Raw genomic sequence first — 71,039 nt, 5'->3', positions numbered from 1 at the left:
GGCTGGCGCCACGGGGTAGACCAGTTGTTCAGGAGGAACCACCCTTGATCAGCTACTTAACCAGGGCACAAGGGTGGCCCTGTCTGGGGTGGCCCTGTCTGGGGTGGCCCTGTCTGGGGTGGCCCTGTTGGGGGACAGGAGCTCCGACTCCCAGAAAAGAAGATCTTCCTACAAAGGGGCTTCCTACACAGGGTTGAGGGAAGTATCTGGAAATAGAAAATATTATCGGCAGCGTCAGACTGGCCCCAGGTGTGTCCCCTCCATGTCCCCCTGCTCCCAGGAGAAATGCAGGTGTTCTGGGCTTGTGCCATTTAAACACACAGGAGGGATGGCTCGCCGGGGACCTCAGTACCGTCATCGCCCAAAGAACCAGTTACACCTGCTCGCTGCCCACAGCCTGCTGATGCTGAGCTTGGATGCCAGGCCCACGAAAAGCCTCAGTGAAACCCAGCTCCCTGGGCAGAAAAGCTTCCCTTTACAGCCACATCAAGAGCTTAGAACTCTTTCTTCTTGGGTGGGGAAATAGCCAGGCTCTCTGTGTTTGTCTAGAGGGAGGCGACCCGTGACTCTCCACTGGTGTGAAGTCTCTTCCAGAGGCTCCTCTAGCGCCACCCATGCTGTGGCGATGTGGTAACTTTACTGTCATTGGTAAAGGGGTGGCCTCACAAGTCAGCACTCAAACACTGCGTTTGTCCACCTTAAGGCACAGGGACCAGCCTTTAATCCACAAGCGGCCGTGGCTTCCCGCTGCCCTTGGGCTGGCAAGGCTGCATGGCTGCATGGTATCCAGAGCAGAAGGGGTGACTTAGGGCTGCGAGCGGCCAACACAGCCTGTTTGAGAAGACCTGGGGGAGCCCCCGTGTCTGTTATGGCAGGAAGCACGGAATTCTCATCCTGCTGGTCCTTTGATGAGGATTTTCCCAGACAGGTGTCTTCGTCCATCGTGTTTACTGATGTTTATTTCTTCCTGCCTTTGCTCCCTTGATTATTTTTGCACGTCTGCTGTCCCGGCTTCCACTTCCCTCCCTCGGAGTGTGGCTAGATTCCCTGGGACTTATTTTTCCAATCGCTTTTCCGTGACCCATCTGAGCTACACTCCCGACAGGGGTTTTGGAGTCATAGCCACTGCCTGGACCTGGTCACTCAGCAGGGACTAGACAGGGAGGTTTCTGTGGAGTTCTGATCCAGCCTTCTTTTCTGAGATGGTCCTAGATTTCTGGCTAGCACGTTAGGGGGATTTCTAACCACTGTATGGATCTCTCTGGTCTTTGGGTCATGCCTCCACATTTTCTGGAGTTCTGGAAAAGGGCTAAGACCCAAAGATCCTGAGGGTGGGTAGGGATAAGAGCTTCCATTTTCATGAAATTTCCTCATCCATATTGCTGAGACCATGTCATCCACTAGATAATGTTCTCCCAAAACTCTGGGGACTTGATTGATTAAACGTCCTTTTTATATATTGCTTTCAGGGGTCCATGGCTGGGATGGAAGCGGAGTTAGCAGCTGCTTAGGGCATCACGTTTCTTTCCCTGGCGGTCACTTTTCAAAGTTTACAGTGTGGGGTTATACCCCAATGGTGAGGAGTTGGACTGGACACGACCATATTCTATTGATTTCTGACTTTATTTATTCTTGGAAAATGCAGGTCCATGAAATTAGAGACCAGTGTTCCACCGCGAAGGTGAGACCAGATCAGGACACCAGCTACGGGGCCACTTGGCAGCTCTGGGACTGTGGCCTGTGTGTCTTCCCCACAAAGCCCCTGCCAGCCCTTGGTCCCCCATATGGAGATGAATGTCCTTGTGGCCTCAACCAGAGCCAAGAAAACAGGAACCTGCCTTCCAATGAACTGCCATTTGAGAAAAAGAAAGCCTTTCATTTCTGTTAGGGGCGTCCACCTTCTGTCTGCTCCAACCACAGGGATGGTCTCTGTGGCCATTGCCTCAGCAGGACCCTGTAAAGGACCCACGTTCTCTGATGCTTCCACCCAGTCCTTCTCCAGATGTGCAGGAAGCTGTCTGCCCCCAGAGAGAATCCTTTCCCAAGGCAGTAATAGCAGTTTGGGCACTTGAGGCTTGGAATCTGCAAAGTGCCCTCAAACCACCAAAACAACCATACGTAGCATGGCGAGAGGCGGGCCTCCCCTGTGTAGACAAAGCCCCTCCCTGCGCCCTGGTGTCCGCCAGAGCTGACACAGGGACCGGGGTTACCTGGCCACCCCAGCCAGAGCGCTGCCCTGCGGTGGGGATGGGAGAGGCAAGGAAAATGGTGAGGCATTTCTTCCAGAGTCACAGGCTGACAACTTCACAGTCTCCTAAAATCATCATTTCAAAAACCATCACCCTCTAAAGGCTGGTGTCCAGAGGCCAAGCCCAGCCTCCCTGCTCTGATCTGGGCTTCACTTCGCCCAGGAGGACTCCTGGCTGACACCATGCCCCTGGGTCATTTCCAGCCTTTCCAGGCACCAGGTGCCCCCAGCCCCATGAGCATCATCACGCATTTCCTAAATGTACACAGTGTGTGACGTGAGCCTGGGCAGAGAAAGCCAAGTAAGAACTGGCCCAACAGAGAGATGCTGGTATCCAGAGCCGAGAGCCACTGAAGTCTTAGAGCAGAAGGAAACTGATGAGAAGCAGAGCCTCTGTTGGGCAAACCCACCCTCAGGCCTGTTGGAGAGGTTAGGAATTCCTCACCTGATTCCCGGCCACAGATGCTCCCTAGCAAGGGGTGATCCCCCCCTCCGCCCCGCGCCCAGAGTTCTGATAGGGATGGAGTAGGACAATCACGCAGGCAGTTGTAGAGGTCCCAGTAGGGGACCACAGACAGAGAGGGAAACCTAGGGCGCTTTGGGAGACCACTGTAACTTACTAATCACTCGAGAAAACCATCCGAACATCCATGGAATGAAGCAGGCTCGCTTAACTATCAAACCATCAATGAAAGCACAAGATAGGCCTCAGGTCATTAAGTGAAAGATAAAAGGAGGCCAGCATTCAAGTTCAGCAAGATAACGATCCTTAAGGAGCAAGGACGGGAACTGAAGGGAAAGATGGCATTCCAAAGCAGAAGACCCGCATCATACGGTAGCACATGCCACCGCCCTTCCGCTGATGCAAATAAGAGCCACTGTGGTCCTAGTGAGACCTCATAGGGTCAAATACTCTCTTACGAAGGAGGAGCTAAGGATGCCAGCCTGAGGCTGCTCGAAGAATAAGAAAGAATGCGGCTTTTCCCCCTCCCCACTTTCCTTGGATTATAAAGATGTAGCCCACCTAACCCTCGGGGCAAAGCCTCTTCCCCTGCCCGCCTGCATCTCTCACAAGCGTCCTATCTTAATAAATCTATTTCTTGCTCATCACTTTGTCTCTCGCTGCATTCCTTCTGCGCTGAGACACAAAGAACCTGACCTTCAGTAAGTCCAGACACCAGGTGGGTGATTCTAGTTTAAAAAAAACCGTGGGTTCAAGTCCAAGTCAGAAGTGTTTCAGTTTCAACAGCAGGAGGCGGGTTGTCCCACGTGGGGTCCACCTGTCCCTGTCTGATCACGGCCTCTTCAGCTGGGGAGCCTCCTGCTCTGCAGGGCCACTCCTCACCCCACCATCGACCACAGCTCCAAGGGCCCCCGGGGTGCAGCCCCTGTGGTGCAGTCAGGCTATTTTATTAGAAGCCTTTGCAGGGGTGGTTGGGTGAGGAATAAAAACCCAGCAGATCACACCTCTTCGTGGCCCCATCCACTCTGTAAGATCATCATATTGTTATACAAGTCTGTTGGGATGGCTTTGATGACAAGTAAGAGCCAATCTAACTCAAAATGGGTTTTGTTTGGGAGTTCCCGTCGTGGCGCAGTGGTTAAGGAATCCGACTAGGAACCATGAGGTTGCGGGTTCGGTCCCTGCCCTTGCTCAGTGGGTTAACGATCCGGCGTTGCCGTGAGCTGTGGTGTAGGTTGCAGATGCGGCTCGGATCCTGCATTGCTGTGGCTCTGGCGTAGGCCGGTGGCTACAGCTCCGATTCGACCCCTATCCTGGGAACCTCCATATGCCGCGGGAGCAGCCCAAGAAATGGCAAAAAGACAAAAAAGAGAAAAAAAAAAAAGGGTTTTGTTTGTTTTGCTATTTAGAGCCTCACTTGTGACATATGGAAGTTCCCAGGCTAGGGGTGAATGGGAGCTACAGCTGCCGGCTTACACCACAGCCCCAACAACTTGGGATCCCAACTGCATCTGTGACCTACATCAGAGCTCAAGGCAACGCTGGATCCTTAACCCACTGAGTGAAGCCAGGGATTGACCTCACATCCTCATGGATACTAGTCAGGTTCTTAATAGCTGAGCCACAATGGGAACTCCTCAAAGTGGTTTAATGATAGGAAATTACTGTTTCACACAAATGAAAAGCCCAAATGTGGGATGGGCTTTAGGCAGGGGTTGATCCAGCAGTTCAACAATGCCACCAAGGAGTTCCCATTGCGGCTAAGTGGAAACGAATCTGACTAGTATCCATGAGGATGTGGGTTTAATCCTTGGCCTCTTTCATTGGGTCAGGGATCTGACATTGTCTTGAGTTGTGGTGTAGGTCACAGATGTGGCTCAGACCCTGTATTTTTATGGCTGTGGCATAGGTCAGCGGCAGCACCCCTAAAAGGAAAAAAAAAAAATGCCACCAAAAAATCATCTTTCTGGGAGATTATTAGTATCCATGAGGACATGGGTTTGATCCCTGGCCTTGCTCAGTGGGTTAAGGATCCAGCGTTGCTATGGCTGTGGTGTAGGCTGACAGCTGCAGCTCCAATTGGACCCCTAGTCTAAGAGCTTCCGTATGCTGTGGGTGCAGCCCTAAAAAGACCAAAAAAAAGAAAAAAAAATCATCTTTCTTTCCATTTCTTGTCTCTCTTCATCTTCCTGGCATTGGTTTCAACCAAGGGCCCTCTCCTCTTTGGTTACAAGATGATCACTAGCAGCTCGTGGGAAAAGCTGCCTCAATCCCAAAGACCAAGAAGAAAATATATTCCCCAGTTGGATCTGAAGTCCTGGGCCGTGTCAATGTGTAACTGAATCACCTCGTACAGCAGAAATTCTCACAACATTGTAAATCAACTTTACTTCCATAAAACTTAAAAAAAAAAAAAAAGTCCTATGGAGAACAGACTTACAGCTGCCAAAGGGGAGGGAGAGGGATGGACGGGGTGTTTGGGGTTAAGAGATGCAAACTATTACACTTAGAATGGATAAAAGCAAGGTCCTACTGTACCGCACAGGGAACTATATCCAATGGCCTGGCATAGACTGTGATGGGAAAAAATATACTAAAAAATGTATATATGTGCATAACTGAGTCACTTTGCCGTACAGCAGAAATTGTCACAACATTGTAAATCAACTACAACATTTAAAAATTTTTTAATTTTTAAATTATTTTTAATTTTTTTTTATTTTAAATGATTTTTATTTTTTTCTGTTATGGCTGGTTGACAGGGTTCTGCCAATTTTCTACTGTAAAGGTGACCCAGTCACACATACATATATACATTCTTTTTTCTCACATTATCATGCTCCATCATAAGTGACTGGATATAGTCCCCAGTGCTATACAGCCAGATGTCATTGCTTATCCACTCCAAAGGCAATAGTTTGCGTCTAATAAACCCAAACCCTGTCCATCCGACTCCCTCCCCCTCCCCCTAGGCAACCACAAGTCTGTTCTCCAGGTCCATGAGTTTCTGTTCTGTGGCAAGGTTCATTTGTGCTGTATATTAGATTCCAGATAGAAGTGATATCAGATGGTATTTGTCTTTCTCTTTCTGACTTACTTCACTTAGTATGAAAGTTTCTAGTTCCATCCAAAAAAAAATTAAAAAAAAAAAGAAAAAGATGTCCCGAGCATCCTTGTGATATGAACCACCCTTGATCACATGCCCATCTCGGGACCGATCAGTGTGCCCGGAGGTAAGATGGAACCACCTTAGAAAACAAGGACCCATTTCCGGAGAGGGAGGGAGGGAGGTGGTAGAATAGCCACGCCACCCAAATCACACCCTGCTTTGCAAGCCTTGAGCCTAGAGGCAGGCGGACACAGATGATCTGGGCTCAGCTTTACCATCCATTGCACAAGATACAGGACTACTGAAGAGCATGGAAAACAAAACACACTACAACGTCTGTAGTCGGGAAATGGTATGTGTGTAAAATATGCCTTGACTGATGATCCAGGGGGAAGTCTCTAAGGAATACCCTTGTTGTCAGCAGAATTATGGTCCTCAAAGAGATTGCACACCCTAGTTCTTGAGATTGTGAATACGCTATCATGTCTATGAATACGATACCTTGCAGGGCCGGGGGTGGGGGGGGGGTGCTTTGCAGGTGTAATCAGTTGACCTTAAAATAGAGCGCTCACCCTGGGTGATCTGGGCGGGCCTGATATAACTACAGAAGCCTTTAAAATCAGAGGCAGAAGAGGAAGTCACAGAAATGCAAAGCACAAGAACAATTCCGCACAGAGGAGGCCATGTGAGAAGGCGGGTGGGTGACCTCTAGGTGACCCAGAGTGGTCCTGTACAGTAAGCCAAAATGGGGACTTAGGAGTTCCTGTTGTGACACAGCAGAAACGAATCTAACTAGTATCCATGAGGATGCAGCTTTGCTCCCTTGCCTTGCTCAGTGGGTGGAGGATCTGGTGTTGCTGTGAGCCGTGATGTAGGTGGCAGACTTGGCTCAGATCCTGTGTTGCTGTGGCTGTGGTGTAGGCTGGCAGCTGCAGCTCCCATCTGACCCCTAGCCTGGGAACCTCCATAGGCCATGGGTTCAGCCCTAAGAAAATGAAAAAATTGGGGACTTAGGGCCTACATTTGCAGGGAACCCAACTCTGCCAAAAATCTAAGACTGAAAGTAGATTCTTTCCCAGAACCTCCAGATAGCAGTCTTGATTCCAGCCTATGAGCCCCTAGCAGAGGATCCAGCTAAAACTGCCCGACTCCACCCTGCAGAATTATGACAAGATGTTGTCTGAAGCCACTGCCTTTGTGGTCACTTATCACGTAGCAAGAAAAAACGATGAATACCGTGAGGTGGGTGATTGCATTAGTGAAGAGTTCCCCAGAGAAACAGAATCAATAGGAGATAGATGGAGATAGATAGATAGACAGACAGACAGATAGACAGACAGACAGAAAGATAGATAATTTTGAGGGACTAGCTCACATGACGATGTGAGCTAATAAGTCCCATATAATCTGCCCTCTGCAAGCTGGAGGTCCAGGAAAACCAGTGATGTGGCTCCAGCTCAAATCGAAGGCCTGAGAACCAGGGGGCTGAGGGTGTGAGGTCCTGGTCCAGGTTCAAAGGCCCGAGAACCAGGAGCACCGGCGTCCCAGGGCAGGAGCAGAGGGATGGCCCAGCTCACGCAGGGAGAAGGCTCACCTGTCCTCTGCCTGCGTTTTCTGTTCAGGCCTCAGCAGTTGAAGGCTCACTGCCGTGGGGGATTGGGGATGGGATCCTCTCGATTCAATCCGCCACTGCAGATGCTAATCTCTTCCTGGAAACATCCTCACCAACTCACCTGCAGGAATGTTTTGCCAGCTCTCTGGTCAACTCTCAGTCGAGATAACACATAAAATAAACCGTCATAGCACTATTATTATACATTTCTGTTTTACAAGGCACAGAGAAGTTAAGTGACTTGCAAAACGTGGCACAGCAAGGAGGTGATAGTGCTGCCTCTTCAAATGATACAGGCTCCAGCGACTGTGCTCATAACCATATTACCATCCTGTGTGTGTGTACACACGCATGGACACACACACACACACACACACACACGAGGGTGGGGGTAAGGTAGAATTGGACTCAGCAACACTCATTTTCCGCTTTGGAGATGAGGGTCAGGTTTCTCTGAGGCAAGAAGTCACCAGGCAGTGGACTGGTTTTCAGAGCACACCTTGCAGACTTCATGTGCCAGCACCGGATGCCGCGTTCAAAGGTGAGGCTCCCTCTTCATTTCCAGAACAGACAGCTCTGAGGCCCCTGGGGTGGACTTTCTCCTTGTTGCCTCATAGCACAAGTGGCTGCAGAAATGAGTTCAAGCTGGTTTTGCATCTGACGCAGGTGAAGATTACAGCAGTAACCAGGATCCACTCTGCCCTCTCTCCACACCGGGTTCTGGGCCTTTTGCAAACACTGTTTCCTTCAATCTGTGCAGGAGTCCTCTGAGATGGACAAGGACGTTTCTTAAGGCAGAGGCAAATAAATCCAGCCTCAGAGAGGTCCAGCGATCTGCTGAAGGTCAACCAGCCAATCAGCTGGGCTCCAAAGTCCCAAGCCTGAGCCGTCCCTCTGTCCACCTGCCAATTAGGATGATGTCCATGAAAGCAGGCCTGGCATTCTCCCAGATGTTCCAGTGACAAAGGTCACTGGAACATTAAAGAGGGTGGAATTCTTGCTATTGTGCAACAGGATCAGTGGCCTCTTGTGAGCACTGGGATGCAAGTTCAATCCCCAGCCTGGCACAGTGGGTGCTGCAGCTTGGATCTGATCTGTGGCCAGGAATATGCCATAGGAGGAGAAAGACAAAAGAAAGAAGGAGAAAGAGGAAAGGAAAGGACGAAAGGGAGAGGGAGAGATTGAGGGTGAGAAAGAAAGAGAAAGGGAAAGAGAAAGAGAGAGAAAGGAAGGAAGAAAGAAAATTCAAGAGGGTGTGTGGTGACATGTCTGGGGCCTAGCTGTGGGGACTTAGGAAAAGCTAGATACTAAAGAACGTCATTTCTTTGAAGCTTGAGGTGGTCAGCACAGTGCTGTTATAAGCCTTCGATAAGCAAAGCGCTGGGTTCATTGTATAAAATCTGGGAGGGGTCTGAGGAGAAGGGGCACATCACACTTATCCCAGGGGGCATCTAAAAACACAGAGTCCTGAGTTCTCCCCCAGATCAAATTAGAACCTATGGGGGTGTCTCTGGCACCTCCATTTTTAATAAGTCCCCAGGCAAGCCACAGGTACGCTGAAGTTGAAGACTTACTGGTGGTTATAGGTTGAATTGTATCTCCCTCAAATTCATATGCTGGGTCCTAACTCCTAGAACCTCAGAACCTCAGAACCTCAGATTAGGACCTTAACAGAGAACTCCACTCTATACCTTATAATAACCTATAATGGAAGAGAATGTACATATCTGAATCACTTTACACCTGAAACTAACACAACATTGTAAATCAACTACATTTCAATAAAAAATTTTTTTTTCTTTTTAGGGCATATGCAAGTTCCCAGGCCAAGGGTTGAGTTGGAGCTGCAGCTGCTGGCCTACACTACAGCCACAGCAATGTAGGATCCCAGGCACATCTGCAACCTACACCACAGCTCATGGCAATGCCGGATCCTTAACCCCATGATCAAGGTCAGGGATGCAACCTACATCCTCATGGAGACTAGTGAGGTTCTCCACCTGATGAGCCAAAAAGCAAGCTCCTCAATAACACTTTTTTTACTTTGTATTTTATTATTATTATTATATTTGTCTTTTTAGGGCTATACCTGTGGCATATGGAGGTTCCCAGGCTAGGGGTCGAATTGGAGCTACAGTCACCGGCCTACACCACAGCTCACAGCAATGCTGGATCCTTAACCCACTGAGTGAGGCCAGGGATCAAACCCACGTCCTCATGGATGCTAGTCAGGTTCGTTAACCACTGAGCCACTACGGGAACCCCAATAACATTTTTTTAAATAAAAATAAGCTAATTTAAAAAAAATAATGGAACCTTATTTGGAGATAGATCTTTACAGAGATTTCAAGTTTAAGTGAAGTCATTACAGTGGGCCTTAATCCAACATGACTGGTGTCACTACAAAAAAGGAAAAATACTGTCCAAGAGACAGGCATAGAGTTAAGATGAAGAGCCATTGACAAGCCAAGGAGAGAGCCTGGAACAGACCCTGTCCCCACCGTCCCCAGAAAGAACAAACCCTGCTGGCCCCTTGATCTCAGATTTGCAGCTTCCGAACCCTGAAACCATAAATGACTGTTGTTTAAGCTATAAAGTTTGTGGTACTTGGTGGCAGAGGCCACAGCAAACCAACTCACCAGCCCCACCCAGAGAGGGAGATTTGCAGGATGTGCATCTGCCAGGGGCCTGGGTGGGGGCCCCTGAATGTTCAGAGCCACAGACCCGAGACAGGACGAGTGTTCCCTTTCCCTTCCAGCAGGGAGAGAGATTTTCACACCAAGATCTTGCAGGGAAGTAATCTGAGAGCAGCAGAAAAGCAGTATCTGTTTTCTGGGACAGGATGCAAAGGATGGAACAAAAGCACCTGACCCAGAGGAGGCAAAAAGCAGGAAGGAGAGAGGCTAAAAGTGGAAAAAGACGTGGGGATGCTGGGAGGTCGGCATTTTCTGTCGATGTTTGTTCTTAACTTCTAGGCTGCAGCTGCAGGGGGTTCTTCTTTCCTCTGCCTCCAGGAGTTTGAAAAGTAGGATTCGGTTGGCATCCTGAGCCGCGTGCTACTTTGTAAAATAAACGTACCTCTCCATCTCCCACTGGTCCTTTAAGATTCCAGGTGGCTGTTCCTGCGGCAGGGTTTGCGGGAAGGGGGGCTGGGCTGGCAAGAAGGGATGCCAGTTACTCCTGGGCAGCCCTCTGGCCTGTCCAGTGTCCATCAGAGCCCTTTATCCCCAGTGGAGTCCTTTAGGCTCCATGGCCCTGGAAATGCTGCCTTTGAAAGAAGAAAGCAACGGAGTTCCCGTCGTGGCTCATCGGTTAACAAACCCGACGAGCATCCGTGAAAGAAGAAAGCACCTGGGGAGAGGACACCCCCCACCCCCCCGACCCCACCCCGCCAGGCAGCCCTCGAGACCCAGGGCAGGGCCAGCAACCTCCACGGCCCTTGGCAAATAGCAGCTCTGGGATAAATGCACGATGACAGGAGGCCCCAGTGAGTACAGAATGTCCTGGTGGGGTCATCTCAGGCCTTAGGATGGCCACCACACTGCTTTTTCTATCTTACCCTGAATGATACTGAATGATTTCCCTCCCAGCCTAGAAGTTCCCCAGTTTGCTATAAGCTCGACTCCCCTTCTCTCTCTACCCTAAGAAACCGAGGCACATTCCATGAAATCACGGTTCGCCCCAGCTGGAAGGGATCCTAGGAATCACGTGGTCCACCCCTGACTTTATTGGTTAAGAAAGATGAGGCTCAGAGTTCCCGCTGTGGTGCGGCAGGTTCGGAATCTGACTGCAGTGGCTTGGGTCATTGCGGAGGTGCAGTGGGTTAAAGGATCCAGTGTTGCCAAAGCTGTGGCTCAGATTTGACCCCGGGTGCCGGGAACTTCCATATGCCTTAGGGGTGGCCATGAAAAAAAGGGAAAGAGAGAAAGAGAAGGAAGGAAGGAAAGACAAGGCTCAAAGAAAGAAGAGCGCTGTCTCTCCAGAGATCACTGAGTTTCCCAAGCCCTGGCCAGGGATCCTTCTGTAAAACCAAAGCCCAAGGCTGAGCCCAGGAACACACGGGAGGCCGGGGAGGGGTGGAGAGAAGGCGTTTTCCGATCAGATCTGTTTTCAAAACACTCAGAGGTGCCCAGCCCTTTCCTACTCAAGACATTTGCATAAACCGCCCTCCTGCCTCAAAGTCTCTGCACCCAGACCTCTTGCTTCTGGTCCATGGCCTGTTCTTCTTCAGATCTCACCTCATTTCCCCCTAGAAAAGGCACTCCAGGATTCCCCAGGCCGATCAGTGCCTCGTGATAACCGTCCTCAAGACACCGGCTTTGCCCCTGTGCAGCAGCACCTACTGTCACAACTGCATCCTCAGAGCAGAGGCGGTTATTTTCCGTCTGTCCCCTGCTGGCATACACACGGCACATCATGTTACATACATATACCCGTCAGGTCAACCTTCTCACCCCCCTGGTCCCGGCACATAAAGGCTGGGAGTGAACAAGGCAGCCAGGCCCGGTGCCCCCCTGCGCCTTCCCCATCCAGTTCACTCAGCAAATGTTCCCTGCCGAACTATTTCCCAGGAATGAGTCTGGGCACCAGGGATCCAGCACAAAAAGAGATCAAAATGGATGCCCCCGGAGAAGCTCCCCTTCCAGTGGTTCCAAGAGGGAAAAGCTGTCACGTGTGCCCAGAAGGGTAATTAGAGGAGGTGTGGTCACGGGGGGATTCGCTTAGAGTTACAGTGGCGACCACCCAAGGGAGAAGGGCGGGACTTCACGCTGGACCCCAGGAGCAGAAAGCGGGGCAGCCCTTCTGGCCAAGGGGCCTCTCAGGAGAGGCAGAGGAATAAGCCCGCTGACCTCACCGCCACCTGGAAGCCTGGGGGCAGGAGAGCCTGTGGATCAGCTCACTGGGGTCAGCTCCCTGCCGCAGAGCTGGGTGGGGAAGGTGGGGAAAGGGGCGGTGAGGGGCGCGGGGTCGGGGGTGGGGGCGATTTGTCACTCACTCACTCACGGCCTCTTCCCGCGGCTCTGTGTCGGCAACTCTCCATCCTCTCTCTTTGGTCTTATAAGGGACATCACCCTATTTTTTTTTTCTTTTTAGGGCCACACCTGCAGCATATAAAAGGTCCCAAGCTAGGGGTTGAGTGGGAGCTACAGCTGCCACAGCAACTCGGGATTCAAGCCACATCGTGACCTACACCGAAGCTTGCAGCAACAGCGGATCCTTAACCCACTGAGCAAGGCCAGGGATCGAACCTGCATCCTCATGGATACTAGTTGGGTTCTTAACCCACTGAGCCACAACGGGAATTCCAAGAGGCATCACTCTGTAGATTCAGGGCCCAGCCCTAAATACAGGATGACCTCATCCCAAAGTCCCTACCTTGATTTCCTCCGCAAAGACCCTACAGGGGCCTCCGTTTCCGTGTAAGCTCACCTTTACAGGTACCTGAGTTACTCTTGGACATAGATTTGGGGGAGACAGTTTGATCCCCTACGCTAGCAGGTGGCCCTGAGAACTGCTTAATGGCTTTGAGCCTCCATTTCCTCACCTGTGAAGGATGGAGCCCCGACTGGAAGGGTTGCTGTAGAGGTTTGGGAAAGATTCGGATCACAGGCTACAGGACAGATGAACCAGCAGACATCAGGCAAAGTGAAATAAGCCAGACACGAAAGAACAAACCCTGCGTGATTCCACTGACATGAGGTCCCCAGAGCAGTCACATTCATAGGGACAGAAAGGAGGGGCTCAAAGGGGGGTGGGGAAGGGACAAAGAAGAGTTCGCGTTTAGTGGCAGAGGTTCCTTTGTGCAAAATGCAAGAGCTCTGGCGATCAGTCTCACAACCACGTGAGTATACGTAAGATTACTGACTCGTGCTCTTTCAAAGGGTGAAAACGGTAAATGTTGTTACGTCTTCGGTCCCAATAAAAAAATGCATAAAGGAAAGAAAAAGATGAGGTGATGGAAGTGAACACATTTTGTAAACTGTAAAGCACGATGCACATCAGGTGGTATGACAGGCGTCTCCGCAGAGAACAGGGCCCAAGAGTAGGTGCTCAGTAAACATTCACCGAGGGAGTGAATCATCTTAATGAGCATTGTCGTTATTCGAAGGGGGAGGAAGGGGACATTCGAGAGAGGAGAAGAAGCAGGAGAACCTCACCCTGGTGAGCAGACGGCGCTTCCAGGAATAGGGCCCCTTGAGCGCCCAAAGCTGTGCCAGCTGGAAGGGAAGTTGTCCATTGTGTGTCAAGTGTTGGGAGTGTGGCTGACGCCTAATAGAACCTTCAGGATTCTGCAGTCACACCCTCTCTCCTACCGACTTTTCTGCAAGGAGGGGGCATTCTGAACCCCCCCCCCCCCAAAGAAACACAGGTGCAGGCAGAGGGGGCTGCTATGTAAAGTCACACCCACTCTGGATCACACTGCTGCTTTTTTTTTTTTTTTTTTTTGCTTTTTAGGGCCACACCTGCAGCATAGGGAAGTTCCCAGGCTAGGGGTCGAATCAGAGCTACAGGTGCCAACCTACACCACAGTCATAGTAATGTGGGATCCAAGCCATGTCTGAGACCTACACCACAGCTCACGACAACACCGGATCCTTAATCCACTGAGCAAAGCCAGGGATCGAACCCACATCCTCATGGATACTAGTCGGGTTCTTAACCCACTGAGCCACAATGGGAACTCCCTGGCTGCATTTTGAACCACGTCTGGAGAGAGACCCTCAGGAAGATCTTAAAGATATCTCCAAACAGAAACGACTAGAATCCAGACCACAGGTTCACTTCCCGACACCCAGCACAGCCCCAGCAGAGTAACCAGCACACCTCAAGGGAAACAGTCACTCTTTCAGCACCTCCCGGCCTCCTCTCGGCAGCCTGTCACTTTCTCGCCCACTGTGGCATCGTTCCAAGGACGTGTGGGCTCCAGCTCTGCCTGGATATTCTTCAGTTTTCGTGGAAGTGTCTCCAACATGAAATCCGTATAAACACCAACTTATGTTTTCTTTCCTGATGAAAAAGCCCCTTAAAAAGAAATCACACCATTTCTGTTCTATTTGTTTGCTTTGAGACATAGCTGCTATTTCGGGCATCCACAGGCGCCCAGCTGCTCTGGCGGTCCCCTCGGCAGCCCCCCCGGGGAGTCTGCTGCCGTGTAGGTGTCTGAGCTTCCAGAACCCGAGCTACAAAGAGCAGGCGAGGCACCGTGCTTTTATGACACCTCAAGGAGCAGACTGGCGTTTGCACAAAGCCTCAGCCAGGAGTGAGGCTGTCTGGCCTCCTACCCAAATGAGTGTACAAACGTTAGTGGAAGGAAGGCCTTCGGGGGCCTGGCAGTCCAGACAACGGTCGCCCACGCATTCACGCACACCAACGTCCACACACACGCTGAGAAGAATCTGCAAGACTCCGACCACATCCGAGGAGAGGGAAGCCAAGGAAAAGCCCACTACGAGGATGCTATTCAGGGGTGCAGCACGGACCCAGTCATGGGCACCCCAGGCTGTGCCTTCACCATCTGGATCTTCTTTAGCCTCATCCAGCACTTGTGTGAGGTCACAAAATACATTCCACATCTACCAGTGGATGCAATGGAGAAATAATTTTTTTTTTTTTTTTTTTTTTTTAGGGCTGCACCCACGGCATATGGAGGTGTTCCCAGGCTAGGGGCCGATTCGGGGTCATAGCTGCTGGCCTAAGATGCCACAGCCACAGCAACACCAGATCCGAGCTACGTCTGCAACCTACACCAGAGCTCATGGATCCTCAATGCTGGATCCTTAACCCACTGAGCGAGGCCAGGGATCGAACCCGAATCCTCATGGATGCTAGTCGCATTTGTTACCACTGAGTCACAACAGGAACTCCTGGAGAAAGAATTTATGGATGTTTTTGAAAGATGTTTTAAGATCTTGGTTGGAGGAGTTTCTGTTATGGCGCAGGGGGTTAGGGACCCAACTAGTATCCACGAGGATGTGTGTTCCATCTCTGGCCTCACTCAGTGGGTTAAGGATCAGACATTTCTGCAAGCTGCGGTGCAGATCGCAGATCTCAGATTCAGCTGGGGTCTGGTGTTGCTATGGCATAGGCCGGCAGCCGCAGCTCCAATTGTACACCTAGCCTGGGAACTTCCATATGCTGCAGGTGCGGCCCTAAGAAGACCAAAAAAAAAAAAAAAAAAAAGAGAGAGAGAGAGAGAAAAGATCTTGGTTGGAAAAAATTCCTGTGGGGTTTTGAGCTTAGGAAGGAGGACTTTTAGGTAGCAAAGAAGTACACAGTGGCCTAGATCCAGAATCCAAACAGCCTGGGGCATTAGGACGGATGGCCTGGACGGTCTGGGAAGCTTTCTCAGGTGTCCCCAAAGGGCCAAAAGGCCGCCCTTAACCTGACACCGAGCTCCAGGGATGGAGGACTAGGAATTTCAGCCCAGGGACCAAACTCAGGCAGAAAACCGTGCCCCATGGCCCATCCTCCCAGCAAGCTTACCTTAAAATTCACCCCGAACTACAGGGGTGATGGCCTCACAGGCATGGCCTGGACTGGGAAGCATCGCTGAGGGCCAGTGCCAGGGATGCCACACTTGGCCTGAGGAAGAACTGTCCTTTCCTAATGAAGCTGGCATGGCGCGACACGAGGGCACGGAGGCCCAGCTGGCACCAGGAACATCTGTGCTCAGGCAACCCGAGCAAGACCACCCACCGAGCCGTCTAAGGGCCACCTTTGTATCAGGCCTCCGCACACCTACCCCCTCAGAGCGGGGCTGCCCAGCGCCAGACGCCAGCAGGCAGGAGCCCAGGAAAAGGCTTCCCAGGACCTGGCCCATCCATCCTCCCCGCAGAAGTGCCCTCTCCCTCCCTCCCCACATAAAGGATGCTTCGAGGCCTTCGCCCCACACCACGTGTCTAGTCTCAGAGAGCAAGCGAGCAAGGGCAGGCAAGGATGAGCGGAAAAGAGAAAATAGACTGAGGACACCTTTTTCCCCCCAACTAGTCTGGAAAGGGGTGGTTGGAAGCCACAAACAGGAACTGGACAGGAAAGTAACGAGACGAGGCCATTTCTCAGGAACCATTGCTTATGCTTTGGGTTGGAATGTGGGGTGCCCTTGTTGTTGCTGCGTTTTGCCAGTTGACTACTCTTCCTGGGGGAAGGATGTGGGGAAAGGAGAGCCTGTGAAAACCCCCAGGTGGTCCAAGATTGAAGACTTGGAAGGGGCTGGGGTGGGGCCTCCGTGTCCTGTCAGCGGCCGTGGGGCAGGACCACGCCCCTGTGGGTAGGGGTGAGCACGCCCCCTGCCCATTGCCCTGAAAGAGGTCCATCCAGAGCGAGGAGCTCGAGAGAAACAGCTTCCTCCTTGTTCCTTGGAGTGGAAAGTTGGGCCCAGATTGCAAGGTGGGAATTGGTTCAAAGGTAAGTTGGCTTTGGCCTCATGGACCCCTCATAGGCTGGAAGCATCATCCATTTATTCAACCATTGTCTATGCAGGGCCGTGTGCGCAACACTGTCCCCATATCATAATTTGGGCTGCACCCATAGCATGTGGAAGTTCCCAGGCCAAGGATCAAACCCATGCCACAGCAGCAACCCAAGCCACTGTAGTGACAATGCCAGGTCCTTAACATGCTGCACCACAAGGGAACTCCCTAATTTTTTTTTTTAATAGTAGCCATTTCAATGGATGTGCAGTGGTAACCCTCTGTGGTCCTATGTCGAACATTTAAAAATTTACTGCAGTACCCTTAAGACTTCCCCAGGGAAAGCCCTGTTCAGGGTATCCACACCAGAGCCCCACTCTATTCTCTGCTATCTAAATGTTATTTGATGTCTTTTTTGTTGTTGTTGTCTTTTTAGGGTCATACCTGCGGCATACGGAGGTTCCCAGGCTAGGGGTCCAATCGGGAGCTGTAGCCACTGGCCTACGCCGGAGCCACAGCAATGTGGGATCCGAGCCGCAGCTGCGACCTACAGCACAGCCCACAGCAATGCCGGATCCTTAACCCACGGAGCAAGGCCAGGAATCGAACCTGCATCCTCATGGATGCTAGTCTGGTTTGTTAACCGCTGAGCCACAACAGGAACTCCTGTCTTTTTTTTTTTAATGGGAAATGTGGCTCACATCACTGCAGTTCTTCCCAACTCCCGTTTATCTGGCAGAGCTTCCTGATACCAGGCAGCAACCAAGATGGGTGTGTTGACTGGAAAAAAAAAAAAAAGCGCCATGTAAAATGGTGAGTTAAGAGTTATTTGGGGACCTACTGAGGACTATAGCCCAGGTGGCAGCCTCTCAGTAGCTCTTTGGAATGGCTCACAAAAGGTAGAGGAGGAGCTAAGATACATACCATTTTTTTTTTTTTTTTGGCTGGGAAATACACGTAGTCAAGCATACATCTTGATAAAAGATTATTACTAATCACACATACACACACACACACCCAAAAAAAAAAAAAAACAGATGGTTCTTTTTTTTCTTTCTTTTAGTGTCATACCCATGGCATATGGAGGTTCCCAGGCTAGGGGTCAAATTGGAGCTGCAGCTGCCGGCCTACACCACAGCCACAGCAACTTTGGATCCGAGCTGCATCTGTGACGTATACCACAGCTCACGTCAATGCCAGCAAGGCCGGGATCAAACCCGCATCCTCATGGATACTAGTTGGGTTCTTCTTCTTCTCCTTTTTTTTGACTAGATAGGTTCTTAACCAGCTAAGCCAAGATGGGAACTCCCCAGATATTTCACGTTAATGACGTTAGCGCTTGTCTATGTGTAGGAAGAGGCAAGAGCCTGAGGGCACTGAAATGTTTCCCTAGATACACGCATCTTCAGAGTACAGAGTGCTTCCTGCTTTTCTCTGTCCTGAATTCCTCCCAGGGCACAGCGCAGTGGCTGCTGGCTGATCCTTGCAGAACTGGAAGGGCGGGCAACATTCTTTACGAGTGGGATAAGATGCTGTTCCCTTCTGCCTTTCAGTGGCCAGGTGGAGCTTGAGGTGGGCTGTCACCTTGAGTTGGTGGCCACATAGCTTTGCCCAACATACTCTGAAAATACAGTATTACCATTTTCTTTTATTTCAGGGTCACACCCACGGCATATGGAGGTTCCTAGGCTAGGGGTTGAGTCGGAGCTGCAGCTGCCAGCCTACACCACAGCCACAGCAACGCAGGATCCGAGCCGCGTCTGCGACCTACACTGCAGCTCATTGCCATGCCGGATCCTTAACTCACTGAGGGAGGCCAGGGATTGAACCCAGGTCCTCATGGATACTGGTTGGATCTGTTTCCACTGCACCACAATAGGAACTCCCCAATGTTACCATTTTCTGTGTGTCCCACAAAATGGAAATGTTTGGGAAGTTTTGTTCGTTGAGTTCTTTGGGCTTTGCCTCTTTTAGAATTAAACTCTGGGAACTCTAAAATCCTTTCCCTTTAAAAACAAAACCAAAAAAACAAAACAAAAACAAAAAAACAAGCAAAAACTCAGCTCTTTCAAATGAAATGGGCCTGGGATTTTAAGTCATGAATGATGAAGATGAGTTAAAATCAACAGCTAGGTTCTCTCCAGGTTACTCTGTCATGTCCTTTTGCTGCAACCCAGGAATGTCCCCAGGGCAGCGCAAAGCCGTGGGCGATGAGGGAAGGGTTGCAACGTGGCCAAACCCCGCTGACCCCAGCAAAGGTGTCCTCACCCTCCCAGAGCACCAACAAGGTGTGTCTCTTGCCTCTGAGGCCCCTTCCGGGGCCAGGGGCTGTCCCCTTGGGCACTGCAGCCCAACTGTGAGGGGCTGGTTTCCGAGGAAGGCCATGAAAAGAGAGCAGCCCTCCGGAGGCATCCAGAGATTGGAAGACAGAAAGAAGTCTCCCCACAGGGGATGGGGGGGCATTTAGCAGGAAGGGAACTGGTTTTAGGAAGCTCCAGCCTGGATTCGCTCCCTCTGAGAGGCGACGTGTGCTCTCTGCGGTCAGTTGTTCAGTCCTTCTGTGTCCCAGTGTCCCCTTCTGCAGAGCAGGCCCCAATCTCACTACAGCGCGTGTTGTGGAAATGGATGAATAATCGGGACCTCCCACGGAGGACGGACGCCCTAAAGTGCAAGTCAGGAGCCGAGCTGAGTGCTTGTCACTGGGAAGCTGGAGAGACTCGCTCAGATGCCAAGCTGCAGGGCCGGCTGTGCAATGTGCTTGTCCACCGTCTTCCCCCCTATTTTCTCCTTCTTTCTCTCTCTCTCTTTTTTCCCTTTTTTTTTTTTTTTTTTTTTTTTTTCTTTTTGCTCTTTACAGCTTTACCTGCGGCATGTGGAGGTTCCCAGGCTAGGGGTCGAATCGGAGCTACAGCTGCCGGCCTACCCACAGCCACAGCAACGTGGGATCCAAGCTGCCTCTGTGACCCACACCACAGCTCACGACAACGCGGGATCCTTAACACACTGAGCGAGGCCAGGGACCGAACCCGCAACCTCATGGTTCCTAGTCGGATTTGCTTCCGCTGAGCCACAACGGGAACTCCTCTTTCTTTCTCGATCTCTTTCTTCCATCCCTCCTTTGTTCCTTCCTCCCTCCTGCCCTCCCTTTTTCTTTCTTTTCTTTTGTTTCCTGCAGCATGATGTGGAATCTCAGTTCCCAGACCAGGGATTGAACCTAGGCCACTGTGGTGAAAATACCCAGTCCCAACCACTAGACCATCGAGGACTCCCAATGAAGAGTCTGTCCTTGAAGGAGCTGCTTCTGACAGAAAGGAAGAGTAGGCTGAGTTTCTGTAATTCCTGAAAAGCCTCTCTCCCCTTCTTTCAAAGTTCCCCGGGCGGTCTGTTCCCTGGGACAGTAAGTGCTTGAGACGGCGCGTGCACCGAGGTATATGGAATGATTGGCCAACGGGGACCTGCTCAACAGTGCTAGGACCTCCGCCCAAGAGTCTACGCTAATCTATGTGGGGAAGGAACCTGAAATGTGTGTACACGCATAACTGATTCGCTGTGTTGTACAGCAGATATCATCACAATGCAAACTATTGCCTTTGGGGTGGCTAAGCCACGAGAGGCTGCTGTATCGCACAGGGGGCTATAACCAGTCACTTGCGATGGAACGGGATGCAGGAGAATGTGAGGGAAAGCATTGGGTATGTGTGTGTGACTGGGTCCCTTGGCTGTACAGCAGCAAGTGACAGAACATTGTAGATCAACGGTCATGAAAATGTTTATTAAATTAAATTTAAAAAATGAAAACTATTACAACATTGTAAATCAACTACAAGAATACTTTAAAAATGAAAAAAGCATATATATGTGTGTATACACACACATATATGCATATGATCCGTATGTCTTTTGCTTGAGGTTGACTCAAAAAAAAAAAAAAAGAAAAAGGATGTGCCTGGGAGTTCCCGTCATGGCTCAGTGGTAAGAATCCCGACAAGCATCCATGAGGATGTGGGTTTGACCCCCAGCCTTGCTCAGTGGGTTAAGGATCTGGCATTGCCATGAGCTGTGGTACAGGTTGCAGATGAGGCTCAGATCCCACGTTGCTGTGGCTCTGGTATAGGCCAGCAGCAGCTGCTCTGATTTGCCCCCTGGCCTGGGAACCTCCATATGCTGTGGGTGTGGCCCTACAAAGACCAACAAACAAACAAAAAATAGGTTGCCTAAAAGTGATGTGTCTGGAAGGGTCTTCATGCATCTTCCTGTTTATGGTTCGAAGACAGTGTTCTGCTGCCATAAACCAAGGCCTTTCGCTAGAGCCCACAGATCAGACAGGTAAGAAAGCAGCTGCTGGGGGGCCGGTGGGGCCGGTGAGGCCTGGGGCCTTGCCCTCCGGCCACCCACAGCCCTAAAGCCCCTCCTCATCCCCGGGGCTTCTCAGGACAGCTTGAAAGCATCCGGACGGAGATCCTCTCCTAGATCAAACTCTACCCAGCCGCCCCTGCACTCTTCCAGGCTTCCACTTTTGGCTTCCGTGTTCACCTCCGCATGGGCCAATTGTAGCAAGGAGCCTGTTAACTCAGTTCAGCTAGAACCACCCCCACCCTCCATGCAAATCGGGTTCCCCAGCCTCCACCACCGCCCAGGCCATATCTGATCACCTGGCCTGCCCTCAGCAGGAATCCTGGCAGGGTGGGTTAGCCAGCCCCCCACCCTGATGTTTCTTCTTAGGACTCGTCCATCCACCACGCCCCCCACCCCACCTGCTCCCTGGCTGTAAATCCCCACTGCTCCTGATGGATTGGAGTTGAGCCTGCTCTTACACTCGGGCGTTCTCCCCCTGTTGCAAGACTCCTAAATGAAATATGGTTTTGCTGCTTTAACCGGAGTCCAGCGCTTGGTTTCTTTAACATTCCCAAATAGCTTCTGCTCCAATTTGATAGATGAGTAGACAACTATTGCTAGAATCTGGATTTTTTTTTTTTTTTTTGCTTCTTAGGGCTGTACCTACCGCATATGGAAGTTCCCAGGCTAGGGGTCCAGTCGGAGCTACAGCTGCCAGCCTATGCCACAACCACAGCAACTCAGATCTGAGCTGTGTCTGTGACTTACACCACAACCACAGTTGACAGCAACACTGGATCCTTAACCCACTGAGCGAGGCTGGGGATTGAACCCGCATCCTCATGGATATTAGTTGGGTTTGTTACTGCTGAGCCACTACAGGAACTCCCCAGAATCTGGACGTCTTGATTCCAGTCCCAGTTCATTTCCTTTTGCACCAGGCTGAGAATGGTCAGAACCATTGACAAAGGCATGATGGAAGCGGTGATGGCAGGGAGTCAGGGTGGGAGGTGGGAAGAAGATGGGCAGAGGCCTCAGATAGCTAGAGGCAACATTCTTACAAAAAAAACAAACAAACAAAATCAAGAGGACATATCTGACTGCAGGAGGCCAGAGGCATTTCCTTCACATAGAAAAGACACTGCAAAGGAAAAAACCCCTGTCCCATGAGTTGAGAAGAGGAGAGAGCTGTGACCTGCTCCAGCCCCTTGGCCAGGGAGGCCCGCATCTCTGGTGTCACAAAGGCGTATGACTCTCTGAGATCGCCAATTACTGAAGCAGGCATTTTGCAGGTGTCTGATTCTTAAATCAGTGAGTGATAAGCTAACCTCGACATTTTACGGTGGGGGTCTTTCTCTGGAGTTTTTGCTGACCGATCTGTGACTGTCTGGAGTGATTAAACAATATGGTAAAGGTGTAGTGATTCTCAGATTGCTTTGTGCACCCTCTGCTCTCTGCCGTCTCAGCCACATTTCCCTTAGTTGTTGTAAACACAGAAGACGTCCTTAAAATATCCGAAAAACGGTTCGACCCGTAAGGCATGGACACGTACAGGGTAAGGCATCCGGCGGGTGCTGTAATCTCTGTGGAGCAAAGTTAACCATATCAGTAGGTGATTTCTAAATCTGATCCTAAGTCATGTTCCCTTCCTCTCTCTCTCTCTTCTTAACGGCCGCACCTGTAGCATGTGGACGTTTCCAGACTAGGGGTCGAATCAGAGCTGCAGCTGCCGACCTACACCACAGTTCGTGGCAGCGCTGGATCCTTAACCCACTGAGTGAGGCCAGGGATGGAACCCGTGTCCTCACGGACCTTATGTTGGGTTCTTAACCTGCTGAGTCACCACAGGAACTCTGTGTACTCTTTCTATTTAAAATACTTGAGACCACGGGAACCATGTCTCTGGAGGACAATTTTGCAGCAAGTTATGGAGCGCATCAAATATGTTCTTATCCTCTGATCCAGCGACTCTGCTTCTAGGAATTCATCCCAGAGAAAACCAGAGATGAGCAGAGATTTATGCAAAAGGTTGTTTATTGAGGTATTACTCATCATACTAAAAATGAGGAAAAATTTAAATGCCTGTCGAGAGGCTGGTTAAGTAAATTATGGTAAAGTGATATTATAAAATAGCATGTTGCTGGGAGTTCCTGTGGTGGCTCAGTGGTTAACGAATCCGACTAGGAACCATGAGGTTGTGGATTGGATCCCTGGCCTTGCTCAGTGGGTTAAGGATCCAGTGTTGCACTGAGCTGTGGTGTAGGTCACAGATGCAGCTTGGATCTGGTTTTTTCTGTGGCTGTAGTATAGACCAGCAGCTACAGCTCCCATTCAACCCCTAGCCTGGGAACTTCCATATGCCGCAGGTGAGGCCCTAAAAAGATAAACTAAAGTAAAATAAAATAAAATAGCATGTTGCTATTCAAGTCATTTATGGACTATCAGTATCATCGAGGTATTTATAATGTATTCGGGGGGAAAAGCAGGTCATAAAACATTACACTGTATTATTCTAAGTTTATATGATGTGTTATAAAATATATACATTTGGAAAATACCTGTGACTTAGATATAAAATGGGGCCTCTCTAGTTCTCAGGATCTCGTGGTAACTGGTTCAGGACCCCCTCAGCAATTCCACTGTGAAGCCTTCCCTGAGATTCCTGCAATTTCCAGGAGGAGGGGGAGGGCGAAGGTGCTCATGTTTTCATGGCTCCACCGTGTTGAGCCGGATGGGACACTCCGCCCTGTCTTTACACCGCCTATGATGACACACAGACACACCCCCACACAGACAGGTGCACAACGGCACAGCCCATGTGGGAGGGGGGGACAGGGGCGGGAGGGGGCGGAGGGAGGAGGACTGGAGGACAGAAAGGCGGCGATTCTATTTCAGCCTGGAAACCACCTTAACCTGCACTTCTGAATTCTGCCAATGTATTCAGCTTATTCAAATGCAAAAACACCCAAATTAAAAAATGCAAAGGAGCGTGGGAGAGGGAGAAAGGATCCGGAAAGCAGTGGTTTGACACCCGGAAGTCCATCGTCCAGGCCAAAGGGCCCCCAGCAGCAGTTTATATGGCTGTGGTTGTAGTGACATCCCTGGATTAATGATAATTAATGCTTTGCCCATTTAGATCAACAGCGGGGGGCGGGGAATCTAGCTCAGGTGACAGCGCTTTCATAACCCACCTCCCACATAATGTCTCAACATTAAGAATGGAAACAACTACATTCAGAAGTAGAAACAAAATTCTGGACCAAAAAATTGTGAAAAAGATTTGCCACCACCTGTCATGCTGCTCAAGAATTCTTTTAAAATTCCCTAGTTATGAGCCCAAAGGAAGTAGTCAATGGGCTTTGATTATGTGGGCCATCTTTTAGATCACTCAGTTTGTCTTTTTAGGACCGCACCTATGGCACATGGAAGTCCCCAGGCTAGGGGTCAAATCAAAGCTGCCGCTGCCAGCCTACGCCACAGCCATAGCGACATGGCATTCAAGCCACATCTTCGAGCTACATGGCAGCTTATGGCAGCACGGGATCCTTAACCCCCTAAGCAAGGCCAGGGATGGAACCTACAACCTCATAGATACTAGTCAGGTTTGTAACCTACTGAGCCACAGTGGGAAAAGTCCCAGTGATGCTCCTTTGTTGCATGTACGATAGGTCTTCCAAACACCACATATACTCTTAAAAACCAGAACTGAAGGATCAGATAGGGGACTGAAATCCCGTTGCTTATTCCTGGTATGTTTCAGCATTTTCTTATCAAAAGATCAATTTTTCCTTGAAAGGAAAAAGAGCCTGAGAGGCAGCCCCTCCCCTGCACATAGCCTGTCGGAATCGGCTCAGGATGCCCTGGCAAAACACCACAGACTGGGTTTTAAACAGCAAAGACTTACTTGCTCACAGTTCTGGAGGCTGGGAGGTGGAGATCAGGGAGCCCGCGTTCTTGCGGACACGGCTTCCAGACAGCCGCTTGCACACTGCGTCCACACCACAGGGCCCCTTCCTCCTGCCCTCATCTAAACCCAAGCACCCCCCAAACTCCCCGCCTCCAAATACCACCCCACTGGGGGTAAGGGCTTCAACACCTGCGTGTGTGTGTGTGTGTGTGTGTGTGTGTGTGTGTGTGTGTGTGTGTGTGTGTGTGTGTGTCTTTTTTTCAGGGCCACATCTTCTGCATACGGAAGTTCCCAGGCTAGGGGTCAAATTGGAGCTGCATCTGTGACCTATGCCACAGCTCATGGCATCACCAGATCCTTAACCCACTATAAGTGAGGCCAGGAATTGAACCCACATCCTCATGGATACTGATGGGGTTCTTAACCCACTGAGCCACAATGGGAACTTCTTTTTTTCCTTTTTTTGTGTTGATAGAGCACAATTCATTCCATGAAAGGACCCCCAACCCCTCTTCATTTGGAGGCTCACCATGTCAATATCACAGCCGTCATCTGCGATCACAGGGCCCCTCGTTCAGAGAAAGCAGAGGTGAGGTTTGGCCTGTTTCTCTAACCAGATGCAATCTTTGGATTTGATTTATTATCTCTCTTACTGGGCCCACTAAATCATGTCTTACATTTCTTTCCTGTCATCCACAGCTGGTCAGTATGATCAGTGAGACAGAATTCAGAAGGGGCCCCTTCATCTTTAAAATAGTTTGGAAACTAATCCAACTAGCGCAGGCCTGTCGTTTTGCTTGGCTGGGGCGCCCCCGTGTGTCCCTATAGGGAACTACCTCTAGGTCTTTGAAAAACAGAATCTATAATCCACAATAATTTTTTTTTCTTTTTAGGACCCTACCTGCAGCCTATGAAAGTTCCCAGGCTAGGGACTGAAGCATAACTGTGGCTGCCAGCCTATGCTACAGCCTCAGCAACGCAGGATCCAAGCCACATCTGCGACCTATGCTGCACCTCAAGGCAATACCGGATCCTTAATCCACGGAGTGAGTCCAGGAATCAAATCCGCAGGGATACTGGTCAGATTTTTAACCCACTGAGCCACAACAGAAACTCCAATATTTTTTTTTTTTTGTATCATGGTGGCATATACAGGGGTGACAAGAACACAGATCATGCCCTCAAGAAACTCATGGTTTCAAAGAGAAAATCAGACCCACGGGAAGAAACAAGGGACAAATGCCTTTTGTGGCAACAGAGAAAGTGCTGAGAAAGCCTGGAGGAGGCAAAATGAACACAGCTGGGTGTGTCGTTGACGGCTCTGTGGCAGGTGCAGCCCATTTGACGTGGGCCTTGAAGATTGGATGTGATTTAGGTCCAGGCATTTATTCCTTCCTTCATTAATTAATTAATTTGCTCTTTTTTTTGTTTTGTTTTGTTTTTAATGGCTGCACCCAAGGCATATGGAGGTTCCCAGGCTAGGGGTCGAATTGGAAGTGTAGCTGCCGGCCTCCACCACAGCCACAGCAACGCCGGATCCTTAACCCACTCATGGATCCTAGTCAGATTGGTTTCTGCTGTGCCACAATGGGAACTCCCTGAAATATTTTAAATACTGGTCAAATCAAACCAACAAGGCAGAAAAGTGCAGGACTCATGAGAAGACAAGCAAGCGGTTTTGCGTTACGGGAGCAGGGATTTGGGAAGGGTATGACTGGGAAGATTAAACGAACTTGGACCTCTCTGGGTGGTAGAGAGGAGCCGGAGGAGGGTGGTGCTCATTTATGCTTGATTTACTCCACTGTCTCGTTCACCAGCTCTCAGCACACCTGTGTGTGCCTGGCACATGGCCCTAGGTACCCAGCAGGGGGACAGAGCCACGCAGGCCCAGCCCTCAGAGAACCTATAGCCGGGACAGGTGAGGAAGAATTCACACTCATACAGAGCAGGTTAAAGGTTTTAATAAGGCAGATGAAGAACAGGACAAAGGATCATCAGAGGCTGGGGACTTCGTGGAGCCTGAGCTCAGAGGGAACCCCTTTGAGACACGGAAGTGAGACGTGAAGGATACATGGGTGACGCCGGGGGAGGCATGGGAAGTGAAGCTTCCGTGCTTGTGTGAAGGCCCTAAACGAACAATGACTTTGCTAAGCTCAAGAGCCTGGACAAGGGAGTTCCCGTGGTGGTTCAGTGGGTTACGAATTCAACTAGTATCCATAAGGATGAGGGTTGGATCCCTGGCCCCGCTCAGTGGGTTAAGGATCTGGCATTGCCATGAGCTGTAGTGTAGGTCACAGGTGCAGCTTGGATCCTGTGTTGCTGTGGCTGTAGCTCGGACTGGCAGCTGCAGCTCAGATTTGATCCCTAGCCAGGCAACTTCCATATGCTGCAGACGGGGTGCTGAAAAGTACACGCGCACACACACACACACACAAAGGCTGGACAAAAGGCTGATGCAATGGAAGGGCAGGAACAAGGGGGGAGGGTGGCAGGAGATGGCAGAGAGGGAAGTGAGCTCTCGTCCAGGCTGGCCTTGTGTCTTCGTGGCAATGAGCCTGGATTGTAAGTGCCTTGGGGTCTAGGGGAGCAAGGGACTGCCCCTGCAGCTCAGAAACATCAGGTTGGTACAGAGTGAAGAATGCCCTAGAAGGCTGGATGGGCAGCTCAGGGGCACCAGTCACGAGGCTTCTGCAGGTGAGACTTGGGATGGAGAGAAGGGCTCTGGAAAGGCTAATCTGGCTCCAGGACGGATTCTGAGAGGAAAGGCTAGAGGCAGGGAGGCCACATTTGGAGGCCATGGCAAGTGCCTTCCAGGCACACAGGAGTGAAGCATGAGAAGGAAGGGTGGTCGGTATGTAGTTTGGAAAAAACCCACCCAAACTCCCAGGGTGAGGAAGCCTCGGTCTAGGGAAGAAGCAACGAGGCACTCCAGGCCTTCGAGGAGACGGGAATGCTTTGAGCTTGCATAGGAATCCAAGGAAGCAGTATGAGCGGGTGAGGGCAGAGGATGGGTCTGGCCTGGGGCTTCTCATCTTTGGGATGACACCCAGTTGTCCATACCCAGAAGGAGGGAGAAATGAGGCCGGAAGCCGTGGGTTCATTATCACCCGTGATTCTCTAACCTCTGAGCAAGCTGTCTCGCCTGGACAAGGGGAGACATAATGGCCCTGAAAGGGTGCATGGGGTGCAGGAAGGGCTGTGAGGGTATCACGGGGAGTTGGGGGGATGTTGAGAAGAGAAAGACCACACAAAGGTGCCCAGAGCCCGAGGCACTCGGCCTGAGCAAGAAACACAAATGCACATGGCGGTGACCAAAAATAACTCTCATCTACATTGAAATGGTTCTTACATGATGTTGTATTAAAATAAGAGCAGCTCAAAATGTTTTCAAGACTTGAATCTAAGACCTGAAACCATAAAAAACTCCTAGAAGAAAACACAGGCAGTAAGCCTCTTGACCTCAGTCTTGGCAATAACTGGGGGGATTTAACACCAAAAGCAAAGGCAATAAAAGCAAAAATAAACCAAGGGGGACCACACAAAACTAAAAAGCTTCTGCCTGGCATATGAAACCATCAACAAAATGAAAAGGCAACCTACTGAATGGGAAAAAGTATGTGCAACCATCTACCTGATAAGGGGCTTGTATCCAAAATACAAAACTCATACCACTCAACAGCCAAAAAAACAAACCCAACTGAAAAATAAGCGTAGGATCTGAACAGACATTGTTCCAAAGAAGACAGAAAGATGGACAACAAGTATGCAACAAGTTCACCAACATGAGTAAACATCAGGGAAAAGTCAGTCAAACCACAACCTCACACTTGTTAGAAAGGCTATTTAAAAAAAAGACAAGGAGTTCCCGCTGTGGCACAGCGGAAACAAATCTGACACAGAACCATGAGGTTGAAGGTTCCATCCCTGGCCTCATTCACTGGGTTAAGGATCCGGCATTGCCGTGAGCTGTGGTGTAGGTCACAGACACGGCTCGGATCTGCCACTGCTGTGGCTGTGGTGTAGGCCAGCAGCTGTGGCTCTGACTGGACCCCTAGCCTGGGAACCTCCATATGCCATGGGTGTGGCCCTCAAAAAGAAAAAGAAAAAAAAGACAAGAAATGATAAGTGTTGGCAAGAATGTGGAGAAAGGGGACCCTTGTAGTTTGTTGGTGGGAATGGATATTAGGAGCAGCCACTATGGAAAGCCGTATGGAGTCTCCTCAAAAAAATTAAAACCAGAATTACCATGTGCTCCAGCAATCTTGTTTCTGGGTATTTATCCAAAGGAAGTGAAAACACTCACTCAAAAAGGTATCTGCACACCTTGCCCCACTGCCACATGCATTGCTGGGATTATTCACAAGAGCCAGGACATGGCAACAACCAAGTGCTCATCAATGGAAGAGTGGATAAAGAAAATGTGAGAGAGATATATGTAGATATATAGCCATAGACACACACATATATGTTATACGGTGGAATAGTATTCAGCCATAAAAAAGAAAGAAATCTTGCCATCTGCAACATGGAAAGAATTTGAGGGCATTATGCTAAGTGAAATAAGTCAGATGGAAAAATACAAGTACTGCATGCTCTCATTCACAGGTGAAATCTAAAAAACAAAAACCAAACTCATAAAGAACAGATTGGTGATTACAGAGGCATGGGGTGGATGGTGGGTGAAATGTTGAAGGTGGTCAAAAGATACAAACTTGGGAGTTCCTGTCATGAGGCAGCGGAAATGAATCAACTAGGTTGCGGGTTCGATCCCTGGCCTTGCTCAGTGGGTTAAGGATCTGGCGTTGCTGTGAGCTGTGGTGTAGGTCACAGACACGTCTCGGATCTGGTATTGCTGTGGCTATAGCTCCAATTAGACCCCTAGCCTAGGAACCTCCATATGCCACAGGTGTGGCCCTGAAAAGCAAAAAAATATATATATATATATATAAATTTCTAGCTATAAGGTAGATAAGTCATGGTGACTACCTAATAATACTGTATTATATATTTGAAAGTTGCTAAGACAGCAAATTTTTTTTTTTTTTTTTTTTTTTTTAGGGTCGTACCCATGGCATACCAAGATTCCCAGGCTAGGGGTCGAATCGGAGCTACAGCTGACAGCCTACACCACAGCCACCACAACGCTGGATCTGAGCTGCGTCTGTGTCCTACACCACAGCTCACGGCAACGCAGGATCCTTAACCCACTGAGCAACGCCAGGGATCAAATCCACATCCTCATGGATACTAGTTGGGTTCGTTACCTGCTAAGCCACGATGGGAACTCTGCTAAGACAGTAAACCTGAAAAGTTTTCTCATTGTGAGAAACAAATAACTATGTGGGAAGATGGATGTTACCTAGACTTACTGTGGTGATTGGTTTGCAATATATACAAATATTGAACCATTATGTTGTATGCCTAAAGTGAACATAACGTTACCTGCCAATTAAATCCAAAAGACCAAGGGCTTTCGAGGCGCTCAGCTCTGCACACGGTTTACCAGAGGGACAGAGACTCAGAAGGCAGTCACTGGGGGGACTGGTTCACAGGCACCCTTCCAGTGTTTTTCCCTCTGCCAGGGCCCAAAGCCCCCCAAGAGGAGTCAGCTCTAGTTGCTGGCCCTTCCACAGCCTTTGTAAGTTCCATGATTCTAGCATTTTCCTTCTGCATCTGCTGATATGCAGTTATGTAGCTTCATAGTCACCTTACCTCTCTTGGGCTTTGATTCTTCGTGTGTGTGTGTGTTTTAAGGCCACATGTGTGGCATATGGAAGTTCTCAGGCTAGGGGTCAAATCAGAGCTGTGCAGCTCACAGAAATGCAGGATCCTTGATCCACTGAGCAAGGCCAGAGATCAGACATCCTCATGTATGCCAGTCGGATTGGTTCCCACGAGCCACAACAGGAATTCCCTGATTCTTTATCTTTTAAGTTTCAGTTCATACACTCCCTCCTCCAGGAAGTCCTCCCTTGATACCCCCCCAAAGGTCGGCTCCCGTTCTATTTGCAGAAACATCCATTTCAGTTCTCACCATCATCCCGCACAAATTCTTGTCTGTAAATTCATGTCCTCCACCTGGAGAACTGAAACCAGAAACTTCTTCGCTTATGTTCTCATACCCTCGGCCTTTACCACAATACATTTTTTGTTGTTGTTGAAAAAAGTAAATAACAGAAGCTAAACATGGAGCTTCCCAAGCTCATACCGCACATGCACGTACATCCATTCATTCATGTTCATCATTCAACGTGGTAACAGCTGACATTTGCATGGCCCTTCCAGGCACAGATCTAAGCTTTTTACATGTATTCCCTCCCTTGTGGCGCTGCTGCCACCACTTCATAGGTGGAGAAATGGACATAGAGGATAAGAAAGATGCTCCAGTTCACACAGCAAGTCAGTGGCGACGCTGGACCCAAACCCAGGCTGTTCAGATCCTGCGTTCCGGCTTATCCACAGTTTCTGTACACTTTTCATTTTGTAGAATAACCATAACCACTGAGGGCATAAAAATAAATTGCTGAGGCCAAAATTCTTAGCATCTCCCTTGATCCTCTGTCTCTCACACCCACGCCTGCGGCACCAGCTCATCCCCTCCCTCCTACCTTCTGAGTGTGTACAGACCCCACCGTGCTCCCCACTCCACCTCCAGAGACGCCCAGGCCAGGGACATCATCTTCCTTCCATCTGGTTTCTGCTCTGCTACCTGCAGTTTAGTCACAATGCAGACCCCAGGGGAATCCTTTGAACACAAGAGTCCTGCTACTTATCCACTGCTTAAAACCTCCTATGGGTCGCCACCCCCTCTGTGTGAAAATGCCAAGGGCTCACCGCCACCTGCATAAAAGGCCAGTAAGAGCTGGCTCCGCTTCTCCTGCCCTCACTCCGCTCACACCACCACCTGGAAGCCCTCCCGCCCCACAGCCCCAGGGCTGTTCTCTTTCCCTTGGCAGCTCTCTCCTCCAACACCACCTTAACCAAAGTTCCCTGCCCCGCCCTTAAAACAGAATAACACCACCTCCCTCTGCCCCTGGCCCTCTGCTTTATCTGTCTTCAGGGCATCCGTCCACCCCCTCCCCATTTCCCTTCCTTCCTTCCTTCGCTGCCCCATGGCATGTGGAGTTCCCAGGCCATATATTAGATCCGAGCCTCAGTTGAGACCCAGGCTGCAAATACAGCAATGGGGGATCCTTAACCCACTGTGCTGGGTTGGGGATTGAACCTGTGTCCCAACACTCCCAAGACTCCACGATCCCTTTACACCACAGCGGGAACTCCCCCATAGAATTTCTAAATTAATTTTCACACCACTTGAGTCATGGGTCTTTGTGAAGAAGTTTTAGGTTTGCAAAAAGCATTTGGATAATGATTGGTAGATTATAAATAAAATATAAAACCGGGGCTTGAAAAGTAATTGCAACTGCGGGAAACGACGAACGTCTGAAACCTCTCTGGTTGGTGGGTGTTCGGTCCTCCCATGACTTTTTTGTTGTTGTTGTTGGGGGGGGCAGATGCGGGGAGCAGGAGGGTGGAAAGCTAGAACAGGAAAGGCAGCCGGATGCCAGAAGAATCTCCACGGAAACTAGAGCTCCCGTATCTTTCACACTGTACCTCTGAACCGTGTCATTACATGCCTGTCTTATAAGGGTCTGATATCAATAAAAAGAAGTTCAAAAACGGCTCCATAAGCAGCTGAAAATCTGCCCTTCGCTTTCCTTTCTCTGCACCCTGAGGAGTTCTAAATCTTCCTTCATCCTGACATCAAGCTGGAGATGCCCGGCTCCCTAGAACTGGCTTTTATTTTGCATTATTTCTGCAACATTCTGCCAAGCTTCGGTGGGTCTTTAAAGGGACTGTGAAAAGGGAGCGGAGACACATCCGAACGGCAAAGACATGTGGCACAGGGAAGGCGCCCATAAATCAAAGCCAGAGAGAAGCCTGCCAGCAACCTGGAAATCAAATTGTGTCAGGGAGAAGGCCCGGGTGGAAAAATAGATTAGAAGGGCACTGAACAAGAGGGGAGAAAGACAAGCAGCCCCTACCAAATTAATGAGAGGCAGAGGGGCCTGGAGAAAGCACCCGAATGAAAAGACTCCTGCACCGCTTAAGGAAGGATGAGCATTTCGGCAAGTGATGTTGGCTCTGGCCTGAATAATGTGATGGCCGTCCATCCCCACTTCCGTCTCACACCAGGGCTAGAGACTCTGAAAGACGTGACAGGAAAGGGATGGAGAGCAGGGCGAGGAGTGTAGATGACCACTGAAAACTCCATTGCAGCCGCATCCCTCAGGGGACCTCCAGCGGCCACTTCCAAATTTGCACCTGCTGGGCTGAGTGTGAGTGCGGCTGGCAAAGCCTCTCTGAACTGGGTTCCTGCCTCACGAGTTACCCTAAGAAAAGTGCCAAGTGCAGGCGCTGGCACAGTGTCTGGGGAGCTTCCTAAAGAGCCACTGTCATGATTATTAAACACAATTTAGAAGCAGGCGGAAGGTGTCTCTGAAACCTCCCATCTTTATCTGTGATGTTCAGGCTCCTTCTATTTCCTGCTCTCAAAACTCTCTACTCCAGGTCTCTCTCCACTCCACCTCCTGTGCTGGGAGAGATGCGTCTCTTCATTTCCTCTTGGTCAAGCCCCCACCCCACCCCACCCCGTTCTGCCAGTGGCAGTCATCTTGGCAGAAGTGTGGCGTGTCTCCGGAGGCGGTCTTTGGCCCATGACGGTTGTCACTCTGATCAGAATTTTTGATCCTGCATGACCCACAGCCTCAGGGAGCACGTTCTGTCTCTTCTGTAGCTCTTGGCATGGCTGACGGGACAGACACAAATCCCAGGGCACAAACTCAAGTGTTCTAGAAATTCGACTTCCTTTTATTTCTCAGCTTATTTCTATTACAAACCCTCATTCTGCCTGGTGGCAGACACTAAGCTGATTTGGAATTCCATCCCCAATCCCTGAGTAATAAGCATCAGTTAGTTTCTAACACCAAGGCTTTGTGCTCGGGCAGGCGTGGTGATCATCGCCCCGGAAGACTTCCCTCTTGTACTGCCTTGCACATCTGAAGGTAAGCACGGCTGTGTGACTTGCTTAGGCAAAGGAAACAAGAGCAAGTGGCGTTTCCAGAAAGACGCTTTAAGTGCCAGTTCATGTTTCTCCCATCCCTTCTTCTTCCTCTGCCACAGAGACTGGCAATTTCCAGACAGAGGCTGCTCCATCAGGTTCCCAGGCAAGGACAGTGCTGACTCAGCACAGGGCTTTCAGGTGATGTGCAGGAGACCAGTGGTGTGAGAGCCAAATGAGGCTTTGTCATTTGAGGCACTTAAATTTTTTTTTTTTTTTTTGCAGTTGTTTTTGTTACCTCAGCATGTTCTAGCCTACCTGAAGGGCACAGGCGACAGCATCCATCCAAGATGCCCTTATGCCCACCTTGTCTTCAACTTGTCCATCAACACTTGCTGAGTCATCTCTGCTCCTGACCTCAGGTCCAGACCTCTCTCAGCATTCCCAATTCCCTCTCAGAGGACAGGGGCCAGTCTGTTGTCCCAGCATCACACTGGTCCATGGGAAATTCTGTGAGGTGTTCAGGTCCATCTGCCCAGATATTCCATGCCACCCAGAGTCTTATGACTGGCCGGAGTTCTACCAAGAAAAGGAACAAGCCTTTCCACTAGTCTGACTTCTCCTCCAGGAGGCATTACCAAACACTTCCCCCAAATCCCACAACACTTACCCTCTTCTGGTTTTTCCTACAAGTCTCTATGTGTCCTATCCTTGCCTTCAGACCTGGGGAAACTCAATCTGGTCTCAGGTTGGAGAACTTGGTTGGATTCCTCAGTGCCCCCCCCCCCCCACAAATCTGTTATGCCTGGGTGGTGTCCTTTCCAACCCAAAGGCTGCACTTTCGAAAATCGAATGCCAAGAATTGCCCCTATGTGTCTCTGAGTTCTGGCCCAACTGTCTGAATAGAACAAGGACAAAGGAAATGGAGTGAGCAGTGGTAGACATCTCAACTGATATTTCAAAGTATTATTCTGTACGTAAGTGTTCTGTCCACTGATGAAGCTGAGAGCTAAAGGGGGTCTAGCTCAAAGGAACCCAGAGTGTGACTATTTTAAGCCACTGTGCATCCTCCATGGCCCCACTTGTGTACATAATTTGTGTAATTGTTATCTTTGCAAAATTTCTCAGCTTGAAAGCTCATGGAGGGTCCTGGGCACAGTGTCACCCCTATAACTCTGGGGCCATTCTTTCCACGTGTCTTGCAAATCTCCAGGCTTTGGGAATTTAAAAACTAGAAGCAGCAGTTTAAGTAGTGAATTACGGTGAGGGTATCAGGAGCAGCAGGATGGGCCCTGTCTGCTGCAGGATGTGCCCTGTCTGGTGCCAGCCACTTAGATCCTGAAAATGGCCTCCCTTCCCTTCCTGGGTGCACTGAAAAAACGCAAGGTGCAGATATACGTCCAACGGGTTCTGGCTAAGAGAAGACACAAAGCATTCTAAAGTCAACGCCTGCGTGGGATACATACAGCTCACGGAGTGACCCGGGACCCCTGCATGGCCTGGGATGGGATGGGTGGCACAGATTAATTTGTAAAACAGTGGAGTCCAGAGCGCACATCGTTCGCTGCCCGATGACAGTGATTTTTCTTCTAATCTAGGCAGACCGCTCTGTTCTTAACGTCGCAGCAAAAAGGAACAAGCGCACCCACTCCTCGCCTCCCTTAAACCCTCTTTGTCTGGCCTTGCCAAGGCAAACAAAGCGCAGAGGGCGCCCTCGGGTTTACAGTCTTCCACCCCGGCCCCGCCCCTCAACTCCTGGGGGTGGGGAGGGGTCAGGGGCGGTGTCGGGATGTCGGAGGCGGCCCCGGAGGCGGGCAATGGAGGGCGCGGAGGCGGGGGGTGAGGGGCGGGGTTATGGGCGGGGTTAGGAGCAGGTTGAGAGGCTGGGGGCGGGGGGGGGTGACATAAGGGGGGCGGGGGGGCGTGGCGGGGGTGACGGAGGCGGGGTCCGGCCTGGGAGAAGAGTCGGATCAAAGCCTGGGCCTGCGATCCCCGACCGGTTTCGCCGGTGACCCCGAGCTGTCGTAGCTCAGCGGCCCGAAATTCTCACCCACGCCTCTCCGAGCGCCAGCCCGCGGCCCTCGGCGTCGAGCTCGGCGGCGTCCGGCCTCCAGGCGCGTCACTGGCCGCCATGGCCGCCTCGGGCTTGCGGGCCTTGGGGGCGAAGGGGCCCGGCTGGCTCCGGCGCGGCCCGTGGGCTCCGCTCGCCGCCGGCTTCTGCAGCAGGGGCCCGGCTGGGGTCGGGCGGCCGGAGCCGGGGCCGCGACTCACCAGCGCGCGGCAGCGGGACGGCATCAGGTCAGTGCTGGGCTGCCGGGCGCCCTGGCCCTCCGGCCCGCGGGCGTGCGGGGCTGTTCCAAGGGCATGGCCGGCGGGACCGGGAAGAGAGGGGAGAGAGGACCCGGAAGAGAGGGGAGAGGAGTCCAGGGAGTTTAGGTCAGCGGTCACCTCCACCCTCCACGGAGCCGCGTTTATCCATCACAGCCGACGGGGCAGGCGGGGAAATCGGACACGGAGGGAACCGCGGATGCAGCGTTGAGAGAGGCCCCTTGCCTGGGCTCAGTGGCCTTTGGGACCCTGCTGGACTCACACGGAGGATTTAAGTGGGGCTGCCTCGAAGGGCGCCAGCACTTCCTCTAAACCCTGGACTTGGGCTCAGCGTGCGCAGCCTGGCAGGTGGTCCTACCGCGGCCGTGCCTCCGAGAAAGCCCTTCCATAGAGGTTCTGCGCCACCCAGACTCGACCTGGCTCCGAGGAGAGGCCAGGCTTAGCCGAGCTGTTCCTTGGCCCTCACCCAGAAGGGCCCGCAGGGGGCAGGTAAATAAACAGGACAGAGGGCACAGGGCACGGAGCTCGGCCCTTTGGCTCAACAAGCCTAAAACCCTTTTAAAAACACACAAACACAAACTTGAAACTGAACGGTGGGATTTTGGGTAAAAGGGCCCCAGGCTCCCGTGGGCCTCACCCTGACATCTGCAGCAGGAGGCCTACGGGGCAGTTTGAGCATTTAGAACGTACAAATCAAGCTAACTGCCAGACGTTTTTTTCTCCCCTGACAAGCAGGAAGGCCTTCATAAGACCGGGAAGGGGAGTTCCCGTCGTGTCGCAGTGGTTAACTAATCCGACTAGGAACCATGAGGTTGCGGGTTCGGTCCCTGCCCTTGCTCAGTGGGTTAACGATCCGTTGTTGCCGTGAGCTGTGGTGTAGGTTGCAGACGCGGCTCGGATCCTGCGTTGCTGTGGCTCTGGTGTAGGCCAGTGGCTACAGTCCCGATTGGACCCCTAGCCTGGGAACCTCCATATGCCGCGGGAGTGGCCCAAGAAATAGCAACAACAACAAAAAAGACCAAAAAAAAAAAAAAAAAACCAAAACAAAACAAAACAAAAGACCGGGAAGGAAGGCTGTGTTTAAATATACAATCCTCAGGCTCCTGGGAGCTCCCCCACAGCAGTGGAGAGCCAGCTGCTGCCCTGCAGCTTTGTTCATTCCTTCCCACTCTCTGCTCGGCCCCCTCACCTCCCCTAATCTCCCTCCCACTGCTCTACCAGGGGCTCGGCACACAGGCTGCAGCTGGTCGGGGCAGCCCTAGTTGAATCCCTCACCCCCTACAGACAGCTGCTCTTGGCTACCCCATGGGCAGAAGGGTGCCCCCTGCAGGGCCAGGGACTTCCAGGGTCTCGGGTGACCGGAGCAGGGTTTGGAAGAGGGTTGTGAAATCCAGGTAGGCTCAATATCTCATCACCCCAGGGGCCTCCTTGCTGGCCTGAGGGACACTCCTGGAAAAGGGCCCAAGCAGGGCTCTGCAAACTGCAGGCCCAGGCAGGGGCCCTTCTTGCCCATTTCCATGGGCACTTCTGCCTCTGCAAATCTGGTCCCATCCAGTCAGAAGCCTGACTCCTGGCCTGGGAGGTGGCCGACAGAAGGCCCTGTGGTTGAGTTCTCCAGCGTTACCCGTGAATCAGAAAAGAGGATGCTGGGACCCCTCCCCTAAATGCTGGGGACTGATTAGTAGAAGGCAGGCCGGAGGCCAGCGTTAAAGAACTAACTAGGTTAGGCTCTAGGTGGGTGTCGCTTTTCAAAGCCACTCGTCTCGGTGACCACACTGTCGTGTAGTGAGGGCCAGCTCTGAACTGGGCACTGTGCCAGGCACCACACACTTGTCCCCCTGACCCTTCCAAGAGCCCGTCAGGAAGAGAAGGTTATCCCCACTTTGCAGTGAGGAAACGAGTTCAGAGAGGTGACAGCCTGTCCAAGGCCACACAGCCAGGAGGCAGGAACGCTGGAGTCAGAGAAAGGGCCGTCCGCCTCCAAAGTTGTCCCCGCTCTTGTCCTGTCACCTCAGGGTACTCACCACCCAGGTTTAAGAGACGGCGGAAAACTGGATGAGATGAAAATCCACAGCAGTTGGTGAAACTGGCTGCGAGAAGCAGAAATGCTCTTTTTGGTCGTCGACTCATTCAGCAGGTAGTTGTTGAGTGAACCTGGCCGTGTCTCTCCCCATGGGCCTTCTGGGGGTTTACAGCGATAGGGTGGCCTTCAGACGGCTCCCTGGGCATCTGCGGCACCATCTCTTGCCTCATGAACGGAAAGCTTACACTTTTTTTTCTCTTTTACGGCCACACCCCAGGCATATGGAGGTTATCAGGCTAGGGGTCACTGCAGCTGCCAACCTATGCCATAGCCAGAGCAGCACTGCAGCTTGTGGCAGCACCGGATCCTTAACCCAGTGAGCAAGGCCAGGCATTGAACCCACATCCTCACAGAGGAAATGGCAAGTCCTTAACCCCCTGAGCCACAATGGGAGCTCCTGGAAAGCTTACACTTTTATCACTTGCCTTGGTGGGGCCTCACTCTTAAAGAGATTCTCTGTCAAGAGGGGTGGTGCTAGGAGTTCCCGTCTTGGCACAGCAGAAACGAATCCAACTAGGAACCGTGAGGTTGCCGGTCCCATCCCTGGCCTCGCTCAGTGAGTTAAGGATCTGGTGCTGCTATGAGCTGTGGTGTAGGTCACAGACAAGGCTCAGATCCTACATTGCTGTGGCTGTGGCATCGGCCAGCAGCTGTAGCTCCTCTTGGACCCCTAGCCCGGGAACCTCCTCGTGAGCATGGCCCTAAAAAAAGGGGGGGTGTTAAAGTTCCAGGCAAAACATCCCACATTTTTAACCAGGATGCCAAGAACTGGGAGAATTCAAACAAGCAAGATTTTTAGGAGGTATTATCCACTACGTTTGAGGACCAGTTGAATGAGGAATTGAGCAATGGATTCTCTCTCTTTTTTTTGTTTGTTTGTTTGTTTTGGCTTTTTTTTTTTTTTTTTTTTTTTTTTTAGAGCTGCACTTGTGGCACATGGAGGTTCCCAGGCTAGGGGTCTAATCAGAGCTACAGCTGCCAGCCTACACCATAGCCAGCCACGCAGGATCTGAGCTGCACCTGCGACCTTCACCACAGCTCATGGCAATGCCAGATCCTTAACCCACTGAGCGAGGCCAGGGACTGAACCCTCAACCTCATGGTTCCTAGCCAGATTTCTTTCCACTGAGTCACAACGGGAACTTCAGATTCTCAATAACCCGTTGAGCAGCAGTAGTCCTGGATGGCTTTCTGAGATGACCAAAGAGGGGAGGAGCCATTGGATCTCTGGGAACGATGCCCACGGGAGTCTAGGGGACATTCAGATGAACCTGTGGATCTAGAGCTCAGAGAGAGGCCTGAAGTAGGGCAAAGACAGGGTGTCATCAGCACAGAGGCAGTAGCTGATGCCAAGGCCATGGTGAAGGTGCCCGGGAGGAGTGTAGAGAAAAGAAGAGGGCAAAAGAGGGAGCTCTGAGGATTGCTGGTGTTGGGGGTGAGCAGGCGGCTAGAAGGAGGAGCAGCCAGAGAAGTACCGACAACCCAGGAGAAGAGGCATGTGCTTCCAGAAGGCGAGCGTGATCACGAGGTCCATTGGATTGGGCTCTGGCAGTCCGGAGATTCTCGGTGGCGACAGTGTCAGTGGGGTGACAGGAGCAGAAACCTGGTTACACTGGGTTGAAGAGGGAACTCGAAATTTCAAGCTCTCTGACTGGCTGTGTGAGGCTCAGGCCAAAGGATTAATGGGACAGTCGAGGGCCTTTGAGGGCTGGCCTCTTTTGCCTGAGGCCCTAGACTGTAATTTAAGCGTATGTCACCAGTGGGCCGGCAGCTTTGTAGGTGTCGCAGCGAGCACGCTCGTTATTTTATTGGGAGGTGGATCAGCAGTCTCTCGCCACCACCCCCAAAACACAGGTTTCCAGGTCCATCAGCCTATCGGCTGCAAGTCACTCTTATACGTAGAGAAGCTGGTCACGAGAAACCAAAGGACCCGCCACCTGAAGATGGCAGCAAAACGGAAGTGGCATTCCGCAGAAAACAGCTACTCTTACTGCACCAAAGTCAATTCAGTCCGCCAAGTGGCTCCCCAGAAAAAAGCGGCACAGAGGCTCTTATGGAAGGTCCAAGGCGACACACAGCAGCGGGACTCTCAGATTCGAAAAAGGGTGAGGAAGGCAGAAGACGTGTGGGCCGACTCGGATGTGAAACAGAAAATACAGAACAGTCATCGGGCGTCTGGCTTGTCGCCCGTTTCTCATAAGAGCAAAAACAAGACACTTCTGTGTGCAGGCGGTGAGATGACAACACGGGTTATTACCGTCAGTGGGTGGGGCGCCTTCAGCAGCCAGCTTCGGGGACATCAGGGCCAGGGAAGCCCTCCTGCTGTAGTTCTGTCTTGTTCCTCGCGTACGGTGCTGTTCTCAGAAGCAGAAATCACTGCAGCATCGCAGTGGGGATGCTGTCGTGTGTGCATATTGGCACCTGCACCCTGCTTACCTCCTCCGTGGGGTGGGGTGGGGTGGGATGGGGGGGATCTGGGGGCTGATTTTCGTTCTTGGCTCCTTCCTGAACCTGATTCTTTGCAAAGAACCCTGGAGAGAAGTTAAGTTGAAGGTAGCGCTGTGGGTCCCATTTCCCTGGCCCCTGCCACTACCAGAAGGTTTTGTTTGTAAAAACCTGGCAGCTGCTCAGTTGGGGCGGCTATGATTTTGGAACTGCTGTCCTGTCCTTCCTGCTGCAGTGATGGTTCTGACCACGAAGCTGGAGAAAGAGCGAACCAAATCAAGGGATGAGGGAGAAAAGGCCACCCGGGTGCAGGTGGTCCCCCCGTTTTGACTTGGCTGTCCCTCCAGCAAGTTGACAATCCCTCTCAATGGCCTCTAAGTGCCCACAGCTCTCTCTTCCGGGGTTTTAAAACTAGCTCCGCAATTGAGAGGAGTGGCAGGGGTCCTCCCTTCTTTTGACTGGCACAGAACCCAGTAATTATGCATTCTTCCAGGAGCATTGTCCTGAACAATCCAAAGAGAAGGAACGCACTGTCACTGGCGATGCTGAAATCTCTCCAAAGCGACCTTCTTCATGAAGCCGAAAGCCGAGATCTGAAGGTCATTGTCATTTCAGGTATTTATCCAATGTCCATCCTCAGTATTTTGCAGAACCCAGAAGAGGTGTCTCCAAATTCTTTGCTTACTGGGGCATTCCCTCACTTAAGGGGAGAACTGTTTGAAGCTCCTTTACAAGAAATTCTTTCTGGAAACCTTGTGCAGAGGCGGGAACTGGTCTTCACAGAATTAACTGGAAGTTCTTTTCTTTTCTTTTTTTTTTTTTTTAAGAACTTTCCAGCATATGGAAATTCCCAGGCTAGGGGCTGGGCCAGTTGGAGCTGCAACTGCTGGCCACAGCCACAGCCACATCGGGATCCAAGCAGTGTCTGTGACCTACACCACAGCTCATGGCACCACAGCTCCTTAACCTACTGAGTGAGGCCAGGGCTCGAACCCGTATCCTCATGGATACTAGTTGGATTCGTTTCCACTATGCCACAACGGGAACTCCTAACCATGGAAATTATGGCAGAGATTACTGTGCAGTAAAAATACGTGTGTTTCCCTTTTTGTTGGATGTGAAACATGGCCACATGCGGTAATGCTAGTTTTTTCCCATCAAAATCGGAGAATGGATTTCCTCCTGGACCTTATACGATGGGTTTAATCACCAGTTCTTTTGATAGACTGCGTCCTTGGCTGGGACCTGTACCTGACTGCTAGAGCATCTGATTGGTTTGTCTTGCAGTTCTTACCAAGCTTTACCCGAGGCTTGCCGCCTTCTTCAACGGTACCAGAAAATGTGCCGTATTTTGCCCTTTCTTTCCTTGCTCTTTTTCTAATGACAATTCTTACTATAGTGTTTGGTGGTGATGACAATGGCATAAATAACAGCAACATCAGTATTTTTTTTCCTTTTTAGGGCCACACCCCCGGCACATTGGAAGCTCCCAGGCCTGGGGTTGAATCAGAGCTACCGCTGCCAGCTTTCAACACAGTCACAGCAACGCCAGATCTGAGCTGTATCTGTGACCTGTGCCACAGCTTGAGGCAGCGGCAGATCCTTAACCCCCTGAGCAAGGCCAGGGATCAAACCCTCATCCTCATGGATACTAGTCGGGTTCTTAACCTGCTGAGCCACAGTGAGAGCTCCCAATGTCAGTATCTTAAAGTATCCACAGACGCATGATGCAGAGGGTGCTCTGTGATGCTTTTTTTAAGATTAAGGATCAGTGTTTCTGGAGATTGGGACCTTATCCGTGGTTGAATATGCATTTTCAACTGTTTTATGTGGTGAAGGGAAAAGAAGCGGAACCAGAAGAGGTCCGCAGCCAGAGGGGTGTGAGCTGAATGCGGAGGTAGCTCGCTTCCAAAAGACAGCTCCCCGTCGAAAGGGAGCACTTCTGCCTTTCGGAGCCACCGCAGCAAAAGAAAATAGGAAACATCAGCTCCCCAGTGGAACTGCGTTTTGTGCTAGTTGTTAACGACAGCAACGGTGACAGCAAGACCACACCCTCACATCCCTCGTTCACAAAGCAAAGGGACTCCCTTCGGGCTCTGACCTTCCTGATTCCAGCCCTGTGGGGGCTGCCGTCTGTGGACTAAAAGACAGAGGCACCGCTGAGGGCCTGGTGGGTCACAGGGGGCCGGTATACTCAGGCCAGGCCGAGTCCAAAGATGAAAGGGTGAGGCCAGAGGTTCAGGTCTGAAAAAAGAGCAGTCACCTCGGCTGCGGGCCTTCTCCCCTGTGGAATGGCGTGTCTGCTAGGGTTTCCACCAGGGACCTTTTAGAGGACAGACACCTCAGCCTGCCTTGTCATCCCAAAACACTGGCCGTCGCTTTTCCAGCGAACGGGAGGCCTTCTGATCAAAATCAGGCCGTCCACTTTCTCTGAGCAGCCACTGGCCTGGCCACTCCCGATGGTGAGCCGGTGGATGAGGAAGGGGCCGTCCCAGCTCTGACTCCTCACGTCTTTGTCTTTTCTTTCCTCGCCTGGAAACCCTTGCAGCCGAGGGGCCTGTGTTTTCCTCTGGGCATGATTTAAAGGAACTGACGGCGGAGCAAGGCCCGGATTATCATGCTGAAGTATTTCGAGCCTGTTCTGAGGTAAGCTGGGGGGGGCGGTCGACATGGCCAGCCCGAGCACCAGAACTCTGCTCAATATCGGATTAGGCTTCTGGTTTACAGCTAAGCTTTTTTGCTGTGAGACGGAACCCTGCAGAACGACTCAAACCTCTGCGGTCGTTGGCGAACCCTGCATCCAAGCAACTGTGTGCTTTAGACTTTGGAAGTGCCGTGGTTTGCATTTGCCCTTGTCGCAGGCCAAAGAAACTAAAGCATATGCTGAGTTGCTGTCTCTACCTGGTGGGGGTGTGTCTTGGTCTCCGGGTCTTAAGAGGTAAAGGGTAGAACTAAGAAGATTAAAAATTTTTAATTTTAAGCTTAAACAACTCTGTCAATGGGAAAGAGAGCATTCACAACATCAGTGGTTTTTAAAATTATTTTCTTTTTTTTTTTAAGGCCATACCTGAGGCATATGGAAATGCCCAGGCTAGAGGCTGAATCAGAGCTGCAACTGCCTGCCTACACCACAGCCACAGCCACAGCCACAGCCATGCCAGATCCGAGCCGCACCTGGGACCTGTGCCATAGCTTGTGCACGCCAGATCCTTAACCCACTGAGCACGGCCAGGGATCAAACCTGCATCCTCACAGACATTATGTCATGTTCTTAACCTGCTGAGCCACAGTGGGAACTCCTAAAATTATCTTCGAACCCTTCTTTCAACTAACTTTTATAACCACTGCCTCCAAGTAGGAAAATCAGCCTCTTCATTTTTCACCTCTTCTCCCCTTCTGTCTCTCTAACCATACTACGGAGAGGAAGGGACCACGGATACAGAAGAGGAAGAAGCTACGTTTGGGACGACTCGTAAATGTATCAGATCAACCTGGATAATCAAAGGTTGAATACAGAATCCAACGTTAAGTCACACATCGTTCATTTAATAAGTATTTGTGGAGCACCTGCTATAAGCATAATACTTGCGAGATATTGAGGGAAATAGAAGGAACAAAGCATCTCCAGCGAGCCTGAAACTGGAAAGGTAGTTGAGAAGGAAGACAGAGCGAGCAGTTCCATAACCTGACCCTAAGTCACTGCCCCTGACTTCTCCGTCATACACCGAGTTCCTCGCTCATCTCTTGGGTCATTAATGATTCGCAAATACCGACAAATACCTTCAACATCCCCCAGACAGAGGCGAGCATCGGAGAGGGGAACAGGAAGTGATCGGGGTACATTCTTGCGTTCCTTGCCCTTCCAGCAGCCCCTAAGGAGAGCAGGTTCTCGTCGTCTCCTTTCGTGGAGGACTGACCTGACTTCACGGAGCAGCGGAAGCAAGCCAGAGCCTAGACTTGGTCCTTTGTTTCCCACGAGTGATGTTTAGGGGACATCCCGCTCTTGTGTTTGCCAGGACTTGGTGCTTTAAAAGTTATTTTTCTACAAGTTTGGTCAAAATATAAAATCATCAAAGAGAACCAGCAGAGCCCCTTCAATCCTCCCTGAAGGCCCGCTTTGATCGCTGTGCGTGCCGTCTTCGTGACCCGAGATCTGAACGGTTAGCAAAGGCCCACAGGGGAGCCGAGCTCCTTCCAAGAACAAATGCCAGGTTTCCTGGAAGCTTCCACCCCATGGATACCTCCAGGTCACATAAAAAGACGCAAACAGCACCTTGCCCTGCCGTAGTAACGTAGGAGGGAACATGCATTGATTTCTTTAATACTTTGTCCGAGAAGACCAGGTTGCCCTGGTAAACAGGAGCGCCGTGACCTCGGGCAGGATGTCGGTGCCAAGGGTGCTCAGCAGGCAGACTGGGGCGGGATGAGCTAGACGGGTCCCCGTCCAGTTCACACACGAGATCAGGCGATGGTGGAAAGGAAGCGAGTTCTGGACTGGCTCCGCATCTGAAAGCTATAGCAGATTCGGACCCTACGCAAGGACGACGTGATGGTTGATTGTTTGCAGGTCAGGAAGGGGGCGCCTTCTGCAGGCTGAGCAGGGCCTCCACTGGAGACCAGCCCCCTCTCTCTTCTTTCGTCCTGTTCAAGCTTGAAGGTGAAACCCTGGTCCAGAAAGAGTCTTCCCTCCTCCTCACACCCACTGACAAGCGGGACAAGGCCGCTGGCTTTGGGAACCAACGTGGGACCCTCCCAGATGTGGTCAGTGAGGCTGGGGCGGTTAAATTTATGTCCCACTTTGGAGCAGCCAGGACCAAAACATGTACTGAGTTCAGGTGAACTGGAGGAATGATCATTCGTGATGATCAAGGGATTGGTGACCCAGCTTGTGTGTTAGCTAGGTTTCCCCTGTCTTTTCCTTCCCTCCTTCCTTCCTTCCTTTTCTTTCTTTCATCTTTTTTAAGGCCACATCTGCAGCATGTGGAGGTTCCAGGCTAGAGGTCAAATCGGAGCTGTCGCTGCTGGCCTACACCACAGCCACAGCAACGCCAGATCCTTAACCCACTGAGCGAGGCCAGGGATCGAACATGCGTCCTCATGGGTGTTAGATTCGTTTCCACTGAGCCATGATAGGAACTCCTCCTCTGTCTTTTCTGAATCGCTCGCCAATGTTATTGAAAATATTTTTTAATTATAAAAGTAATCATACTTATGACAGAAAATTTGGAAAATCTAGAAGGAAGACAAATAAATTACTGATACTATGCCATGATCATACTATCCAGAGAGAACTGTAATTAATATTTTATATATTTCTTTTGAAGCCTTTGCCAGGTATACCCATTTGTTTGAATAATTCTGCATGGGTGCTATTATACAGTATAATTGTATAATATGATTATAGCATTGAATGCTGTGTGCCGGGTAATATTCTGAGAACGTTAGACATGTTACCGCATGTAAACCTCATGTTCTGGAAGGATGCTACTATAATCATACCCATTTTACAGACGTGAAGACTGAGGGATAGGCAGCACATTAGCGGTAGACAGGGTGTCAGCCCCCAGCAGCCTCGCCCCAGACCTGCTGATGCTTCTCCTGGAAAATGTCATTGGAATGAGAATGCGGCATTCCATGGCATGGATACAATTTAGTTCCCACGGCCCATTTACTTATTTTTATATAGTGACATTATTTGTAGTTTTTACTCTTATGAAGTAATGACTTGGCGAACGTCTTCGTGCAGGCAGCTTGTTGCCCTGTTTCAGATTCTCTCTTAAGAACAGTATTCCAGGATGGAAGGTGTGGATAGCGCTAATGTGGGTGATTCACGGGATTGCCTGAGTCTTTCCCACCAGCCCTTCCCGGGTGACAGACAGGGGACAGACTGTGCAACCCAAGCCACAGCCACCTGACTTTTCAGACCTTGGGTTGATGGGGTGACAGATGACACTTAGAGCTGAAACGATCTTTTCTGCCTCCGCAATAAGACCTCAGACGCTCTGGGCATCCTCTGCTTTTGCTCCTGCAGCCCCCCGAGAAGCAGTCCTCACCACCCCCTCCTCACCCACACGCACGCACCCCTAAGCCCACCAGCAGTTTGGGGCGCGGGTACATCCGTGTGAATTTTCCGGGGGAAGGTCATTAGCATGTACTGAAAGTCAAGACTATGATATCCTTAGGTATGTAACTGGTCATTTTGTAATAAAGCTGGCAACATCAAAGGTTCATGAGCACAGAAGGTGAGTTTCTCAGGCCAAATCTTGGAATCCCTGAAGGTCGTTTTTCTTGGAGTCGCCTCGCAGGAGGCGAGGCCCAGATGCAGGTCCCCCTTCCCCGCCCCCCACCTCCCTCCCACCGGAGTCAAGGGCAACCATTTCTACACCAGAGTTACCATAGCAACACAATCTGTTTAGCGTGTCAGGGACAAAAATGGAGAAATCAGCCAAGTTATTTCATCAGCTGCAAAAAAATAAGTTAAAGTTGTAGAGACGTGGGGGAGGGGGTCTCACACAAGCCAGTTCCTGACTCCCCCCTCCGTGCAGGTGGCTCTGTCTTAGGAACTGTGTTTATTTTGATGACAGCGGGGGGTCCCCCCCCCCATTTTAACAGAACTGAGAGAGTAACCGTGGTGGTAACTGGAGACGTGATTACTAAGGAAATTGCCTCCCAGGCCCCTGCCCACCTTCATTTTTCAAGGAGGACCCAACACCAGTTTGCAGACTCTTAATGGGAGAGCTGCACGCAGGCGCCATCGGAACAGAACCGCTTGGTCCCCAGAGGTCAGGGCAGCCCTTGCCTCCTGCAGGGTTACTCGGGGAGCAGCTGAGGAAACATCCTCGCAGATGTGCTGGGTGGACAGACCAGGGGCCTGGCATCAGACGGAGGCGACTCGGACCCTACAGCCACCCTCGACCCGGTGGCCTTAGGGGGTCCCTTCCTCCATGAGCCTTGATGTCCTGGTTCCTTCCTCCGGGACCTCAGGAAGACCCAGTGGTACAGCCTGGCTCACAGGCGCTATTTTAATGCCAGTTAGTTCACTTTGCATCTTGTCATTGAATCTGACACAGGGATGTCTATGCAAAGGGCCCTGAAAATGGTAAAGTCACGTAAAACGATGTGCTTGCTCCTTAGGTCATGATGCTGATCCAGAACCACCCGGTCCCCATCATTGCCATGGTGAACGGCTTGGCCACCGCTGCCGGCTGTCAGCTGGTGGCCAGCTGTGACATTGCCGTGGCAAGTGACAAGTCCTCCTTTGCCACACCAGGCGTGACCATCGGGCTTTTCTGCTCGACCCCTGGGGTGGCCGTGGGGAGAGCGCTGCCGAGAAAGGTAACTGAATCCCCTGCAACCCCTCGATAGTTGTGGTCCTCCAGTACCCATGACGGTCGGTTCCAGAACTTTCTTGTTGAAAGTACCATTTGATTCAGGACGTTCTGCCCACAGCAGAGCTGGCTGGATGCGCTAATGTCTTGTGTTGGGAGGGAATGGCCTGCTCCTCTTTTGCTTCCCGCAGTGGCCTTCCATTTGGAAATCACTGCGTTTCACTCTTGCCCGACCCTCAGTCCAGCTGGGTAGGCTTTGAGATTTTGCTTTGTTTTCATAAAGGCACACAGTTTGTTTGTTTGTTTGTTGCAATCTTATTTGGAATGTAATTGAGACACCGCTTTGTTGCCCGTGAGATACAAGAGCATGGTGACATATGCCAGCATCAAGGGGCCAGGACACTGTGTCACTGGCTTAACTATTTGCCAACAGTCTGTCTCGTTCCAGAACAGACTGCAAGGAGCTGATACCCTGAGTGTGTCAGGTTTCTGGTGGTTGTAGGAATATCCTGCACAGGGGTGTTGAATCGACCCCAGCAGGTGCCGTCGCCAGGGTCGTGTGGTTGTTAACCAGAGTGTGTTCCGTTTTCCTCACCAAGTTCCCTCCTTCATCAGCAAAGAATGTTTCCTGAACATCTCCTAAGTGGAAACCAATTGTTGCCTTGTTCTAGAAAAATACATCCTCCTTCTCAGTTGGAAATCTGTTTTTAAAGTGGGGGGCAAAGTTATACCAAATCGGGAACCTAAAGTGCTTTCTAGAATATTCCATCCATTGTAGCATCAACTAGGAAAATTAGCAATTGCTCAAACACCTAAGGCACAAAAGAAACGAGACCCAAGGGCAATCAAGCCGCCAGACTCAGGGGTTCAGGGAAGCACACCTGCTTTTAATGCCTCCTCATTAGTTTCTACGGAAACGTGTGCTTATGAGGAAATTTTTTTTTTGTCTTTTTTTTTTTTGCTATTTCTTGGGCCGCTCCCGCGGCATATGGAGGTTCCCAGGCTAGGGGTCAAATCGGAGCTGTGGCCACTGGCCTGCGCCAGAGCCACAGCAACGCGGGATCCTAGCCGCGTCTGCAACCTACACCACAGCTCATGGCAACGCCGGATCGTTAACCCACTGAGCAAGGCCAGGGACAGAACCCGCAACCTCATGGTTCCTAGTCGGATTCCTTAACCACTGCGCCACGACGGGAACTCCTTATGAGGAAATTCTGACAACAGACACCTACAAACATGCACACTTATGAGAACCAGCTGAACGTGGGCTCCCCGTTGGAAATGGTGACCCTCAAAACACAGTAGCTTGCTCCACTGTCCTAAGACTTGGGGTGTCTGGATCCTGTCAGGATATACATTTACCTTAGATGTTATCTATTCATTCAGCACATTACTCTTAAGCCTTACTCAGTGCCAGGACGTTAAATGTATCATAAGATCTGGCAATAACTTTGTGAATCAACTCTCTCATAACGGTGCAAACCTCAAGGCCTTTTGCACGTTAAAGGTGGCTGGCTGCTTGGCCTGCCTGCCCTCTGCTCATCTTGAATACTTGATGACATTCTGGAAGGTTCCATGTTAAGGCATTTGAAACCGTTAATCAGCCCTCCTGTCAGGACAAGAATCTATTCTTTCTCAAAACAAATTTTTAAAATCAAGGCTTATAACTGAGTCCTAGGAACTTACACATTGTATCACGTGTCCATTTTAAAATTCATTTTCGAGAAGAAATAGGGGAGAAATGTGACAAAACAGGCCTTAAATTCCCAGGAAGCCCAGTTCTCAGAACCATTCGCCTAAATCTCACCTGCAAGGCTCCCACTAGGTGGAAAACTAAGGATTCACAAAAATCTAAACCCAACCAGGACACAACAGTTAGTGCTTGGTGGCACCTACAGGGACACATGCACATACACGCCCTCCCCCACCGTGTGTGGGTAACGGGCACCTGTCCCTGGGCATCCACCCAGAAGCAAAACCAGCAGGTGCCTTTGTGAGAAAAGATGCTCAGCATCAGTAATTATTAGAGCAATGCAAATCAAAACTGCCAGGAGGTACCACCTCACTCCAGTCAGAATGGCCATCTACAAATAATAAATAATAAATCTACAAATAACAAACACCGAAGAGCGTGTGGAGAGAAGCGAACCCTCCTTCTCTGTTGGTGGGAGTGTAAACTGGTTCAACCACTATGGAGAACAGTATGGAGGTTCCTTAAAAACTAAATATAGAACCACCATATGATCCAGCAGTCCCACTCCTGGACATACATCCAGACAAAACTAATTCAAAAAGGCACATGTACCCAGATGTTCGTAGCAGCACTATTCACAATAGCCAAGACATGGAAGCAACCCAAATGTCCACTGACAGACAAATGGATTAAGAAGGTGTGCATATACCCAGTGGAATCCTGCTCAGCCATAAAGAATGAAATAATGCCATTCACAGCAGCATGGATACAACTAGAGATTATCATGTTAAATCAGAAAGATAAATACCATGTGCTATCACTTACATGTGAAATCTATAATATGACACAAACAAACCTATCTGCAAAACAGAAACAGACTCACATAGAGAACAGACTTGTGGTTGCCAAGCGGGGAGGGGCGAGGGGGAGGGATGGCCTGGGAGTTTGCGGTTAGTAGATGCAAACTATTACATTTAGAACGGATAAGCAATGAGGTCCTACTGTACAGCACAGGGGACTATGTCCAATATCCTTGGATAATCCATAATGGAAAGGAATTTCAAAAAAGAATATAAAAAACAAAAACTCCAAGCAGGTGCCTTTGGAAACAGGCCTGGTCCAGAAGCACCGCCCCTCACACCAGCTAAGGCTGCATGAGTGGGTCACTAGTGCCCTCTGCTGGTCACTATGGGGAACTGCTCAGCTGTGCCCAGAATGCTGCCTTTTGTTTACTGGGACCAGAAATGGTGGCCAGGAAACCTGAGCCCAGGCATGAAAAGTGGAAAGTACCCCCGTCCCCCAGTGTGACTTAAATATGCAACTTCATGGCACCAAATAAACAACCTGCCCGGCACAGCTACTCCCTTCCCAGACCTGGCTTTGCCCAGCCCCTCCAGCAGCAGGTACCCGCAAGACCAGAGGCAGTCGTATTCCCCCTGTTCACCCACAGCAACTGTGCATCTGGGGAATCCGAGCTCCTCATCCTCTGACGAGGTCAGAGTAGAACCTCCAAGCTGCACATCGTGTTAAGTGAAAGCCTTGGAACCCGGGCTGTTTGCAGGTCACCAGGGAGCCTGGGAAACGGGGGTCTCAGCGGCACCCCCCACCCCCAGTGGCGACCGCGTCAAAATCTGCATGTTAACGGGTTAACGTGCCACAGGCAGCCCCATCAGTGGCATGTAGCTCAACAGGCCCCCTCACAGGGGCCTGGGGTCTCGGTGACTGACCGCACGATTCCCAGCTAAGCCAGCCCAGGCCAAAGGCTGACCGCCACCAGCCAGTTCCTGGCCTGCAGGAAACTTGAGGGATCCCAGAGACCCCTCTGCTTTGCATAATTGGGGCCATGATACTTAAAGCCAAGGCTGGAGACCATTACAGATTTACAGGAGAAAAAGCCTGTTAGGAACAGTCACTGCATTTATTGGGCGCCTTCTGAGTGCCCAGCTCTGAGGTGTAAGTTTTACACAGATTTCTGGAACCTTCACAGTTCTGCAGGAGAAAGGGGTCTTTACTCCCGGGTTTTCGGATGCTGAGGAAACAGACTCGGAGGGATTAAACTGCCCCCTGAAGGTCCGGTGGTTAGTAAGTGGCCAGTCTGGGATTAGACTCTCCAGGGGACAGCCGACTCCAGGGGTCAGCCTCGGGGGCCAGGCTGGGCCGCAAGCACGTGTGGCTTTACTGCACATACTCCAGGAAGAGGAAGTGTAAAATCACAGCCTTGTGTTAGGGCCGAGGAGGCGCCACCCTGTAAGGCGTTCTAGGTTAGTTACGGGCAAGGGCGAGAGGAGGCATCGTCTTCTCCCACCTGAAGGTTCAGGGGAAACTCAACAGCAAGTCAAGATCGCGCTGGTTCGCTATGAAATAGGCTTTCTTTTTCTCAGGGAGTGCCTCTGTTATCTGTTCTGCCGGGTTCAAACCCTGTGAATCGGGATAGCGCGAAATAGCCTTAACCCACCAGGCAGATAAGGGTGCTGAGGCCAGAGTCGGGTGTGAACTGGCCGGGATCGCGCAGGAAGCGGAAGGCCGGCCAGAAACCCAGCGCCCAGGACAGGGGGCGACGCTGGGGGTTCCCTTGCCGCTCCCCCAGATTGGACCCCCGTCCTCTGCCCTGTGCTGGGCCTCACTGGGAGTGTTCAGTGACATCTTACTGAACAGCCCTAACCGGTGGCACCAGTTTTTAGCTCCACGTTCAAACAGGTGCTTCAGACATGCCTCGCAGTGACGATGCTGTGTCTGGGCAGCTACAGCATCGTCCCTGAAGTGACCCACGGACAGCTATTGCCACTGCCTCCAACAGGTCACCATGAAGTGTCCAAAGGGGCAGCATGGGGGCTTAAGTCCTCTCCCGAACTGTGCAGAGAAGAAAACAGGGCTAACGTCACCTTGCCCCTGGTCCCTCCACTTGTGTCACATCTGTGCCGCGGTGGCAGGAGGCCTCCGCCCTGCCTCCTGGCCCCTCCTTCTCTGCCACAGTCCAGGCCCTGGATGATGCGGTCTCGTCTCATGAGGGACAAAACCCCCTCAGTCAGTCGCTTCCACCGCGGAGCAACATTGGCGATGCCTCAGTAGTCCCAAGATGGGCAGGGGCACTGCTGGCACCAGTAGACAAGAGATCAGAGAGGCCACAAACATCCTACAGAGCACAGGACAGCCCCGCACACGGGAAACTGGGCTGGTCCAAAAGAGGGAAGAGGGCTTAGGTTACGAGTCCATGATCTGAACGCTAGCGACTCCCAAGGTCACATGCAGTAGCCCGGCATCCAGGACCGCACGACCACCCCCAGCTCAGTGGCTCCAAACAGCAACAGGCATTTGTTCAGCTCGTGAACCTGCAACGTGGACAGGGCTCAGGGAGGAAAGTGCCCATGGTCTCAGCCGGGAAGAGCCGAGCACAGGAGAGTGACTGCTGGGGACAGTCATCTGAGGGCTTGTTCACTCCCACATCTGCCTGTTGAGGCCGCCTCTCAGCAGCGGGTCAGCGGCACACACAGCACAGCCCGAGGTGTGGCCTGGGCCTCCTCACAGCACGGCGCAGGCCTCCAAGGCCACTAGACACATGTCACCTGACCCAGCCTCTGAAGACTGCGGCATCACTTCTGCCGCACTGCTGGCCTCCATCGATCTACTTCCTTTTTTTCTTTTTTTTCAAGGCCACACCCACGGCATATGGAGGTTCCCAGGACAGGGGTCAAATCAGAGCTACACCTGCCGGCCTACACCACAGCCACAGCAACGCCAGATCCGAGCCACATCTGCGACCTACACCACAGCTCACGGCAACACCAGATCCTTGACCCACTGAGTGAAGCCAGGGACTGAACCCACCTCGTCGTGGATACTAGTCAGGTTCTTAACCTGCCGAGCTACGACGGGAGCTCCCATCCATCCATTTCTTAAATCACTCATCAGTAACTATTCCACAGGCTGTCGGGAGTCCAGATACCCATGAGTCGAGTCTCTGCAGAGTGAACTGGGTGGGAGGTGCTCGGGGGGCACTGGGTCCCAGGACAGCCCTGAGAACCCCCGTCTCTCCTGCAGGTGGCCTTAGAGATGCTCTTCACCGGGGAGCCCATGTCTGCGCAGGAGGCCCTGCTCCACGGGCTGCTGAGCCGGGTGGTGCCCGAGGAGCGGCTGGAGGAGGAGACCATGCGGATAGCGAGGAAGGTGGCCTCGCTGAGCCGGCCCGTGCTGTCGCTGGGCAAAGCCGCCTTCTACAGGCAGCTGGCCCAGGACCTCAGGACGGCCTACCACCTGGCCTCCCAGACCATGGTGGACAACCTGGGCCTGCCTGACGCGCAGGAGGGGATCCAGGCCTTCCTCCAAAAGAGGGACCCTGTCTGGTCACACTGAGCAGCCTCATCAGGGGAGCTGGGAGCCCCTGAGCCCAGAGCGTGGTGCTCAGGACCCCTCCCCCTCGCTGCCTTCTGACCCCCAACCGCCGCCACTGCTGCCTTGTGACTGTCACGGTCTGCCTGCCTTACAGCCTTGGTGATGCTGTGGGTGCCCGTGGTCCGTACGGAGGGCCGCGACTGCCTGGGGAGAGGGTGGCTGCAGAGTCCGGGGCTGCCTTAGGGGAAGGGCCCTGGGCACCTCTGCTGAGCCAGCTGCCTGAGGAAGAGGGGGCGAGGTGCTCCCACCCACGACCGTGGCCAAGGGGACACCCCCAGGGGAGGAGGTGGTGGTGATGTGCGGCCAAATGGAAGGGCTCGGGCTGCCTCAGCGACAGGAGGCTCCCAAGGTGGAGGCAGCGCCCGTGCCCAGGACAGGGCAAAGGCCTCAGACCTCCGCTCTGAAAATCACCTGGATTCTATCGAGAAGGAACCCTGCCTGTGGCTTTGGGATAATCTTGCGTGACTTTTAAAGATGACCTACTTAGAGAGACTGTAAGCTGGCGGAGAGAAGGACGTCAGTGAAGCCTTCGATGCCTGTACCGACCGACATCCAGGTGGGAGGGTCCCTCCCGGGCCCGGACCCTGGGCTGAACCTGAGGACAGAGGCTCCGGGGGAGGAGGGAGGAACACGGAGCAACCCCTTCCAGCCACAAAGAGTCACCTGCTCTGGACACACTTGCATCCCTGCTCAGCTTCTGGCAGAGAATCCAAACTAGCAGCAGACACCCGAGATCCCTGACAGCGAGTATCTTGCTTTCTCGCTTCCGGTCCAATTAGGTCCCAGAAATGCCCGCAATCTCGTGTCCACCAGCTCACACCTGGGGCTGATCAGTTTTTAAGGCTTTTTTTTAAAAAACAAACAAACAAACAAACAAAACACCTATGAGGAGAATTTGGCCCAAATGCCATGAGTACCAGAGAGAGAGAGCCATGTCTGCCGGGTGGTTCTCATTCTGATCCCTGGGGCCCGCGGCCCCCGGAAGGGAGGTCACCCAGTGGGTTTCTATTGAGGCTGGCTTTTTCTTTTCCTTTGCCAGAGTTCAGAAAGGTGGAAAAGAGTGGGTTTTTTTGGAAAGGAGGAGCCTGAAACTAGAAAGATCACGGGAGCCGGCGTTCCCTGGACACAGTACCTCCTCAGTGAGCCCCACTGGAACCAGCGCCCCCACCACCACCTCCAGCTTACAGGGGGTGGTTGAGACCCGGGAGAGTGAGGCTCAGGCTCTGTGTGCCCCATGAAGCCGGCTGCCCGACTCCTGCCCCGTGCAGCTCTCCAGAACCCAGGGCTGGACTGGGTGCTCCTGCTGGAGACCCCTGCCAGCTCACGGTCAGATCTGACTGCTGCCCGACCGCCTGCGGAGTTTTTACTATGATAACGCTGATAAACAGCTGGCTGAAGTCCCAAGCCAGTCTGCCCAGGACTGGGGCCATCGTGATCGGCTCAGAAAGAATGCCACCAGCAGGGCCCTCCGGTTTGCCCGCCCTGGGAGCGGCCGTGTGGCCTTTGCCACGGTGAGGAGAGGGTGTGATAAACTCTCTGGGCTTTGGGGAACGTTACCAAAGCCTCCGCATACATTCGGCAAATGAAAACCAAAAGCTGGCTTTCCAGTTCCTCTGCAAGCTGCACAACCACAGCCCCACACAGGAAATCTCAGGCCTCGAGGGCCTCCCAGCCCGCGTGCCTACAGGGACCCGCCATAAATCCTAATAATGACCGATGCGGAAAAGAACCGAGAAGGATAACCTGCCGCCCAGCCAGAAGTGCCACATAACTCATCCCCAGGGCAGGTACAGATTGGGAGTTAATTTGCGTGCCTGCTTCCTCTGCTGGGAGAAAACCCACCCATCACCGCACACCGAGGCTGCCTTCGGAAAGCCTCAGGCGTTCCCCTGTCCCTCTGCACCATCCCTTCTCAGGGAGCTTTGCTGAGCTCAGCCCAGCCGTCCAGGCACCAGCAGTTGGGCCAGAAGGTCAGTGTGGTGGGCACTTGCTTCTGCTCGGCTCAGCTCGGCTCACCTGAGCCCCACAGAATGTAACCAGAAGGAGCAATGACTGATTTTACATCAGTGGGTGTGGAGGCCGTCGGGAGATTTAATGAGCTGAGACCCCTGCCAGGCAACCCCCAGAAGTAGCTCACTGCCCCCCGGGATACACGAGACTCCGAGAAGTCGAGGCACTGGCCGCGTGCAGACCCGCCTGTGGGTTTGGACCTGCCTGACTCTGTCCCGTGCCCCGACCGCTATCCTGGTTTCCTCCCTCTGCACCAAAAAGATTACTAACAGAATGACCGGCCTGCAGAGGCCAGCCACTCAGAAGTGGCAGAGGCAAGGCAATACGGCTTTGCTTACCCCGGGGGTCCGAGAGAGTGTGGATCCGACTTCGCAGAAGTTCAAGTCCCAGCTTTGCCGTGGGACTGCAGGTGACCAGCCTCTTCCAGCACCCAGGTCCCCTCCCGCAGACATGACGCCGTGCGCCCCTTGTCCTCCTGCATCTGGCGTTCCGGACTCCACAAAACCGGGACTGGAAACTCGCACCGAGACCCGAAACAGGCAGCTCTGCTCAGAGAAAACGCTCTTCCAGACGGAGAGGCCGGGCCTTTTGCCCGAGAGGTGGCGAGCAGTGCAGACACCTGGTTACACAGAAGAGCACTCAGAACGGGGGCCACACCTGCACCTTCGCACGGGAAGACCCTATGCGGGCAGAGCTCCGTGGGAACTGACGGCCACCCCAACCCTGCCTGGGCGCCCCCTTTCCTCTCCCCATCCTCTGAAAACCACAGCGCTAGTGTTGCCTGGCGGGGTCCCTCCCCAGGCCTACTGCAGATTCCGATTTCTGGGGCCCAAAACATGCATTTAAAAAAGATTTCTGAGTGATTCTGCTGCCTTAGGGTGGAAATGGCAGGTGTCTCTCCAGCAGTACCTGTGTTTTAAAAGTGGGAATCAGTGTGGCCTTTGAGGTGGGGTTGTGGGCCGTGGTTGTTGGCTTGGAGGGGGTAGGGGCAGGGGAGGCTTGAACACTTCAGGTGCCTCTTAAAACCCACTTGAGCAGCTTTCAGGGCTTCATAGGCCCCAGGTGCTTCCCACCCAGCACACAAAACAGGATACACCCATATCCTGCACTAAATATTCTCCTATGTAGAGAAAGAGGTTGACTATTTGCTTTTAAATTGTTTAAAAATATTTGATTAACTAATGATTATTCTTTCTTGGCAATCATTAAGAGGCAAGAGCTCAATTCAGCCTCATGGATGTTGACCTGTTACCATAAATAAAAGATGAAATTTCAAGGGTTTTTCTTTCATACTTTGGAGCCCCAGATGTATTTTTCAGATCCCAAACAGAGGCCTCCCAAGAAGTTGGCCGCCTGGCTGTCTCTTGGTGGTGGTGGTGGGGCACCTAGTCCCACTCCCTGATGAGGGTGGGTGGCTGTTGATAGGGAGGGGGCGGGGCGGCCAAGTGCAGCTGAGCTGGTGCTGTGGGGTTTATGATCCCAGCGTGGCCGTCTTCTGAGTCCTAGTTGATTTTATAGTGATGTTTCCTTCTGGATCTGCTATTCCTGCCCCCGGATGTTTCAGCGCTGCCCCAATTTGCAAGTATTTGCTTACACATTTAAGAGATCCTTCCCAGCGTTCCCCTCCTGGTGCAGTGGAAACGAATCTGACTAGCATCCATGAGGACACAGATTCTATCCCTGGCCTCGCTCAGTGGGTTAAGGATCCGGCTTTGCCATGAGCTGTGTGTAAGTCGCAGACATGGCTAGGATCCTGCATTGAGGTGCCTGTGGTGTAGGCCAGCAGCTACAGCTCGATTTGACCCTAGCCTGGCAACCTCCATGTGCCATGGGTGCAGCCCTAAAAAAAAGACATCTTTCCCTTTTATGCTGTATGTTTTCAATATTTACCTTACCAAATTCTACACTGAGATGGTGCTTGCCGGCTTTAGAAGTTTCTATGAATTTTAGAGTTCCTGCTGTGTTGCAGCAGGATCAGCAGCATCTCTGAAGCATTGGGACAGCATGTTTAAGCTCCTGCTGGCTGTGACCAAGGTCCCACAACTGTGGCTCGGATCTGATTCCTGGCCCGGGAACTCCGTATGCCTCAGGGCAGACAAAAAAAAAAGTAGGAAAGAAAGAAGAAGAAAAAAAGCAATTTCGAGGAATTTAGAAAAAGGAAAAAGCATGTATGGTTCGAAGTGGAGTGTGATTCAGAGCCCAGCAGTGCCTCCATCCATGCAGTGATTCTCTGTGCCAGGCGCTGGTTTTAGCATTTTATGGATGTTAATCCATGAATCCTCACAAAACCTCTCTGCAGTAGGATTTACGAACCCTGTTCTACAGAAAAGAGACTAAAACCGCGGTATTAAGTGACTTGCTCTTCATCATACCGCCGGTAGGGGGCGCTGCTGGGTTCAAAATCGAGGCCCACTGCGCCAGGCCACCCTGCGGCCCCTCCTCTTAGGGAACGGCGACACTCCCATCACTTTGCAGGTCCCTCTCTTGTGCAGGAAGCACAAGAATTATTTTTAATTCAGTCTGTCATGCTCCCTGCCCCCAGCAAGAGCGCGCGTTCCCGCAGGACCCCATCAATCTTGGTTTAATTCTCGTGCCTGGACCCTGCCCGGCACCCAGCAGACATTCCACGGGATGGGCGGGGCCCAGTTCCCCGGCACCCCTCAAGGCTCATGACACAGACACGAGAGTTCTTTACGTTCTCAGGCCACATTTTCTAAATCGGTTTTGCAAAGTTAAATAGCTGAACAGAAGTGAAATCCGTGTTTTCTCGTGGGTCCAGGGAAGTTGGTGGCAACTCTTTGTAAGGGCGGGTGATTATTCCAGAATCACGCTGGATGAAATCAGACCCAAGGGTTCCGGAAAAGCCCATTTTCTTTCTCTAGAGCACAGCGGAGCCACATTTTGGCCTCCAACTGCTTGCGCTTCTGGGGATAAAACAGGGGTGGAATATGTCAGTCATTGGCAAAAGGTGAAGAAGCTAATAGACTTGCTCTTGATAGGATCTTTTGAAATGGTTTCTATGCCTACTTGCATTTTTTTTTCTTCTTAGGGCCGCACCTGCTGCATATGGAAATTCCCAGGGCTACTGGTGGAATCGGAGCTGCAGCCGCCTGCCTGTGCCACAGCCACAGCAATGAGCGCACCAGATCCAAGCCGCGTCTGCCACCTACACCACAGCTTGTGGTAATGCCAGATCCTTAACCCCCTGATCGAGGCCAGGGATAGAACCTACATCCTCGCCAACCGTGTGTCGGGTTCCTGAGCTGCAGCAGGAACCCCTCTATGCCTATTTAAACCCTAAACCAAAACTGGCTCTTCTGTTACTGTCGTCAGAGTTATTTTTCTGACCCTTTGATAATTAGCCCCTAAGACACACAGTCTGTCCGGTTTTCACCGCGAAGTTTCTTCAAGGCCCCTAGTCCTACACCAGCTGCCCTGCCCCATCCCTAAGGAGGAACAGGCTCCACATTTGCTCACTGTGCCCCTCACCCCACCCAGCCCACACCCTGGAGGGACCCCTGGCGTCCCCTCCTCCTGCTGGGCCCCTAGGGGTGACCCCTCTCTCCTCACAAGTGACCATGTTCTCACGAAAGCAGATTTAACTTCATTTCAGTTGCATGAATTTTTTTTTCTGGGTCTAATTCCAAAAGAAAGAGTTGAAAGGATTTCAAAACCTCAGTGCATATATTTATTGAGTCTATCTAACTGCAATGCACTGTGCTGGGTATTATGGACTCTTTTAAAAAGACATAAGACAATTCCAACCCTCCACAAACTTAGTCTAGGAGACGGGACAAGTCATGACCACGTTCAAGCTCAAACACAAAATAGTTGTCACAGGATTTCCTCCTGTGACACAGTGGGTTAAGAACCCGGCTGCAGTGGCTTGGGTAGCTGGGAGATGCAGGTTCAATCCCCAGCCTGGTGCAGTGGGTTAAAGGATCTGGCATTGCCACAGCTGCTGTGGCTCAGATTGAATCCCTGGCCTGGGAACATCCATATGCCATGGGTGCAGCCATAAAATTGTTTTAAAAAGTCATGGACGGGAGTCAAATGCAGGGCAGCCTCGGTGGCTAGCTGTGTGATGTGGGCTGCGTGTCTAACATCTCTGAGTGTCAGGCTCCTCATGGTTATAAGAGGGGTGATAATAGTAGCCAGCCCCTAAGTGACTGGAGGATTAACAGAGATGAGAGCTGATGACCCCACCCCCATGTCCCCATGACACACCTCTATGTCACCTGCAGCTGTGGTGGACACTTTTCCAGATGACAGCTTCCTCCGTTATGAAATGAGCTGTGTTCCCACTAAATTCATATGTTGAAGCCCTGCCCCAAATGGGACTGTATTTGGAAATAGGGCCTATCAGGAGGTAACAAGGTTACATGGAGTCATAAGTAATTCAGTAGGGTTAGTGTCCTTAGACGCACAGGGAGAGACACCAGGGAGGGGCCTGCACAGAACAAAGGCCACTGGAGGACCCAGAAGGCGGCCGTCCGCAAGCCAAGGAGAGAGGCCATGGGAGAAACCAAACCTGCCCACACCTTGACCCTGCACTTCCTGCCTCCAGAATTGGGAGAAAATACATTTGTTTTAAGCCCTCCAGTGTGTGGTGTCCTGTTATGGCAGCTGGAGCGGCTAAGACACACATCCCCCAAGCATCCTGTCTGTGCCTCTGCAGTGATGCTGGCCCTCTAGGAGCTTTGCATATCTACCCGGAGTTGGGGGCGGCCGGTCTCCAGGGACACCCCTCAGCCCAGCAGTGGGGTGTGTGGTCCCTGCCCCAGGCACGGGTCGTTCTCAGGCACCCCCTGCAGGGCTGAGCCCACCACCACCCACAGCACCGACCTTCTTGTTAAGGCAAAGTCATCTGCTTCTCCCCTTCCTGCCTCCTCTGGTCCCACGGCCTCCCCTGCGCTTTGAGGGATGACCAGCAAACCAACCACCTTCACAGGAGAACTGAGTCAGGAAGCAGAATCATCTCAGCTGCACAGCGGATGCCCCCTAACCCCCCACAGAAAAGTGGGAACGAGATTTAGCAACAAAGACACGTGGCAGTGAGGCCATAGGACCGGCTGCTAAGCTCCATGGGGAGTAAGTATTACAGGAACTAAGTGGAAAAACCGACTCTGGCTCATTCGTGAGCAGATGGAATCCTCTACAGACACCTTAGCTTCTCAAGCCGGAAGGGATCTCGGCACCAGTTACCTTACAAATGGTGACATTGCACAGACAAGGCTTAAATGACTAAAAGATGCAGACCTAGCCAGTAGCGGGACTCCCATCAGGCTGCTCTGACCCAAAGCTGGGGGCCCTCCCTGGTGACATTGCCTGAGACTGGCAGGCTGAGAACACGTTCCAGAATATTTTCAGCTTTTTCAGGTTTCCTTAACAATGTTTTTTTTGTGGGGGGGGGGTAGGTGGGCAGGCAGAGCAAGTATGTGGTCCCCGAATTCCCCTCCTCTGAAAGGGAATTTATGAGCCTCTGCATCTCCTGTCCCCTCCTTGGCTTTCTGATGAATGGTAGAGCAATTTTTCTGTCAACAGCTTCCCATTAGAGGCCTGGTGATGTGCTGGGTGACCATTATTTACCTCGGGATCGAGCCTGGTCACTGGAGAAGAGGTTCCACTTAGAAACCATCCATCTTTGTAGCGGCGAAGAGCTCAGATAACTCCACCTACACCCTGCTGGCTGACGGCCACCCGGGGGCTCACACCCACAATTCAGCTCCTCCCCTGGCCCAGTGCCTCCCCGTTCCCTTAGAGACGTAATTCAGGTTTGATTCTCTGTTTCTTTATAAAACGAATGTATGGAGAACATGCTGGTGAATTTAGCCCTAGGAATTACTCCTTAGAAATGAGAGGTGCTCCTGTGAATGACACGTCCTCTTGGAAAAGCCTGGGACCAGAGGTATTGGAGGAAGGTGTCCAGTTTCCTAAATGGACTGGGTCTTTTTGTTGTTGTTGTTTTTTGCTTTTTAGGGCTGTACCCACAGCATATGGAGGTTCCCAGGCTACGGGGTCGAATCAGAGCTACAGCCACTGGCCTACACCACAGCCACAGCAACACCAGATCCTTAACCCACTGAGCAAGACCAGGGATCGAACCCGCAACCTCATGGATACTAGTCGGATTTGTTTCCGCTGAGCCACAATGGGAACTCCCTTAACGGACTATCTATCTCACCCCTGAAATGCAATGTCTTCACACAGAGGTGCTTCGGGGAAGCATCTGGAGACTCTGAGGCTCCTGTCACCTGTCAGCATCAAAGTCAACCTTCATACACCCTCTTCCGCCCTCCCTACCACCTGGAATGGCTATTTTTTATTATTATTATTATTATGAACAATTTAAAACACAGGGAAAAGTCAAGAGAGTGAGCGATAAGCTCTCATGTACTCATGGCCCAGCTTCAGTCATCAGTGGAGCGTTGACAATCCTGGCCAATCCTGTGTCACCTGGCCCAGCCCCCTGCTCCTGGCCCCAGCCTATTCGGAAGTGGCTCCCAGAGTCGTTTCACCAGAAGACCCCGCTCCCACCTAGGAAATTCCAAGCACGGGGGAGCTCTGTGTCAGGAACCAGAGTCAAGGTGCAAATATCAGGACAGAAGATGCTCCTGGCAGGTGCTCTTAACCGTCAGGAAATGACAAGGACCCCGGGTGCCCCTCGCCAGATCCCAGGGCACAGACCGACACGTACCTTTTCTCTCACGACAGCCCCTTAGATGTCTTTCCCTCTCTGACCCCTGGTCCCTGGTCACTTTCCACAATAACTTCTTCCTCGCAGACCTGGGGCTCGGGCTCTCCTTTCCGGAGTGGGGAGGGGGGGGACCCAGGCTGAGATGCCTGCATGGGGAGGGGCCAAGGGAGTCCAGGGGGCAGGGGGCAGGAGGCACGGAGAGCAGATAGACAGACAGAAGGAGCACGGAGGCTGCGAGGCGGATGCGTCCAAGGACAAGCTGAGACGCCCAGACTCCATGAGAACGCGGCTGACCTGGGGGAAGGCGGCTCCCCAGAGGCCAGCGGGAGAGCCTGGGGACAGTCGGACCAGCTTAGGTTGCATCAGAGAGCATCACTGCGGTCGAGGATGTGGTGGTGTGCTCCAGGATGAGCCCATGCCCCGTGGGACGGGAGTTCGGTCACGTGAATCCACATCCTTAGACAACGCACCCACCCCCCTCCCCGGGGAAGAATCAGAAACAGAACGTCACGAAAAACTGTGAGCCAGGGTGTGATTTACTTCGGCATTTTTCTTAAAAAGCAGCACTGCTTGGAGTCCAACACAAGGGTTGCGATTCAGGTCACTGGCTGGACCATCACTCAGCCCCAGTGCCAGGTGCTGCACGCAAAGGGGGGTCCCACCTGGCATTGACCAGGACATGGGCAGGAGTGGAGACCTGGGGAGACTGCTTGTCCCTGCCATTTGGTTAAGAGAACTGCATAATGGGGAGTTCCCATTATGGCGCAGCAGAAACGAATCCAACTAGGAACCATGAGGTTGCAGGTTCGATCCCTGGCCTCGATCAGTGGGTTAAGGATCCGGCATTGCCATGAGCTGTGGTGTAGTTCACAGACGCAGCTTGGATCTGGCATTGCTGTGCCTTGGTGTAAGCCAGTGGTACAGTTCCAATTAGATCCCCAGCCTGGGAAACTCCATATGCCTCAGGTGCAGCCCTAAAAAGACCAAAAAAAAAAAAAGAGAGAGAGAGAGAGAGAGAGAGAACTGCACCACTGTTAACTTCTTAGTTGTGGTGAACGTGGTGGCACAGATGCTAACACCAGGTGGAGCTGCCTGGAGGAGATCAGGGAACACTCTTCTGTGAATCTAGAATTGTTTCAAAATAAATGGGTTTTTAAGTGATCTGTATCTGTATTAGGGCTCTTTAGAGAACCAGAACCAACTGGATGGGTGGATGGAGGGAGGGAGGAAGGGATGGAGGGATGGATGGAAGGAAAGAGAGAGAGGAGATAGGCAGGCAGATAGATAAAGAGGTGGCAGATGGAGCTCCCCAGATTTATAAGGAATTGCCTCTTCAGTTAGGAGGTCAAGAGGCCCCCTAATCTGCTGCCTACAAGCTGGAGACCCAGGAGAGCCTGTGTAGTTCAAGCGCCTGAGAGCCAGCAAGGAGGCCAGGAGGTCCACGTCCAGCTCGGACGGTCAGGCAGGAGGGCGACCCCCTCTTGCAGCACCTGGTTCTTCTCTCCAGGCCTAGGGAGGCCTGGACGGGTCCCCCACCCGGGAAGGACACTGCATCACCCTGGGGTCACCCATTCTGTTGCTTATCTCTTCTGGAAACACCCTGGCAGAACCCTCAGGAGTGGTGCTGAACCAGCTACCTGGGCATCAGTAAAAGTAACCATCACAGTATCCGTGTCGGGGCGCAGCCCAGCCCTGGAAAGACGCCAAGTGGACCAGGGTGTCTGCCTCGGGGACAGAGGGGTCAGGGGAGGGGCTTGCTCTTGTCCTGAATGGCCTCTTGCACTGGGGCAAGTGTTCACATGAGCACGTGGTACCACGCTCCAAAACGTGAAAACATTACAGCGTTTCCCCGGCTACCCAGAGAGGGGTCCGTCCCCTCCTAACAGGAAACTTTCACGACATCGGGAGCCCTGGCTGTCCTCAAAGTCTGCACAACAGGAGCCCACATGCTGGCACCAGCCTTGACTTTCCTAATGGCAACGACGTGGACAAAGCAAATGTGATGGCCTTTGCATCAGAGATCTGAAAGGAACCCAGGAGAAGATTCTGCTGGCAGAAGCCTGAAAACCCTCAGATGCCAGGGCCGCCCCTCCAGGAACAGAGGCCAGCCTGGCTGCAGTTGCGGCTGCCTCTGGGGGGCCATGCCTCCTGCTTCACTTCTGGAACCTTCACCACTCAGATCCAGGCAGCCATGCAGGAGCCCCCACCTCTGGTGGTTCCTGACCCCAGGGCCAACCACCAGCTTCTCCCAGGGGCATCCACTGCTGCATAACACACTGCCCTCTGGCTGTATAGACACCTGCCACCCACACAACAATGAAGGGCCTCACGCTGGGGAGGCTGAAAGTTCTGCCCAGCCGTCGTGTCTCCACACCTGCTCCCACCTCCGCAGAGACCCCCCAGGGGATGGAAAACGAAGGGCCCCAGGAGAGATGTCAAGGCCCGCCCCAGCTGTCCCCAACCACTGGCAGGGCCCACGAGGACGGGTCCACAGCCCCCACTGCTCAGGCCACCAGATGGGGAGGAATGACGGCCTGGAGCTGTTCATCCAGAAACTCAAATAGACAGTGGAAATCAGGGTGATGGGCAGTAGACGGCTTCTTAAAAATTTTTTTTTTACGTTAGAAATCCCAGTCACGGGCGCACACACGCTGCTCAGGGATGCAGACGGAGGCAAGGGGCTCGTCGTGGGCGGGATGTATTCAGGAAGCTCCTGGCGACCCCTGCGGAGGAAAGGAGGCGGCAGGTCCGGGTGGCTGTCCAGAAAGGAGGGCCACCAGGTCCTTCCTGTTGCCTCATCCTGCCTCCGCCAGGCCTGGATGCAGGCTGAGCGAGGCTGGGAGGGGCGCGAATCTGGTCCAGGTACTCCCCCACCCTCCACCCCAGTTCTTCCCGGAAATGGGTCTGGGCGGTGCAGCCCGGCCCCTCACCGTAACAAAACAGGCCCATGACAACGTGGAGACGCGACTGTGATGCTTAGAGAAAAAAGAAAACGGGACACACGTTTTTATCTGTAGTATGTAACAGCTCAGCAAATAAAAACAGCATTTAAAACCTTTTTATTTTCCTTAAAAAAGGACTGGAAGAAAATAGTCCAAAAATGTAAATATTCATATTTTTCGGGAAGTGAGACTTCAGAAATTTTTCTTCTTCCCTTTACTTTCCTCTACTTTTCCCAAACGTTCTCGAATTTTTAATTAGTCAAAAATTTAAAAAGAGGGTTGGGGGATTTGCTTACGCTATTTCTATCATTAAGCTTGGATACCATTTCATGAATTAATTCTGTGCTTCTAGGGGAAGATGAGGGATATATAATCATTATTAAATAATGTCTAAATGTTTAGGGTACTATATTAGAGGAGGTCCCATCTGGCTCAGTGCGGATCCCATGTTGCTGAGGCTGTGGTGTAGGCCCGCAGCTACAGCTCCAATTTGACCCTAACCTGGGAACCTTCATGGTGTGGCCCTAAAAAGACTAAAGACAAAAAAAATTAACCCTATAAAGCAACATACATCCTGTCCTTTTAGGGAATCACACGTAAAGAAAAAGCCAGGGGCCCCATACGCTTAGTACATTAGAATCTTGTTCCCAGCACTTAAAGCAGCAGTTCCAAACGTCTCCACCAGAGGGCAGTGGTAGCCTACTCTGGCTCTGGATGGAACAAACTGCTGCTAGGTTAGCTGGACGGGAAAAATCACATTTTTTGCCTTTTAGTCCTGAGAATAAAAGAAATGTATTTAGTAGATTCAACACTAGTAAAGTTAGATGTGAGTTCAGCTGAAGCAGTGGAAAGGAAGAAGCTTATAAACAGAATTGTCTCCTTTTTTTCTTTTTTTAAATAATAGCGTCAGCAGACCTCCTATTGCCCCCTGACTTTTTATTCCAGGGCGGTCATCAGAGGAAAGGCTCCTGCCCGGAGTTTCTCAAGCTTGACACTGCAGACATTCTGGGCCAGCTGTTTGTTTCGGGGCTGGCCTATGCATTGCAGGATGTTTAGCAGCCTCCCTGGCTCCTAGAGACACCCTCTCCCTCTCATTGTGACAGCCAAAATTGTCTCCAGACATTGCCAAATGTCCACTGGGAGGGAGGAGGGGGAGAGCCGAGATCACTCCCGTTGAGAACCACTGCTCTGGATGATTATCTGGACCAGTCAATCTGCTAAACATGGTATTGATGCAAATGAGGCCAGAAGGGAGCTTTTAAGCCTGCCTTGGGGCCATCAATTGCAAAGGGTTACTTTGTAGATAGGTTTGTCTAGTGTCATATTTTAGATTCCACTTGTAAGTCATATCATATGGTATTTGTCTTTCTCTTTCCGACTTACTTCACTCTAGTTGCATCCATGGGGCCCCAAATGGCATTATTTTGTTCTTCTTTATGGCTGAGTACTATTCCACTGCACATATGCACCACATCTTCTTAATCCATTCATCTGTCGATGGACATTTAGGTTGTTTCCATGTCTTAGCTATTGTGAGTAATGCTTCAACGAACGCAGGGGTATTGTCCAAATAGATGCCCAGGAGTGGGATTGCTGGATCATACGGTAGTTCTATATTTAGTTTTCTGAAGAACCTCCGGAGTTTTCCATAGTGGTGTACAAAACAGACTCACGGACACAGAGAACAGACTTGTGGTTTCCAACGAGGAGGGAGGTAGAAGTTTGGGGTTGGACGGATGGAGAATGGAGAAGCAATGAGGTCCTACTGTACAGCACAGGGACTATATCCAGTCTCTTGGGCTAGAACATGATGGAAGATACTACGAGAAAAAGAATGTATATATCTGACTGGGTCATCACGCTGTACAGCAGAAATGGACTCAGCACTATAAATCGACGAGACCCCACTAAAAAATAAATTTTAAAAAATTGTAAAAGGCTGCGTTTATTGAGAGCTTCCCCAGGGGTTAGGGTGCTGAAGCTGCTTCTGTTCCAGACCCAGGCCCACCTCCGAGCAGAACTCAGCACCCTCAACTCTCCCCACGCAGACTCAGCCCTCAGAGCGCATCAGAGAAGAAGGGCAGTCTTCCTGAGATGACCTGACGAGGAGAGGACACGCTCCTTGTAAGACTTCCCCTTTGACGTCTTTGTCCTTGAGCCCCAAACTCCTTTGCCAGGCCGGGTGGGGGAAGGGCAGACTCCCCCACCTTTAGCGTCAGCTCGCCCCACACCCCTCCCAGGACGGCGTTACTCCTCCAGCGCACCCCACCCCAGACTCATCCAAGTGCCCCATCAACCACGTTTGCTGCTCCATATCGCTACCCCTTCATTCGCCTCACTTTTATAGGGAAGAATGCCCAGGGACTGCCCCCAGATCTCGAAGCTGCTACGTGATGGAAGCAGGATCTCAGGATAGACGAGGGAGGGGACCTCTGTCAGGGCTTATGATACTTTCACAGGCTGATGAAAATGTTTTCTTGTGCATTTTATTTTTAAAGGTGGTTTTTTCTTTTCTTGTTTTAGCTGCACCCTCAGCATATGGAGGTTTCCAGATTAGGGGTTGAATCAGAGCTGTAGCCGCTGGCCTACACCACAGCCACAGCAACACGGATCAGAACCACGCCTGTGACCTACACCACAGCTCACAGCAACAGTGGATCCTTAACCCACTGACTGAGGCCAGGATCGAACCTGCATCCTCACAGATACTAGTCAGGTTCACAACCTGCTGAGCCACAAGGGGAACTCCAATATTAAACTTTCGGTTTAAATACATTAGTTCCAAGTTAAGAAAAATAAAGAATTTTGTTTGACGCTAAATCCTTGGGGCACCATATCTCATTAGACACATTTCCAGCCCTGGGCCTAGGGCTGGAGATGGGGGTGGGGAGTCACGTCCCTTCATTCATTTTATTGCACCCCGTCTCTGGGCCAACTACAGGTGACAGATGGGATGTCTCCGGCTGCTCAGGCTGCCATAACAAAACACCACGGACCAGGGGCCCCAACAACACAAGTTCATTCTCTTAGAGCTCTGGAGGCTGGAAGTCTAAGGTCAAGGGGCCGCCATGGCCGGGTTGGGGTGAGGGCTCCTCTTCCCGGCTTGCAGACGGCTGCCTTCTCACCGGGTCCTCATGTGGCAGAGGGTCAGTGGTATCTCTTCTTCTTCTAGGGGCCCCAGTCCCATCAGATCCGGGCCCCACCCTCGAGACGCCATTTAACCTCTGCCCCCTTGAAGGCCCCCCTCTCCAAATCCGTCACACGGGGTCGGGGTGGGGTTAGGATTTCAACATATGAACGTGGGGGTGACGATGCCTTTCGCAGCTGGTGAGTGGGTCAAACAATTGATCGCTGGTCTATTTTTAAGTATTTAACCACAAGGCTGCTGTAATCAATCAAGGGGGAAGGGGTGCAGTTGTTTCCAAAAACCTCCCCTCGTCTCAGATCCTTTGCTCCAGTTAATGTGAAACGTGGTGACGTCACACCCTGATGACGCGCTCTTCTTTCATGGCTGGAGTTGGTTCGTAATAGGGTTATTTCTGTTGGCGGCGAGGTGGGATGTTTTTGGTTGGGTTGGGTTTTTTTTCTTTTTTCTTTTTTTTCTTTTCTATTCTGAGAACAAGAAAAGGCAGAATTCCTGCCTAGGGAAGAGGGCAAATTAGTTACTGTGGAAAGAAATTCTATCAGAGCCGACGATTCCTTTTCACTGCTAAGCTCTATTTCTCACAGGTGACTCTGATTCCAAACAGTCCATTTAAGTGGAGCTATGAAGAAGAGAAATGCGATTTTTTGAAAATGTATTTAAGTAAAATACCGTTATGCTGTTGGTCTGATTTATATTCTTCTTCCCAAGTACATGGTCCCTCTTGGTGGAAGGCCCACCCCCCCTTTTTTAGTATTTTTTAATAGGTTATTTATTTTTACTTTTTTTGACCATTTTGGCAGTTTTTACTTCCTTGTTTGTTTTGTTTGGGGTGTTTTTTGGGCCACGCCCACAGTATGCAGAAATTCCCAGACCAGCGATGAAACCTGAGCCACAGCGGTGACCACACCAGACCTTTAACCCACTGCACTACAAGGGAACTCCTGAATGCCCCTCTCTTTGGTGTTTGCTTTAATGATTTCTTGACATTCAGATAATTCTCAGCTGTTTAATCTGAGACAGCCCCTCGCTAACCACCCAATCCAGCGTCCTCTGGTCATGCCATCCACCATCTTTCTCGTCTCAGCACCAACAACTCTGATTTTCTTTTCTTTCTTTCTTTCTTTTTTTTTTTTTTTTTTGACTTTTTAGGGCCACACCCTCGGCATATGAAGGTTCCCTGGTTAGGGGTCAAATCAGAGCTGCAGCTGCCAGCCTGCACCATAGCCATAGCAACACAGGATCCAAGCCACATCTGTGACCTACACCACAGCTCACAGCAATGCCAGATCTCCACTGAGCAAGGCCAGGGATTGAACCTGCAGCCTCATGGTTACTAGTCGGATTCATTTCCACTGAGCCACAGGAACTCACCAACTCTGATTTTCTTGCTTTTCTCCACTCTTTTGCTTTCCCTCCCTCTCTTGTCTGTTTTATTGTACCAGAATATAAGTTGCGCAAGGCAGGGCCCCTGTCTTGTTCATTTCTGTACCTCTCATGTCAAGTGCGTGCCTGGCACAAGATAGGCACTCAGCAATTATCGGTGGAATAAACAGATCAAAGAGTGGATGAACAGATGAGTGAAGGCACTCTCGACAAGGAGAGTGCATTTTACCTTGGTTCAGCATTTCTGCCTTTCTTTACAATCACCTAGATGATTGCAAAAGGAACCAAGGCCAAGGACACAGAATTCTTCCCTGGGAAAGAGGACCAAGATGCAGAGAAGCAAGGACAAAGTACAGGAGCTCAAGAATTCCCCTGTCCACTGTAAATGATAAGACGCTGATGAAAGAAACTGAACAAGACACAAAGGCAAAGACATTTTATGCTCATGAAC

At 51.4% G+C, this 71,039-nt stretch overlaps 1 protein-coding gene across 1 annotated transcript; it reads left to right on the top strand.

The window, feature by feature from the left end:
• The first annotated feature begins 35,934 nt into the window (after positions 1-35,934).
• ECHDC3 (enoyl-CoA hydratase domain containing 3) lies at positions 35,935-57,697 on the top strand. Its single transcript, XM_047754649.1, has 6 exons — positions 35,935-35,984; positions 36,084-36,443; positions 41,495-41,616; positions 43,550-43,647; positions 48,136-48,336; positions 54,061-57,697. Exons 1-6 carry the CDS (start codon positions 35,935-35,937, stop codon positions 54,370-54,372), a joined length of 1,143 nt encoding a protein of 380 aa, XP_047610605.1. The 3' UTR covers positions 54,373-57,697.
• Positions 57,698-71,039: the final 13,342 nt, after the last annotated feature.

This window comes from Phacochoerus africanus, chromosome 12, assembly GCF_016906955.1.
Source record: "Phacochoerus africanus isolate WHEZ1 chromosome 12, ROS_Pafr_v1, whole genome shotgun sequence".
Lineage (NCBI taxonomy): Eukaryota > Metazoa > Chordata > Mammalia > Artiodactyla > Suidae > Phacochoerus > Phacochoerus africanus.
This window is presented reverse-complemented; position numbering and strand designations above follow the sequence as displayed.

Bases quoted from the DNA above. Each gene is read 5' to 3' on its own strand.
- ECHDC3 (XM_047754649.1), top strand. From the start codon at position 35,935: ATGTCGGAGGCGGCCCCGGAGGCGGGCAATGGAGGGCGCGGAGGCGGG. The intron at 41,617-43,549 runs GTATTTATCCAA...AAACCCTTGCAG, and splicing joins GAAGGTCATTGTCATTTCAG to CCGAGGGGCCTGTGTTTTCC. The intron at 43,648-48,135 runs GTAAGCTGGGGG...CTTGCTCCTTAG, and splicing joins TATTTCGAGCCTGTTCTGAG to GTCATGATGCTGATCCAGAA.